This window comes from Cetorhinus maximus, chromosome 32 (genome assembly GCF_964194155.1).
Source record: "Cetorhinus maximus chromosome 32, sCetMax3.hap1.1, whole genome shotgun sequence".
Classification (NCBI taxonomy): domain Eukaryota; kingdom Metazoa; phylum Chordata; class Chondrichthyes; order Lamniformes; family Cetorhinidae; genus Cetorhinus; species Cetorhinus maximus.
The window spans coordinates 15,266,709-15,329,172 of NC_135910.1; the positions used below are offsets into that span (position 1 = coordinate 15,266,709).

The 62,464-nt window shown below is 44.8% G+C and overlaps 2 protein-coding genes across 2 annotated transcripts; one reads left to right on the forward strand and one right to left on the reverse strand.

The window, feature by feature from the left end:
• Positions 1–8,856: 8,856 nt before the first annotated feature.
• Positions 8,857–30,745, forward strand: LOC144671388 (NF-kappa-B inhibitor beta-like). Its single transcript, XM_078533275.1, has 6 exons — positions 8,857–9,409; positions 20,570–20,675; positions 20,879–21,119; positions 21,710–21,798; positions 23,012–23,257; positions 29,648–30,745. Exons 1-6 carry the CDS (start codon positions 8,991–8,993, stop codon positions 29,684–29,686), a joined length of 1,140 nt encoding a protein of 379 aa, XP_078389401.1. The 5' UTR covers positions 8,857–8,990; the 3' UTR covers positions 29,687–30,745.
• Positions 30,746–41,575: 10,830 nt separating this feature from the next.
• Positions 41,576–58,295, reverse strand: LOC144671438 (proteasome subunit alpha type-6-like). Its single transcript, XM_078533346.1, has 7 exons — positions 58,162–58,295; positions 53,021–53,115; positions 50,220–50,301; positions 48,995–49,150; positions 47,109–47,287; positions 43,754–43,848; positions 41,576–41,924 (listed from the first exon to the last, which is right to left on the reverse strand). Exons 1-7 carry the CDS (start codon positions 58,235–58,237, stop codon positions 41,867–41,869), a joined length of 741 nt encoding a protein of 246 aa, XP_078389472.1. The 5' UTR covers positions 58,238–58,295; the 3' UTR covers positions 41,576–41,866.
• Positions 58,296–62,464: the final 4,169 nt, after the last annotated feature.

Below are 62,464 nucleotides of genomic sequence, written 5' to 3' on the forward strand. Positions count from 1 at the left end.
TTCCCCAGAGACCTGCAGTTTATTCCCCCACCCCACCCCCCCCACCTTTCCAAGTACTTATCCAATTTTATTTAGAAAGCGACGATCGAATCTGCTTCCACCGCCCTTTCAGGCAGAGCGTCCCAGGTCAAAACAACTTGCCGCTCGCCTTTACAAAAAGAAAAGCCTCAAGCCTTTCCCACCCCCTGTTTTCTGTGTGTGTTTTTGTTTCAGTCAGCGCCGCTTTGCATAAAACCACTGAGAGATAGTGAGCATGCTGCCTCAAGAAAAACACCTCAGCGTGATCTTTTTTTTATTTCTGAACTTACGTGGGTGCAATGTCGAGTGAATCTGCTGTGGCGCCCACACAAACTGCTGGGATAACAGCAGAGTTTGCAAAAAAATATATAAAAACCACAAGCCCGCCAATAATCCAACCCACGAGCCCCTTCTTGTCCATTACTTGCTGTTTTGACACAGGCGGTGTAAACTGGGGGTGGGGTGAAGGGCTCCGGCGAGTGCCTCTAAATAGCAGCTCCCTGCCGCACTGTGCCCACTCACCACATCCCTGAGTGGAGGCCAGGCCCTGGTGAGGCCCCTTACATCAGAAAGGACCCAGGTGTTTAAATGAGAACAACATAGAATTTAAAGTAATTAAGAAAAGGCCCAAATGGCCAAATTGTTTATGTGCCACGTGAGCCTTCTCCCTCCCCCAACCCCCACCTCTTCATCTTGCTGGGGTAGACGGTGGGGTGGCGGTAATGGCACTAGACAAGTAATCCAGGGGCCAGACTAATGCTCTGAGGGGAGAGATGGGTTCAAATCCCACCACAGTGGAATTTAAATTCAATTAATAAATCTGGAATATGAAGCCAGTCTCAGTGAGGGTGACCATGAAACTATCATCAATTGTTGTAAAAACCCATCTGGTTCATTAATGTCCTTTAGGGAAGGAAATCTGCCGTCCTTACCCGGTCTGGCTTACTCCAATCCACAATAATATGGTTGACTCTTAAATGGCCTAGCAAGCCATTCAGTTCAAGGGCAATTAGGGATGGGCAATAAATGCTGGCCTTGGCAGTGAGACCCACATCCCATGAAAGGATAAAGAAAAAAAATCATATCCTTCTATTCTTTCTCCTTCATATGTTTACACAGCTTCCCCTTCTTTGCAACCACTCCCTGTGGAAGCGAGTTCCACATTCTTCTTCTTTAATTCCTATTGGATTTATAAGTGACTTACTTGTGTATTCTCTGCGCTCCTCCAATTCTGGCCTCTTGAGCATCTTCAATTTTAATCGCTCCACCATTGTTGGTTATGTCTTCAGCTGCCTGGGCCTCAGGCTCGGGAATTCCCTCCCTAAACCTCTCCACCTCTCTCTCCTCCTTTAAGATGCTCCTTAAAACCTACCTCCTTGAACAAGCTTTTGGTCATCAGACCTAATATCTCCTTGTGGCTCAGTGTTAGCTTTTGTTTGTTAATGGCCTTGGGATGTGTGCCCTAAGTTAAAAGCTGTATAGAAGCAGGTGATTGTTGTCATAATGGCCTCTAGTTTATCTTCTCTACGTCTACCCTATTGAAAACCCTTCATAATTTCAAGGGCCTCTATCAAGTCACACCTGAGCCTTCTCTTTTCTAGAGAAAAGAGCCCCAGCCTGTTCAGTCTTCTGCAATAGTTGTAACCTCTCACCTCTGTTATCATCCTTGTAAACCTTTTCTTTTTGCACCTTCTCCAGTGAATCTATATCCTTTTTATAATATGGTAACCAGACTTCGCACAGTACTCCAGTGTGGCCTAATCAAGATCCCGTAAAGTTAAATATAACTCCACAGTTCTGCAATTCTATTCTTCCAGAAATTAACCCTGGTGCTTTGTTAGCATTTTTATGACACTGTTGACTTTGTAAAGATGTTAAAAGAGTCCAGCTGTTGTAAGATGCAAATCAGTATATGACCACGAATGAAACTAAACAGTCAACTATGAGAAAGGCCAATAGACTCGCTGAAGTTTGTCCCAGTGATGTTAACTCTCCCAGCTAGAACCCAACTGTGACCCTAAGATTGCACCACTGTTACTATTCCAGGCTAGGAACAGGGAAAATAATCCCAGACTAGATCAATAAAACTCTGCTTTTGAATACTTGAATGTGGAGGCCAATAGTGAACTTGAGCATATTACCCAACTACAGTGGCACCCAGAGTTAAGCAAGCTGTCAGCAAACACAGAAAATGGCTGGCAAATCAAACTGAGAGTCTATTATTAAGCTACCTTGCCTTTGGTGTCAAATATGGCTCAGTGGTTAGCACACCCATCTGTGAGTTAGAGGGTTGGGGGGTTCAAGACCCAATCCAAAGACTTGGGCTCATAATCTAGGCTAACATACCAGTGTGGGATTGAAGGGGTGCTGCAGTGTTGGAGGTGCTCAGACTACACTAGATGATCTTTCCTGAAAATTTGAAAGAAATGGTTGCCCAAGAGAAGGTCCTCTGAATCTGAGCAACATCGTGCTAACAGTATGTGGGGGGCAGACCTGAGATTCGACAGCTAAGAAGAACCCAAATTAGAGGGATACACAAAGGAAAAGGTGTTAACTGTATGGTCCACATCACTGAAACAGATGGTCCTGCTATCCTGGGGTTGAGCAGTTGCGAAGAGCTCCAGCCTATCTCACTAAACTGTGAGGTGAAGGCAGTGACACTGAGGGTTGATGAGATGAAAAGTGCCTATGATCAGGGGCCAGGAAGACCTGTTACAAATACACCCAGACTTATGAAATGGTTGGATGCTTTGGAGATTTTGAGTATCACATTACCATTGACCCAACAATGAAGCCAATGACTCATCTCTGTTTAAAGTAACAACAGAACTGAAAGAAGAGCTCCAAGCGATGAACAAAAACAATGATTGCCACAGCCTTCAGATGGGGGTCAATTCCATCGTGGTGAGAGAGAAGCCTAATGGATGGCTAAGAAATTGTCTGAATCCCAGGGAAGAATTTTCCCTCCCATCGGGGGGGAAGTGCAAGAGCAGGCACGCCTCCGGAGAGTGCACTGAAAGAGCACACTGATCTCCCTGAGGCTCAGTGCTGCCTCAGGGAGATCGGCTCAGAATTAAAACTTTTAAGGTGAATGTTTTAAAAAATTTCCCTGACATGTCCCCTCATGTGACACTGTCTCATGAGTTGGGACATGTCCATCACTTAAACTCAAACCTTAATTAAAAATTTTAAAACCCTCATGAAACCTCATCCCGCCCGTGGATGAGGTTTCATGTTTTCTCGGAAGCCCGCCAGGGCTCCCGGCCTGCCCGCCAACCCTAGGGTTGGACGGGCAGGTCCATTAATTATGCTGATGACTTTTTAAATGGCCCCAATTGGCCGTTGACAGGTCGGCGGGCGTGTAGCTGATTCAGCTGCGTCCCTGCTAGCCTGAAAATGGAGATGAATCGGGAATTCCACCCGATGTCATCCCGCGTCATTTTACACGTCGGCGAGTGGGCCCCGCCCCCGCTCACCGACGTCAAGATCCTGCCCCCAAAGCTCTTAATCAAACAATGAAGAGGAATCACTGCACTAGTCCAACACTGGAAGAGATCACACCAGTACCTGAGTAAGGGGCAAACGTTTCAGCAAGTTTAATGCCAGAAATGGCTACCAGAACGTGGAGCTTGATGAGGAACCTTTGCTATTGACAACATTCAACGCACCCTTTGGCCGGTACAAATTGCTGCGTCTACCCCTTGACCTTGAAGTGAACCAGGATATATTCCAGCAGAAAGTAGACAAGACGCACAGAGGATGGATGTAAAGGAGCAGTTGGCATAGCTGATGATTTCCAGATATATGGAGTCAATGAAAAAGAAGATGCCATCTATGTGAAGCCATGGAGAGCACCGAGAAAGCTGGGATCAAACTAAACGCAGATAAATGCAGTGTGAAGGTATCAGAATGCCAATTCTTCGGAACGGTGTACACAGAGGGCTGAGTCAAGCTGAGTTCTGAAAAAGTCACAGCTAACTCTGAGATGGAAGTTTTTAAGAGGCAAGGAAGAGTTGCGAAGTTCCTTGGCTCAATCTAGTACGTGGGTTCTTTCATACCGCACAGAAGCACGGAATTGCTATGACAGAAGGAGGCCATTCGGCCCATCATGTCTGTACAAGCTCGCTAAATGAGCATTATCACTCAGTGCCACTCTCCTGCCTTTTCCCCGTACCCTTGCACATTGTTTCTATTTAAATAACCATCCGATGCCCTCCTGAATGCCTCGATTGAACCCATCTTCTGCACACTTCCAGGCAGTGCGTTCCAGACCCGAACCACTCGTTGTGTGAAAAAGTTATCTCTCACAGCACATTTTCTTCTTTTGCAAGTCACTTTAAATCTGTGCTCTCTCGTTCTCAATCCTTTTCCGAGCAGGAACAGTTTCTCCCTATCTACTCTATCCAGCCCCGTCACGATTTTGAACACCTCTGTCAAATCACCTCTTAGCCTTCTCTTCTACAAGGGGCACAGTCCCAACCTCTCCAATATATCTTCATAACTGAAGTTTCTCATCCCTGGAACCATTCTTGTAAACCTCTTCTGCACTTTCTCCAATGCGTTCACATCTTCCTATAATGTGCCGCCCAGAACTATATATACTCCAGCTGAGGTCTAACTAGTGTCTTATATAAGCTCAGCATAACCTTCTTGCTCTTGTACTCTATGCTCCTATTAATAAAGCCCAGGATACTGTATGCTTTATTAACTGCTCTCTCCACCTGTCCTGCCACCTTCAAAGATCTATGCACATATACACCCAAATCCCTCTGCTCCTGCACCCACCTTAAGAATTGTACCCTTTATTTTATATTGTTTCTCCATGTTTTTCTTACCAAAATGTATCACCTCACACTTCTCCGCATTGAACTTCATCTGCCACCTATCTGCCCACTCCACCAACTTGCCTATGTCCTTTTGAAGTTCTACACTGTCCTCCTCACAGTTTACAATGCTTCCACATTTCGTATCATCCACAAACTTTGAAATTGTCTCCTGCACACGAAGATCCAGATCATTAATATATATCTGAAAAAGCAAGGTCCCAAGGCTGATCCCTGGGGAACTCCAACACAAACCTTCCTCCAACTGGAAAATATCCATTAACATTACTCTCTGTTTCCTATTACTCAGCCAATTTTGTATCCACATTGCTACAATCCCTTTTATTCCATGAGCTTTAACTTTTCTCACAAGTCTGTTGTGTGGCACTGTATCGAACGCCTTTTGAAAGTCCATGTACATCACATCAACAACATTACCCTCATCAACCATCTCTGTTACCCCTTCAAAAAACTCCAGCAAGGCAGTTAAACACAATTTCCCCTTTAGAAATCCATGTTGGGTCTTCCTAAACAACCCACATTTGTCCATGTGACTACTAATTCTATCCAGAGTAACTCTTCCTAGAGGCTTCCCCACCACTGAAGTTAAACTGACTGGTCTGTAATTGCTGGGCTTATCCTTACAATGTTTTTTGAACAAGGGCGTAATGTTTGCAATTCTCCAGTCCTGAGTCTAGGGAAGACTGAAAGACTATAGCCAGTGCATCCAATACCCTTGGATGCATCTCATCCGGTCCCAGTGCCTTATCAACTTTAAGTACCAACAGTTTATCCAACATTTCCTCCTTATCAGTTTTAAACCCTTCTAGTGACAGGGTTTCCTCCTCCGTCACATGGCCTGGGCAGCATCTGCCTCGTAGGTAAAGACAGATGCAAAATATTCATTTAACACCTCAGCCATGCCCCCTGCCTCCATGAGTAAATCCCCTTTTTTGTCCCTAATCGGCTCTGCTCCTCCTTTTACCATCCTTATACTATTTATATGCCTATAGAAGACTTTGGGATTCCCCTTTATGTTGGCTGCCAGTTTTTCTCATAATCTCTCTTTGCTTCTCTTATTTGCTTCTTCACCTTTCCTCTGAACCTTCTGTATTTCATTTGGTTCTCAATTGTGTTTTCTACCTGGCACCTGTCATAAGCGCACTTTCTCTTCTTTATCTTAATTTCTATCTCCTTTATCATCCAGAGAGCTCTGAATTTGTTTGCCCTGCCTTTCCCTTTTGAGGGAACATACCTTGATTGTGGCAAACCATCTCTTCTTTGAAGGTAACCCATTATTCAGCTAGTTTTTCCCACCAACCTTTCTTTCCAGTCTACCCGGCCCTGTTCTTCCCCATCGAAGTCAGCTCTACCCCAATTAATTATTCTTACCCTGGATTGCCTATTGTCCTTTTCTACCGTTATGCTAAACCTTAAGATACAATGATCACTGTCTCCTAGATGTTCCCCCACTGACACTTGATCTACTTGGCCTACCTCATCTCCAAGAACCAGGTCCAACAGTGCATCCTTTCTTGTTGGGCTAGACACATACTGCTGTAGAAAATTCTCCTGAACACAATCTAGGAACACTTTACACTACCACTGTCCCAGTCTACATTCAGGTAATTAAAGTCCCCCATTATAACTACTCTATATGTTTGCATCACTCTGTAATTTCCCTGCAGATTTGTTCTCTACATCCTTCCCACTAGTTGACAATCTATTGACAATCCCAAGCAATGTAATTGCACCCTTTTTGGTCCTTCGCTCCAGCCAGATTGATTCTGTCCTTGAACCCTCTGGGACATCCTTTCCCCAGCACTGCAATGCTCTCCTTAACCAATATTGCCACCCCTCCTTCTTTTCTTCCTTTCTTATCTTTTCTGAACATCTTGTGCCCAGGAATATTACAAAAATGGTTCCAGGGATGAGAAACTTCAGTTACAAAGATAGATTGGAGAGGTTGGGACTGTTCTCCTTGGAGAGAAGAAGGCTAAGAGGAAATTTGATAGACACATTTATCATGAGGGGGCTGGACAGAGAAGATAAGGAGAAGTTGTTCCCGCTTGTAAAAAGATCAAGAAAGAGAGGGCACAGATTCAAAGTCATTTGCAAAAGAAGCAAATGTGATGCGAGAAACCTTTTCACAAATGAGTGGTTCGGGTTTGGAATGCACTACCTGGAAGTGTGGTGGAGGCAGGTTCAATCGAGGCATTCAAGAGGGCATTAGATGATTATTTGAATAGAAACAATGTGCAGGGATATGGGGAAAAGGCAGGACAATGGCACAGGGTCATAATGCTCATTTGGAGAGCCAGTGTAGGCACGATGGGCCAAATGGCCTCCTTCTGTGCCATTAAAATTCTGCATGTGATAAAATTCTGTGTGAATATTTAACACCCAGCCCTGCCCTTCCTTGAGCCAGGTCTCTGTCATCACCACATCATATTTCCACATGGCAATCTGCACCTGTAACTCCCCAATCTTATTTACTATACTCCATGCATTCACATACATGCAGAGTAACCCTGATTTAGACTTCATGACTTTCTCCCTTACTCCAACTCCAACTATTAACTTACTATTCTCTATATTAGTGCTGTCTGTCTCTCCCAGTATTTTGTGCACCCTGGTATTCCTCTATAATATTCCCTCCTGGTTCCCATACCCCTGCCAAGTTAGTTTAAAGCCCCCCCAACAGCACTAGCAAAATTCCCTGCAAGGAACTCAGTCCCAGCTCTGTTCAGGTGCAACCCCATCCGGCTTGTACAGGTGCCATCTTCCAGATCCAGTCCCAGTGTCCCCAGAATCTAAAGCCCTCCCTCCTGCACCATCTTTCCAGTCACACATTTATTTGCCTTACCCTCCTATTCCTGCTTGCTAATTTTTGACCTAGCTCCCTAAATTCTGATTGCAGGACCGCACCCCCTTTCCTACCAAAGCCATTGGTACCAATGTGAACCACGACCTCTGGTTGTTCACCCTCCCCCAGAAGCGTGTCCTGCAGCCGCTCAGTGACACCCTTGACCCTGGCACCAGGGAGGCAACATACCATCCTGGAGTCATGCCTACAGCTGCAGAAATGCCTGTCCCTTCCCCTAACTAATGAATCCCCTATCACTATTGCTCTTCCTTTCTTCGCCCTCCCCCCCCAGTACCTCCGAGCCCCACTCCCAAAATCGCCTCATTGTTACTTGTTCCATGTTGTTCTTTCACAGAATGCTGACTCTTGTCCTGCCATTCACACATTCTGCTTTCTTACCTTTATGCTACTATCAGCATCTTCTTAGCCCTTACACTACCATTAACACTCCCTTTGTCTTGTGTCCATGACATCTTTGTTAATCTCTCCTTAGCCCCCACCTATCCAGCTCCACCTGCTCCACCCCCCTTTAAACAGTATAAATTTCATCACATTTCTACTTCTCTTTAGCTCTTAAGAGTCGTACTGACTGGAAAGCTTAACTGTGTTTCTCTCTCCACAGACGCTGTCAGACCTGCTGAGTTTTTCCAACATTTTCTGTTTTTATTTCAGATTTCCAGCTGCTGTAGTATTTTGCTTTTATCCCTGTCCCTGGTGCCCTGGCCAACATATATCCCCCAATTAAGATTATCTGGTTATTATCCCATTGTTGCTTGTGGGAGCTTGCTGTGTACGAATTAACTGTTCCGTTTCCTACATTACAACAGTCGCCACATTTTAAAATAAAAAGTGTATTTCATTGCCTGTAAAAGTGCTTTGGGACGTCCTGAGGTGCTGCATCAAGGCAAGTCTTCAATTTGTTGTTGTTGTTGTTGGGAAGGACTACAACTACCACAGGACATTGCGGCAGAAAACATCTTCTGCGCATGAGCAAATGCGGACGCTCCTCCCTTGCCACCTACAGTAAAGCGCATTGTGATTGGTTCTTGCCCGAGCGGGGGAATTCCCTCCAGCCGAATGAGTAAACAAGGCAGCAGCCATTTTTAGTGGATTGTCCGCTATTATTTCGCATCTCCGTTTCATCCTCCCGTCCAAGCCGCTGGCCTGTGACGAAAATGTTGGCTGATTTGCCTCATCCATTTCGCTGAAGAGTCGAAATGTGTCGTTAGAATTTTATTTTAAGAGCCGATTTATTTTGAAGTTGTAGCTCGGCAAAAAAAAAAATGGATGTTGCCCAGCAGCAGTTAAATAGCAACGGATCCAAGCAGCCGTCCAAGCTGGGGGCAGGTAAAGTGACCGCCCAGTGGGTGGGCAAGGCCAACTTGGAGAGCCTAGGAGTGCCCATTGAGGTGGAGGGCGATGACTATTACGACAGTGGCATTGGCTCCCTTAGCGAGCTGCAGGTCAGCCAGTTCGATGAGTTGGGTGGCGTTGACCAGGGCATTGAGTGTGAGGAGGGCAAGGATGGTGCAGGGCGAATGACCCCGGGCACCGAGCCTGACATCTGCCCATCCACCCAGCAGCGAGTGGAGAGCGGCATTGGCCAGATCACCCAAGGCATCGAGAACGTGGAGCTCAGCGGTGCCCCAGAGTTGGTCAACTTGAAAGACGTGCTCAGCTACCAGACCAAAGACTTTGACACGTGAGTATCTCTTCCCGGGGGAGGGGAGGGGGAGGGTGGGGGGGGGGGCAAAACATGCCAGCTGTGGGTGGGCAAAGGGGAAGCTGTTGACTTAGCTGCGCCATCCCCAAGTAGGGACGCAGAAGCACATCTTGAACCTAGGTGCTGCTGCTCCAACACCAATAACAAGCCATGCCAACTTTCAGATGAGGTGTTCAACCTCTTGGGTGAATATAAAAGATCCCATGGCACTATTTCAAACAGGAGCAGAGGAGTCTCTCAGTCAGAAGGTTGTGTGCTCAATACCCACTTCAGAAACTTGAACACAAAAATCAAGGCTGACAGCCCCAGTGCAGTACCGAGAGGGTATCATCTTTCAGATGAGATTTTAAACAGAGGCCCTCGGATTCCTTGGCATTATTTTGAGAAGGAACAGGGGGGTTTCCCCCTCTCCCCAACCCCCCCCCCCCCCCGTGGTGTCTTGTCAACATTTTCTTCCTTGGCCAACATCACTAAGGTAAAAACAAAAAGCTAAAAGCTACTGCGGATGCTGGAAATCCAAAACAAAAATAGAATTACCTGGAAAAACTCAGCAGGTCTGGCAGCATCGGTGGAGAAGAAATCAGTTAACGTTTCGAGTCCTCACGACCCTTCGGCAGAACTGAGTATAGTTAGGAGAGAGGTGAAATATAAGCCCCCCACCTTAGACCAGCTTATATTTCACCTCTCTCCTAACTATACTCAGTTCTGCCGAAGGGTCGTGCGGACTCGAAACGTTAACTGATTTCTTCTCCACCGATGCTGCCAGACCTGCTGAGTTTTTCCAGGTAATTCTATTTTTGTTTCACTAAGGTAAAGATTACCTGGCCATTGCTGTCTGTGGGAGCTTGGTGTGCACAAATTGCCTGCTGCAATTTCCTATAACAGTGACTGTGCTTTGAAAGTAGCTGTAAAATGCTTTGGGGCTTTCTGGGGTGGTGAAAGACCCCTGTGGTTAAATGTATTCCTGGAGGCTCTCTTATCTCCACACCCCGCCCAGTCAAACACAACTGTTTCTTCAAATCTACAACATTTTTATAACTACTTAACTATAGGGTGTAAAGGAAATAAGGGAAATAATTTTTTTTAATGGCATTATTATTATTACCTGGCCCAGTGAGTTGATTACTGGCCTTTCTTTCAGCTCTGTGACCTGGGTTCCAATCCAACCCAGTGGCTGAAATGATCGCATGTGAAATGACCTTGAAAGTCTCAGACTAACTCCCAACTGGGTCCACAGCAAAAAAGCTCTTCTTCAGTGGCCATCTCAGTTAAGAGGCTGCAGGGTGGTTCTCGCAAAAATGTCACACTGGTGCAGTTGGAAGTGGTGTTGGAGCTGAGATGCATTGCTGGGCTGAGTCAAGGGAGCTTTATCCTGCATTCTGACAATTTAGGCCAGTATTTAATGCCAGCATTGGATGCCCAAAATCACTAGACTTTAATATTCCTTTTCTTGAGGAATGCCAAGTTTACATTAAATTAGTTTTAATGCAGAATACTGTAGAGGCATTCAAGATCATTTATTTGTAAAAAGCTGATGTGGCAGTGTCCCTGATTTTTGAATTGCTCCACCATTAGCGGTCGTGGCCCTTAGCTCTGGAATTCCCTCCCTAAACCTCTCTGCCTCTGTACCTCGTTTTCCTCCTTGAATTTGCTCCTTAAAACATAGCTCTTTGATCAAGCTTTTGTCCCATTATCTCCTTTTGCGTGAGTGTCAGAGTTTGCCTGATTCTGGTCCTTTGAAGCACCTCGGGATGTTTTACTACATTAAAGGCATTATATAAATGCAGCTAGTTATTGGAAGAGGATCTTTTTCTTAGACTGTTAAATATTGTTAGGGCTATGAATACTGCATGTGACTTGAGAGTCTGCAGCCTGCCACACCAACACCCCTGAAAGGATAGTATCAAAGTGGCCCTTGCTGGCCAGGCTGTGCAATGTGATGAGTTAGCTGACACCCTAATAACGAATTTGTCTCTACAAGACGGTTGAATGGAAACTTTTCAGTTCATTTAGTGCTGTCCTTGCAGAATTAAGGCTGAACTCGTATTTATATAGCAACTTTCACATCCTCAACACATCCTATACAATTCACAGCCAGTGGATTAGATTTGAAGGATTGTTATGTAGGCAAAGTCAGAGGAAGGTCTTCCAAATGGAAATGTTTGGTTAGTTCCAATTGATGAGCTAGCACTAGCACACATGATGGGCCAAAGGACTTCCTTGTGCGCTCTGATTTCTATGATTGTATATGAAAGAAAGAAAGCCTTGCATTTATATAGTGCCTTTCATGACGTCAGGACATCCCAGAGTGCTTTTACAATCAGTTAAGTGCTTTGTAGAGTGTAGTATCTGGCAGCTGGGTCAAAGTCCTGGAACTCCCTCCCTAATAGCACTGTGAGTGTACCTACACCACATGGACTGCAGTGGTTCAAGAGGGCAGCTCACACCACCACCATCTCAAGGGTAGTTGGGCTGGGTAATAAATGCTGGCCTAGCCAGCAACGCCCACATCCCATGATTGAATAATAATAATGCCAATTTGCGCAAAGCACTAACAATAATGTGATGATGACGAGGTAATTTACTGTGGTGATGTTGGTTGAAGGATAAATATTGGCCTGGACAGTGGGAAGAACTTCCCTGCTCTTCCAAATAATGCCCTGGGATCTTGTACATGTCCATTGTCAGGGGGGCAGTCAGGGCCTCACTTTAATGTTTCTTTTGAAAGACAGAACCTCTGATGCTCCGATACCCTCTCAGTACTGCACTGAAGTGTCAGCATAGATTTTTGTACTTAATTTCTCTGGATTGGGATGTGAAAAGCTTTGCAGTGTTTCAAGGAACGATGATAACAATCAACTTATGAATTTTGCTGATGTTTGGCACGCACTCTTCCTTTGGTCACCAGCTCTCTGCCATACCTCTTGTTGATGTATTAATAAGATTTCCCCTTTTTAAAAATAACTCATCACCTTGCAGCTTCTGCCACTCGACAGAGCTTCCTAAGCTCTAGAAGCTGCAAATTCCCCATAAACGATTCCTAGAGATGCACTGAGGGAAACTCAACCTAGCCTTGATTTTAAGCCTGCTCTTCCATTCAATAAGATCATGGCTGATCTGACTATGGCCTCAATGCCACTATCTTGCCTATCCCCAATGCCCTTTGATTCCTTTGTTAGTCAAGAATCTATCTACATCTGCCTTAAAAAAAATATTCAGTGACACTGTGTGGAAGAGAATTCCACAGACCCACGACCCACAGAGAAAAGAAAATCTCATCTGTCTTAAATGTGAGACCCCTTATTTTTAAACTGTGTCCCCTCATTCTGGTCCCTCCCAGAAGGGGAAACATCCTTTCACTATCCACTCTGTCAAGCCCCCTCTGGATCTTATGTGTTTCAATAAGATCCCCTCTCATTCTAAACTCCAGTGGATACAGGCCCAACCTGTCCAACCTCGATGTGATGACAGCGATAACAAGCAAGAGCAACGGTATCGTTGATTGTGAAGATTTATTTAATGTTCTTTACGTGGCGTCTGAAGCCTCTCCTTCCTTCCTTCCTTCCTTTAGTCCCCCTAGTCTCTAGAGGGCCATTATCATCTACACTGAGGATGTTCCTAAGTGCTTTGCACCCAGTGAATTATTTTTGAAACGTGAAACACTATTGTAATGTAGGGAATGTCAGATTGCATACACCAAGGTCCCACATCCAGCTAGGAGATAATAGTCTGGATAATCCATTTTTAATGATGATAGTTAAGGGATAAACATTAATTTGACTGGATTCCAGCCTTTTCACTCTTCCAAAGCAATCACCCCTTCCTCACCTTCCCTGGACACTTTTTAAAAGTAGCTTTAGACCAGAGCTGAGCTGTACTACACCAATGCTAGAGTGAAAGCAGTGTACTGGAGATGGTTTCATCTCTCTGGCTAAGTGCTCCATGTCGGACTCTGAGTTGCTGCCATGGACCAGATAGACCCGTAGAACCCTGACAGTCTGTGACCATTGAAGCTCGGGCAACTCTGTCCTGCTTGTGCTCACATCCTTTAATGATATGCGCTGTTTGCCTGCAGGTTTGGAAAGGGCTGTCAGCACTGATGTATCAATGAATAAAGCCTAAATCAGAACCTAAATGAAAATCAGTATTCTTGCACATACAGGAATTAATGGGAGCATGGATTTAAAGCTTAGATAAAATATATAGAATCTTGCAGCACAGAAAGAGACCAATCATCCATCATGCCTTTGTATCTCTTTGAAAGAGCAGTCCAATTGAGCCCCATACCCTAGTTTTTTCCTCATAACCCTTCAGATTAGCTCTCTAAATGTACATACCCAATTGCTTTTTAAAAGTTCTGTTGGAATCTGATTCCATCACCCTTTTCAAGGAGAGCTTTCCAGATCTTCTCTTAACCTTCTCTGCTCTGAGGAGAATATTCCCAGCTTCTCCATCTTTCGACGTAAGTGAATTGGTTCATCCCTGCTGTCACTGGTAAACCCCCTTTCTCCAAGGCTTTGACATCCTTCCTAAAGTGTGGTGCCAAGAATTGGACGCAATCCCCCAGCTGATGCCAAACCAGTGGTTAATAAAGCTCATGTTGTTTTTGTATTCAGTGTCCCTAATAACAAAGCAAAATGTCTGGCCTAAGAGGCTTCAGGTCCACATGTGTAGCTCATGAAGACAAAATCCAGGGCATACATGAGGGAGGGGATCAGAATTTCATCTTACCACATGACTTCATTAATTAGTTTCACATTGCTGGCTTTGGTGCACTTTAGAACTGATTTCTGCTTTCCTTGCTGCTGTGCATGGGAAAAATTGCAGATGAAAGTGAAATGAAGATGACAGGAGTGTCTGTCTTAATAATAGCCATTGTCACATGTCGGGTACTTAACGTGTTTTCTTCCAGCTGCAGCTAATGAGGAAATAAGCTATAATGTTTATTGAGCTTCCTCTATTCATAGGCAAAAATTCCCTTCTTATAATTACCTGTGGTGCACGTTATTGCATCAGTTTGTCACAGTTAGTACAATGACCATTCAGTGCAGGAGTGTCCAAACAACAGAAGCTGAACCATAGTCTGCCCACAAATCCTGGCTGAGGACCCCCTGTTTTCTTTCCATTTTTATTGTCGCTCACTGATTTGTCCTCCTTCGACTTAGTAACCCTGCAAGTTTGGAAAAGGCTGTTGTCAACAGTGTTCCCTCATTTGGGGGATAAACCCCAGGTCAAAACATGAAGAAAAAATTAGAAATTATATTGACCTGGGCCTCTTCTGCCCCCATCCTGATTTAAGTGGGCAACAACTAGCGCATTTGTACGTTAGCTGAAGGCCAGGACCTGAATTGTGCTATTGGTCCCTGATGTTAGGAGTGTCCCAGCTTGCCTGCAGCAGAAGCATCTGCCGATTGGAAATTTGGCAAAGATTGGCAGGTGTGAAGGGAGTTATAGCCATGGACTTGATTTGAACTGAACCTGCCTGGTATGGAGGAGGTAGAGTCAATTCCTCTGTGCCGCCTCCTGTATCTCCACCCACTAACCTGCGTGGGTGAGCAGGCTCGCAGCAGCCTTAAGAGGTACCACGCAATCCTCGCTCTGATTAAGTTTGTGGGTTGGGGGGGGGGCGTTGCGCACACATTTTTTTAAAAAATGGCTGCGTGCAACTAAATTTTAATGGGCAGATAGATATTCCCCTGCTCCCTTTCCTCCCAGCATTATTTTCAGTTCCTGCTAATTTGCTCTAGGATAAAGGTTAGAATTTTCAGTTCAAAAGCTATGTTTGAATCCCACAGTCAGAATATCCGAGTGGAATATTTCTTCTGTGCGCAGTATCCCACGGCAGAATCCTTTCAGGCATGCATTTCCGAGCTCACCATACGTGGTTAGAGCTAGTAATTAGTTATCACTCAAACTGGCGTACCAACTGCCTTTGGCACTTTTTACACTAAATTGTAAATTGTGTGTAACAGATTGCGTCACATGGCGTAGATGTAGAAATTCACAGGGTCTTGAGTGTCAAATCATGTATTTGCCCCAAGTAAATCCCCCCCACCTAATGTTTCTCTCCCCTGTGGTGTTCAAATCCATTGTCACCAGTGTGACACACTGATTAGTCAAGCAGCTGTATTTAATCATTGACGCAGTTTGCTTGCTGTTTGTGATCAGTGCTTAAAAAAGGAATAAGTAGACAAATAGTGTCAGCATTGTTCTTCAGATGGATGAGAATATTTGTCTTGACTCGATGTGTCAGTTGCAGTAATTCCAGAATGCAGCAATAGCCTCGGAATTTCCCAGTGCTTGAGAGGTAAACAAATTCTCAGTGAACTGCTGGTTTATAACTTCTTTATGGACATGCTTAATTGCAGTTAACCATCTGTCCACAGTTGATATCACAGCGTAGTCAAGGAATTCCCCACCTTCCCCTCTCCAATTTTCTCTTCTCCTTTCCTGAAGAAATCTGCTGTAGCCAAGGTACTTTTCCACCAGAACTCTGGTTACTTATTCAGATGTCCATTGCTCATCTGTCAGCTTGAACAATAAGCAATGACAAGCTATTTCAACCTTGGAGGTTGTGATCCTTCTCTTCATTGCCTATACATGTCTATCCCTCGTTGGAAAACACTGGCCAGCAATCGAAAGTGGAAACCATGCCTTATTTTCCACCTTTCACAGCCTTCAGTGGCACTGAATTCTAGTGCTTTTCTTAAGGAGTTGACCTTGGACACACCCGAGATATTTTTAAGCATACATTCTTGGAGTCCTGCTTTGTGAACTGCCTCAGCTCTGATATGCTGGACAAATCTGAACTCTTGCTACTTTGGTTTTGTGAGCATCGTGTTGGACAGTCCCAGTGCTTATATTTAGCATCAACTGCAATATACTTTAAATGGTTACTGCAAAAGCATCACTGCAGTGTTTTTCTTACCCCTCTTGCAAGCCAATGAACAGAACTGTTGTGCTAATTACTATACCTTATACTCAACGATAAGTTATTGATTGGAGTTTTGTGGTAGGACCAGGAGGATTTCAGGTGATAGGGCTAAAGGCAGACACTTATGTTGGCCACAGTTTAATAACTATTGTTAATTTCCAGACTTAATTGTAGATTAAATGTAGCTTTCCTTTGATGCTTTCTGTTTGAAAATGCTGATATCATTATTGGAGTATAGATCAGTTGCATAAAGAACTGTCTTAAAGGAAATTGAGGAAGATGATACAGAGCTGAGTTTAGCACAAGGTTATCTGTGGTTCATCATAAGCTGTGAAATAATGCAAGTGTCTCTGGCAAAGCGAGTTTCTTTCAGTGAGGTCAGATATATCTGATTGGCTCTCTTGGTAGTGTTCTTAATTCCTGAGCCTGAGGATTCTACGGTCAAACCCCATTCAAAGATTTTCAGTATATGACCAGAGTTGACACTTCTGTGCAGCCCAGAAGGAGTGCTGCATTGTCAGTAACACTACTCTTGAGAGGATAGTTTAAACTGAGGCACACCTGCCTCTTCCCAATGATCGAGCCAAACAATGACTAACCCCCGTCTTTGACAAAGTTGGAGCATTTTTGTCTTAAGATGGAGCATGTTGATGGGGTGTGTCAATCTGTGTGGTGTGTAATTAATTACCAACTTCATTCTCAGAATAGAGCTAACCTGCTTCAATATAACATAACAGTTTCCAAGTTCGTCATTTTTCCCACCAGATGTCTGAGGAAACTCTTTCGAGTTACCAACAGTCACAGATTGCAACTTCATTCGAGTACAATCACAGTTCTTGGTTTTCCGGGAGTGGGACATGAACCCACAACCCTCTGATTCAAAGGCGAGGGTGCTATGAACTGAGCCACAACTGACACCTCATGATGTCTGAGGAAGGGGCAAAGAAACTGAATTCAAACATGTTATGGGATTTATTTGAATATATCTTCATTCCTTGGGAATTTTTCTACATTGATACGCTATAAAATTGAAGTTTTGATAATTAGCTGTTGTTTAACAGACATTTAAATTGATGTGGTTGCAGTATTTCTATACTTGTTTTGTTCAAACTGGAGAATTCTTCTGAAACTTTTGGTGAGGGGGAGGATACAAAGGCCTGATGGCTTCCATGGTTGGTGGAAGATTTGTAATAGTTTAGTTAGTAGTTCAGATCATTTGCAGTTTCCTAAATACACGTAGTTAAGCTTAATTAGAACGTAACCTAAGACATAAGGCCATTTGGCACTTTGAGCCATCTCCATCATTCAGTACGATCATAGCTGATCTTCCACATCATTTCCATCTTCCTGCATTATCCCTGTATCCTTTAATTTCCTTAGTATCCAAAAATCTATCGCCCTCTGTTTTGAATATACTCTGAACTGAACATCTACAATTCTCTGGGGTAGACAATTCCAAAGCTTCACAATCCCCTGAATGAAGACATTTCTCCTCATCTCAGTCCTAAATGGCTGACCCTTTTTCAGTTTGTGAGTCCTGGTCCTACACCCCCCAGCTGGGGGAAACGTCCTCTCAGCATCTACCCTGTCAGTCCCATTAAGAATTTCATATGTTTTAATAAGATCACATCCATCCTTCTTAATTCTAGAGAATATAACCTAGTCTCTCCTCATAGAACAATTCCTGCATCCAGGAATCAGCCTAGTGATCCTTCGTTGCTTTCCCTCCAAGATAAGTCTGCCCTTCCTTAGGTAAGGGAACCAAAGCTGTACACAGTACTCTCTAGGTCTGGTCTCACCAGGGCCCTATATATTTGCAGTAATCCTTCTTTATTGTTATACCCCAATCCAATTGTGACTCTCCACCATCTTCTCTAGGGCAATTAGGGATGACTGACAGATGATTGCCTTGCCATTGAAAGAATCCCATGAAAGAATAAAAAAAAGTTAAAGTCACAATAGTTAAAAAAGGGAAGAGGGGATCGATGAGGAAATTACAGGCCAGTCAGTCTAACCTTGATGGTGGGGAAATTACTAGAAAAAATTCTGAGAGATAGAATATATCTGCACTTGGAGAGACATGGATCAGGGATAGTCAGCATGGATTTGATAAGGGAAGGTCATGTTTGACAAATTTGATCAAATTTTTTGAGGAGGTAACCAGGAATGTTGATGAGGGTAATGCATTTGATGTGGTCTACATGGACTTTGGCAAGGCTTTTGATAAGGTCCCTCATGGCAGACTGGTCAAGAAAGGAAGAGCCCATGGGATCCAAGGCAAAGTGGCACGTTGGATCCAAAATTGGCTGAGAGGCAGGAAGCTGAGGGTGATGATCGAGGGATGTTTCTGTGATTGAAAGTGTGTTTCCAGCGGGGTTCCGCAGGACTTGTTGCTGGTGCCCTTGTTGTTTGTGGTGTACATAAATGATTTGGACTTAAATGTAGGGGACATGATCAAGAAGCTTGCGGATGACCTGAAAATTGGTAGGGTGGCAAATAGTGAGGAGAATAGCCGTAAACTGCAGAAGGATATCAATGGACCGATCAGGTGGGCAGAGCAGTGGCAAATGGAATTCAACCTGGAAAAGTGTGAGGTAATGCACTTGGGGAGGGCTAACAAGGCAAGGGATCACACTATGAATGGTAGGACCCTGGAAAGTACTGAAGATTAGAGGGACCTTGGTGTACATATCCACAGATCCCTGAAGGTGGCAGGGCAGGTAGATAAGATGGTTAAGAAGGCATATGGGATACTTGCCTTTATTAGCCAAGGCATAGATTACAAGAGCAGGGAGGATATGCTGGAACTGTATAAAATGCTGGTTAGGCCACAAATGGAGTACTGCGTGCAGTTCTGGTTACCACATTATAGGAAGGATGTGAGTGCATTGGAGAGGGTGCAGAGGAGATTTACCAGGTTGCTGCCTGGGCTGAGAGTCTGAGCTACAAGGAAAGATTGGATAGGCTGGGATAAAAGCAAAATACTGCGGATGCTGGAAATCCGAAACAAAAACAAAAATACCCTGCTCTCATGCCCACATGTCCGTCCTTGGCCTGTTGCAATGTTCCAGTGAAGCTCAACGCGAACTGGAGGAACAGCACCTCAACTTCCAACTAGATACTTTACAGCCTTCCGAACTTAATATTGAGTTCAACAACTTTAGATCATGAACTCTCTCCTCCATCCCCACCCCCTTTCCGATTCCCCCCTTTTCCAATAATTTATAATTTTTTGTATTTTTTTTTAATATATATTTTTCTTTTCCCACCTATTTCCAATATTTTTAAATGTATTTCCATCCATTGTTTTATCTCTTCCTTTTTAGCCTATTTCGATCCCTTCCCCCCACCCCACCCCCACTAGAGCTATCTTGCTCGTCCTGCTTTCTACCCTTAATGTCATCATTAGCACATTCCTCAGCTAATATCACCACCGTCAACACCCCTTTGTCCTTTTGTCTATGACATCTTTGGCTATCTCTTCTTTGTCTCCACTTATAAATGGCCCTCTATCCAGCTCTAACTGTCCCACCCCCTTTCAACCAGCTTATATTCCACCTCATTTCTCTATTTCCTTAGTTCTGATGAGGAGTCATACAGACTCGAAACGTTAACTGTATTCCTCTCCGCAGCTGCTGTCAGACCTGCTGAGTTTTTCCGGGTATTTTTGTTTTTGTTTTGGATAGGCTGGGGTTGTTTTCTTTGGAGCAGCAAAGGTTGAGGGGGACCTGATAGAGGTGTATAAGATTATGAGGGGCATAGATAGGATGGATAGGAAGATGCTTTTTCCATTAATTGAGGGGTCAATAACCAGGGGGCTTAGATTTAAGGTAAGAGGTAGAAGGTTAAGAAGAGAGTTGAGGAGAAATTTTTTTCACCCAGAGGATGGTGGGAGTCTGGAACTCACTGCCTGAAAGGGTGGTTGAGTCAGAAACTCTCGTAACATTTAAGAAGTATTTATATATGCACTTGCATGGCCATAGCCTCTAGGGCTATGGGCCAAGCACTGGAAAATGGGATTAATGTAATCAGATCTTTGACCAGGTTCCTTCTGTGCTGTAAACCTCTGAGTCTATAAATATAGTTTGTTTTCAGTGTCATTGCCTCAATGAGCTGTGCTGTGTTTAGCACAGATTTTTAAAAAAGCAATTGTGAACAATGCCATGGGAGATTGACTAACATATGTAAATTATTTTTCTTAACAGGATGCTGCATCTTTCCGTGATCCATGAGGAAGTAGCCTTTTTAGACTTTCTTCTCGGTCTTACTAAGGGCACTGATTACTTGAACCTGCAGAACGACAGGAACCAGGTGATTAGAGCGGAGAGAAAGATAAAGCGTTAATCGCTTTTGTTGTTTGCTGTCATTCAAACATTTGTTTAGATTATTTCCTTGTAACTTCCTCCTGTATATTTCTTATTATTTCTTTACAATGTTACAATTAACTTGTCCCTCCATGCTCCAGTCTCCAAAAACAATCTGATTTTTTTCTACCCATCCACCATCTCTTACAGACTGCGCTACATTTGGCCGTGATTGTTGAGCGTGCGGATTTAGTGGAGAAATTGGTGGCTGCTGGGGCAGACCTCTTGCTGCAAGAGAGGGAGGGAAATACTGCCTTGCACCTGGCATGCTATAAAAGGTCAACCAGTTGTCTTCAGGCCCTCCTGTTACACCATCCCTGTGAGCCAAGTGATTCCAGAATCTTTGCTCCATCACCGGTCAGACAGCAGCTGCAGTACTACAACTATGAAGGTAAAGTCTTTCAAAAGTTAATGTTCATTTTTGATAAATTACATTCTGATTGGAATGCATTAGCCTGGTTAGAAATGTGGTTGGGACTTAATAAGGCAAAGCAGGAACAGGCTGCACTATAACTTTTTTGGTAAAGTAAGTATGTAACTAAACCAGACCGAAGCTTTGATTCTATGCTGAGTTAACTGTCCCACTCGGATCACTGATATTGGCTTGAGCAGCTCCAGATTACAGGAGGAATAGTATCCAGGGTTCCTACTGTCCAGTGACTCTGACTGGAAAGCTTACATCAGTGAGAACAGCTCTGTAAAAACCTCTTAGCAGAGTAGCTTTCTGTCTAGGTTCACAAGTTGAGATGTCTATTTGTGCAAGGTTCTGGAACACCCAATACCCCTGAAGCCTGTACTACCCAACTCCACCCCACCCACCCCTGTTTCCCTGCTGCCATCCCCCCCGCCCCCCCGCGCCCCGTAAAGAATTAGAGCCTTCAGAAAACCAGGAGGGAAAAAGAGAATTGATGTGTACGAAAACAAACAGAAATTTTTAAAAAGTCTTAAATCTTGTACTAATGGTTTTGCCTCCTTTCACAGGGCTCACACCTCTCCACGTGGCAGTATTGCTCAATGACTTTCATATCGTTGAATATCTTTTGTCGTTTGAAGTTGATATAAATGCAAAGGCAAGTCCTTTAATGTGTTTGAGACATCAGGCTGCTGAGGCCAAATGCAGGAATGCATAAGATCTGAATTTTCTTTCGGTTTGTTTTGAGTGGGAGGGCACCGTTCCCATTTTAAAACTGACTTTTCTCACCTCTCCTGTTTAGAGTTCTCCCCTCTCTCAGGCAAGGCGTTCCTCAGTCAAGAGGATGAGTGGGCAGTCCATACAATGTCCTCACTCTGTGCTGCCCTATAAACGGCTGCTGCAGAGTGTGAGTGTAGAGCAAACTTGTCACCTTATTAGTTTATTAGTGAGAAGTTAAACTGAGGCCCCATCCAGCTGCATGCTCCAGTGCTTCAGGCGGATGTTAAAGATCTCATGGATCTATCTGATAAAGAGCAAGGAGTTCCCTTAGTGCCCAGTCAATATTCCTCCTTCAGCCAGCACCCATCCAAGAAACAGATTATCCGGGCAATCATGTTCTTTTTAGTAGGATCTACTCTGTACAACATAACTGCTATGTTTGCCTACTTAATAACAATTATTGCACTTCAAAATAATGCATTGCTTTTATTGATGTGTTGGAGAGGCCTCCTGGCCCCTACATCCTTGTCTTTATCCTTGGTAGATTTTGCTCTTGTACACCAGCCATTTCTCCCTCCCCTACCTCTGTACAAAATAACTGCTATGTTTGCCTACTTAATAACAATTATTGCACTTCAAAATAATGCATTGCTTTTATTGATGTGTTGGAGAGGCCTCCTGGCCCCTACATCCTTGTCTTTATCCTTGGTAGATTTTGCTCTTGTACACCAGCCATTTCTCCCTCCCCTACCTGTGTGAATGCCAATAAAAACAAAACATTTAGGAGTCCTCATTAAAACTTCCTCTCCAACCTTGAAATATCATTCAGAAGAGTCCCAGACCCATTAATTATGTCCTTGTTTGTAGGATCTTTTGTGCGTAAAATTGCAGCCACTTTTGCTTCCATGACAACATTCAGAATGATGTACTGCTACCTCTTATCGCTTCCTTTCCATTGTTGTAAAGAACTTCAGAATGCTTCTGAGAAACGATGCATGAATGACAATTCCTAAATATTCTAACATGTGGAATTATACGCAGTGGGAATTAATGAGAATGTGTTTGAAACTTTGGAATTCTTTGAACTAGGAAGGGTTACCTGTGTTTCTGTTGAGTAAATGAAGCCTTATGTATCAATCTCTCCATTTTAGGAAAGGCATGCAGGTCAAACTGCTTTACATCTGGCAGTGGAGCAGCAGAATCAACAGATTGTCAAACTCTTGCTGGACAAGAGGGCAGATGTTCATGCCCAGATGTACGGTGGCTTCACGCCAATTTTTCGGGCTATGTACCAGCCTGATTTTTGTATAATCCAAATGCTCAGAGACTATGGCTCTTCAGAACCAGTTACAGATGAGGAGTTGGATGAGGATGAAGGCATTGATGAAGATAACATGGTATGTAAAGCTTATAAAAGGAAGCCTTGTCTAAAACTGAGTGTGGTTGGGTACAGGAGTGAGCTTGGCTGTGGGGAATCAGGGGAACATCTGCGTGCGCGCGCGCAATTTCAACCAAGGAGGAATTTTCCAAATATAAATTGAATTTTGTTTGTTTGTTGCTGTCATCATCTTCCCAGAAGTTTGACTGCCATGCATCTCCACCTCTGTCTGTCCTGTGCTGCCCTTACACATTCCTCAAAGGTCAACTGCGTCAGGTCCATTATTTTCATCATCCGTTTTCCCCTCTGCTTCCCCCTCCTATGTTTTCTATTGATCTTTCCTCCCAATAATTGTCTCTGCATCTATCTTCTGCTCTAATTATGTGACTGAAGTATTGTATCTTTCCTTCTTTGATGTTATGTACTAATTTTCTCTTTTCTGCAGCCATTTCCATCACTTCCTCATTAGTCTTTCTCTCTGTGCAGGACATGTGGAACATCCTAAATGTCCACATCTCAAATGCATTCACCTTATCAATAATCACTTTATTTGTTGTCCATGTCTCTGAGGCAAATAATGTAGATGAATTTACTGAGGTGGAATTGAGCACACCAGGAATGGGATATTTCTTTTTTTTCTCCAAATCTCAAAATGACATAAGGGCCGGGATTTTCCAGTCTCACCCGTGCTGGGAATCATCGTGGTTGTGATGGAAAATTTGATGGACCAGCCAACGGTCTGTTGATTCCTGGCCAAGGTTCTGTGGTTCCCATGTCACAATGCCCATTCTACTTGAGTGAGCGCCTGCAACATCAGCAAACACAGTTTCAAGCAAGGTTCACTAGATAGTGATCAGGGACAGTAATCCTAGCTTATTTTCCCCATCACATAAATTGTAAAGCCTCGCTTGTTTTCAGCTAACTCCACAGATCAGGGATTGAACATGAATCCTCTGGTCTCTTTGCCTTAGTACAATTATAGAATAATACATCTCTGAAAGGGTTGATTTGGCATGTCACTTCTATGCTTGCTGTTTGAACGAGCTGTCCAATTAATTCCTCCTCTCCTGTTCTTACCCCCATAGCCCTGCAATGTTTTTTACCCTCTAAAAGTATATATTGCGTTGTCTTTTGAAAGTTGCTATTGTATCTGCTTTCACCAACCTTTCAGGCAGTGCATTCCAGATCATTGTAACTTATTGCATTTTGTCCTCCTCAACCCTCTAGTTCTTTTGCAAATTATATTAAATCCGTGCCCTCTGGGTACCAATCCTGCAAGTGGAAAAAGTTTGCCTGTAACCTTGAGCTCGTTGAAAACTGCTGCACGTAATTGAACTCGCATCAAATGCTTGTTCACCCATTGCCCCTACACTTGCTTGCTCACACAGGCTCCTGGCCCAGCAATGCCTTGTTTTTTAAAAAAAAATCAGCATCCTTGTTTTCAAATTCCTCCATGGCCTCTCCCCTCCCTTCCAACCCCACAACCCACGGAGATCTTTGCGCACCTCCAAATCTGTCCTCTTGCACAACCTTGATTTTAATCACTCCGCCGTTGACTCTGTACCTTCCGCTTCCTAGGCCTTAAGTTCTGGAATTATCTCTCTAAACCTCTCTGTCTTTCTGCTTCTCTCTATTTTTCTTAAAACCTACCTCTTTGACCAAACTTTTAGTCACCTGTCCCAATTTCTCCTTGTGTGGGTCAGTATCAGATTTTGTTTGATAACCTTGTGAAGCACCTTGAGACGTTTTATTATGTTAAAGGTGTTACACAAATGCATGTTCTTATTTACTCCATCATAACCCCCTATAATTTGAATACCTATTTAACCTTGCCCTTGATGCTTTCTGCTCCAAAAATCAGCATCCTTGTTTTCAAATTCCTCCATGGCCTCTCCCCTCCCTTCCAACCCCACAACCCACGGAGATCTTTACGCACCTCCATCTTAGAACCACACAGGATGGTGCCTTTGCCCACTAGATCATCAGGGAAACCAAAGTGTGAAGCTTTATCAGTATGTAGTCAGTGATTGCATTAAATGGGTCAGACAGTAAAGGAGAAAAAGGTTTGACCAAACTGAGGCGATTCAAAGTAATTACTGAGTCATTTTGCAGAATGCCTTGGTAGCATTTTCTAATAGCTCACAGCAGCAGGACACAGCCAACTGTTACCAAGTAAAGATGCGCTGTCAAATTTAACCTTGGTGGTTGGTGAGACCACAAAGAAGCAATTAATGTGGTTTCTGCCAGTCACCAAATTTCCCATGTGACATCAGAACAAAATATGTCAAATCTGTAAAGAGGGAAAAAAAACAGGCTAAAGTTTTAAAACCTGGAGATGAGCAAACCCCTTTACAGGGCTGATTGAAAACCAAGGAGAGGGGGAAGAAAGGAACAGCAGATTGAAAAATAAGATTTGGACCTACCGATTGTTGTCAGTTGACACAAAAAGGTCCTGAATGATGCAAGAATGGTCTTTGTGTCAGAGGCATCCTAAAGATAGAAAGTAGAGTCTGAATCAGCTCCAGAGTTTTGGATAAATTCAATGTAAGATGAGTGGGAGAAACAGACAGGGAGATGGGGAGACAGCTCCTACCTGTAGTTGCTACAGGCTATGATTTATTGCATTCAGCAGCCTCAGTTCAGCACATGCTGGTTAAATGAGCATTTTAATTTGTGCCCAGGAGTCAACAGTGCATGAGAGATTTTCCCAAAAGGCTGGGGGCTGTGTAAATTTGCTCCTGTTAATCTTGGCAGGTTGGGTTTTTATACTCAAAAATAATGGAGGTGTGATTATTGGCAGACCTCCAGTCAATTCCCTGATGTTGCAAGAATAAGTGCTGAGTCCCAGCATTGGAGGAAATTGACCCCTGGCTGTTACGCAAAGTCCCGACCTGAGGAAGCTACAGTGTGTTTAAGTGATGAACCTAAATTGTATGATTTGAGGATCTACGGCAGGGGGATCTAGGTGTTCTAGTACATGATTCACAAAAAGTTAGTATGCAGGTACAGCAAGTAATTAAGAAGCCTAATGAAATGCTATCCTTTATTACAAGAGGGATTTACATAAAAGGATGTTATGCTTCAGTTATACAGGGCATTGGTGAGATTGTATCTCGAATACTATGTACAGTTTTGGTCCCCTTATTTAAGAGGAGGTTTGCTAGATTGATGCCTGGGATGAGTGGGTTGTTTTATGAGGAAAGGTTGGACAAACTGGACTTGTTTCCACTGGAGTTTAGAAGAGTGAGGGGTGATTTGATTGAAGTGTACAAGATCCTGAACCGTCTTTGACAAGGTGGACGTGGAAAGGATGTTTCCTGTTGTGGGTGAGTCCAGCACTGCTTTAAAATTACACGGGTTACCCTTCTAGGTCAGAGATGAGAAGAATATTTTTCTGAGGGTTGGGCAACTTTGGAACTCTCTGCTTGTGAAGGCGGTGGAGGTCGGGTCATTGAATATTTTTAAGGCAGAGGTAGATAGATTCTTGTTAGGCAAGGGAATCAAAGATTATTGAGGGTAGATGGGGATGTGGAAATCGAAACACAAGAAGATCAGCTATGATCTTATTGAATGGTGAAGCAGGCTCGAGGGGCTGAATGGTCTACTCCTGTTCCTATTTCTTATGTTCTTATCCCAGCAACCGCTGCCCTGGATGTTTTGGTGATTAAATTGCGGGTTAGTACATTGCTGTGTCATACAGAGCTGGCAAACCTCGGATTCAGTGCCAGCATGCACCAAGTCACACCTCAGCTAGAGTGACAATAAAGCCACTATGATTGTCCTCGGTGCCTTTTGCTAGGAATGGAGAGAAATTTGCCACCCCCTTCCCGGTTCAACTCCTGGTTGCTATCCAGCTGCTGGAAAGCACGTGTGTTTCGATGAGGGTGGGATTGTGGTCATATGTGATGCCTTACATAGTTGAATAGGCAAACAGCATTCTCTGTCCAAACTCCTAAATGAATGATAACTGCTTTGCAATGTGCCGTACCATAGAATGAGCTGGTTAGAGAGAGAAACTTGGAGGATGAGGAATGAAAATCCCCATATTTGGCAGGGAGATAGTGAAAAGGTGTTCCCCTTGATGTCAGTGCTTCGTTGTCTATAATTTAACACCAGATTTACTTGCCCTCCCACCACTTCAACAAGAATATTGAAGACTGTAATGGGCACACCCCATTAATTTTTGCATCTGTTTTCCTCTAACTTTGATACAGCATCACAATGGCTGTAATTCATATGTGAGTGTGTATTTGTATACGAGCTATTCAGTTGTTTGGAGGGGCATTCAATGTGTTTTACACCTGTACTTTCCAGCCAAGATTGCTGAGATGCGATCAGAAACTGGAATCTGACCAATGTTTCTCCCCTTACCCACTCTTCCAGTTTTTAAAAATTCATTTATGGAATGTGGGCGTTGCTGGCTGGGCCGTCCCTAATTGCCCTTGAGAAGGTGGTGGTGAGCTGCCTTCTTGAACCACTGCAGTCCATGTGGTGTGGGTACACCCAAAGTGCTGTTAAGGAGGGAGTTCCAGGATTTTGACCTAGCAACAGTGAAGGAATGGCAATATATTTCCAAGTCAGGTTGGTGAGTGGCTTGGAGGGGAACTTCCAATTGGTGGTGTTTCCATGTATCTGCTGCCCTTGTCCTTCTAGATGTCAGTGGTTGTGAGTTTGGAAGGTGCAGTCTAAGGAAGCTTGGTGAGCTCCTGCAGTGCATCTTGTAGATGGTATACACTGCTGCCACTGTTAGTTGGTGGTGGATGGAGCGAATGTTTATGGATAGGGTGCCAATCAAGCGGGGCTGCTTTGTCCTGGATGATGTTGAGCTTCTTGAGTGTTGGAGTTGGACTCATCCAGGCAAGTGGAGAGTATTCCATCACACTCCTGAGTTGTGCCTTGTAGATGGTGGACAGGCTTTGGGGAGTCAGTAGATGAGTTACTTGCTGTGGGATTCCTAGTCTCTGACCTGCTCTTGTAGTTGGAGGTTAATTTGTGCCCCTGTTTTTCTAAGATTCTTTCATGAAATCTGGGCATCACTGACGAGGCCAGCATTTGTTGTCCATCCCTAATTGATTTTGAGAAGGTGATGGTGAGCTGTCTTTTTGAACTGCTACAGTCCATGCGGTGCTGTTATGAAGGGAGTTTTAGGATTTTGATCCAACAACAGTGAAGAAATGGCGGTGTAGTTCCAAGTCAGAGTGGTGTGTGACTTGGAGGTGAACTTGCAGGTGTTGGTGTTCCCACGCCTGGGTGGTAGAGGTCGTTGGTTTAGAAGGTGCTGTCGAAGGAGCCTTGGTGAGTTGTTGCAGTGCATCTTGCATATAGTCATTCTGCCTGAGATTAGTTAACTTGATAGAGACCTGTGATCCAAGCTGCAGACGTTCTTGGCCCGTATGATTCGGGGGCAGTGAATTTGATTCGCAGTTAGCCCTTTTCCTTTACTTGCCCAAATCTACCAATAAACTGGGACAGCAGTTGATGGGGAGATAGAAGGGCAGGTCTCAAAGGGACTACAGTCTGCCTCAGCACCTCTGAGTTGGAAATTGCTGCTCAGTAATGTGCAGGTGGGGAAAGCTGGGGTGTAAGGACTCCTGATGATGATGGGCATGGGCTTGGCCGTGATGCCATTCAATAGCCTGCCAGCAGTCCCTGCTAAGGTTCACGCTTGTGGACTGCACCTATAGTTGAGACACTGTGTGAAGGTCGAGCCTAGTGAGTGAGGGACTTTCACGAGGGAAAAAGTGGCAATTGGATTTTTAAACCCCCCCCCCCTGATTAGCGCAACTTTCGCATTCAATACAAACCAAGAAACTAACCTAAATTGTTTTATGAATCTCGTGCAATAGTTGGCTATTAATCCTCCGTCGCACATTTCCATTCCTCTTTCTTTCGAACGCTGATCCGGCCACAGACAGATCACTGAGGTGAATCAGTTGGTCCCGATAAAGGGACAGACGTTCCTGCTTATTTATGCTTCTGAAAATCCTCAACCTCTTTGGTGTTGTGTTCTGAGATTGGGATGGGTTATAAGCAGTGCGATTGTTTGTGCTGGTTTGGTGAAATGGTAAATTGAAAGTAATCGCGAAAAGACTCAATGGGAATGCCAGAAAACACTTCTTTTGCACAGAGGCTGGTTAGGATGTGGAATTTCCTCCCATGCACTGCTGTATGTGGAGATCCCATTCATTATTTTCAAATGGAATTAAAACAGTTGGTGGTAAATGAAGGATATCAAAAGTTAGAAGGAGGGTGACATTAGACGAGGTGGTGCAGATGTGGAAGAACACCAGTGCAGAGTTAATGGGTAAAATGGCCTGTTTTCTGGAGCATTAGCTGCAATTCTATGAAATAACTTTCCACATATGTCCTGATTTTATTAATTCTCTCCCCCCCTCTCTTTGTTTTATAGGGCGTGTACGATGACTTTGTGGTACGAGGATATAACTAGGAAGATCAGAAAATTCTGATGTCCTGCTGTATGATGTATTTAAACATTAAAGTTGGAGCATTAAAGTGGTTCAGCTCCACTGCTGTAAAGGAGTGCACTTACATAGTCATTTTAACTGTGTTGTATCCTTGTATTGAACCAATATCTAGGAGTAGGTATAGCCTAGCGTCTGTAAATACAGATTTTTGGTTTGAATGGTAGTGGTTGCCAATCAGATGTATGTCAAAGGGAAACCCAATGTAAAAATGCTAATCGGGTGAGACAGACAATTGGTCCTTGAGTTGGGAAGCATGGGGTGGGCACAGTGTAATCTGGGGGGGGCATGGATGCACCAGGCAAATCTGTGACAATGCTTTAGTGTGGACTGTTAAACCTGTATAATGTTGGGTTTTGGGGGGGTGTGGGGTGGGAAGAAAAGGGACCATTGATGTTATTTTTAAAGTTTGTTGCGCTACTGGCACGTCCACACTGCAGCAATCCTCTGCCAGGAGATATAGTCAACTCACAGCTGGGCCTCCAGAGTGACGTTCTTGCGACTCTGACAAGAGCTCTTAAAAAAAACCTACGTTGCTGCTTTGCTGCACCTGAAGAATAGAAGCTTTTCTGTGCGTGTCTGTGCATGTGTGTTTGGAGAATTCCCAAAGTTGACTCACAAGTAAACTTCTGAACTTTATGCTGCATGACTGCTAAATGGGTTTATTTTTTCTGAACGATCGTCCTAGCAATGTTTTCCCAGTAAACAAAAACACAATAGGAATGGAAATAGAGTCACAATTGTTAGGATTAGGCTGCAACATAATGGATTGGACACAAATGTGTTAAGTAGCTTGTTGTAGTTGGAATGACATATCGGTGGCCAAGCAAGACTTATGGCCACTTGACGAATCTTACATACGGGTCTCGTACAGTGAAGGAGCACATCATTCACAATAATTGGAGAAAGTTTTAGTGAATTAATGGTCGAATTACTTTTCATTTTCCCTTTATTCATGTAAGCCTATGATGCATAAGGATAAATACCATACGTTCACTAGGTTATGGTGAAGAGGAGAGGCACATAAATAAAGATATAAAACAAAATAACTCCTCTGGTTTCATAAAATTAAGTAGTGATTCATGCTAAAAATGCACAGGCCACATGTTCCATTGCATGACCTGTCATCATTTAAGTACGTAGCCTCACAATAGTTTGGTTTTTCTCAGTGAGGTGATGTGGGTGGTGAATCTCCTTTTGAAAGCAGATAAACAGCCTCTGTGTACTTAATTGTTACAAGAGGAGAGGGAGCTGTACCTCTGGAGCTGGGGCTCCATGTTGCTGGGGGAGGCATCAATTCACTGCTTCCTCTCCCTCATTCCCACTGAACTCTAATGTGGTTTTACATTGTCAGACAGTTGAGGACCCACAACCTTATGGGTGGCAGACCCTTAACTTTTTGCACTTGGTGTTCTGCTGGGCAATTCTTGAAAGTCTGAGTTTTGCCTGGAGAACTTGAGAATGACAGCGGTCAGAAATTTGGAATCTACCTCCTTAAGCTGGTCCTTTGTTGTCTGTGGCAGGAGTACTTTATGGCAAATCTTCAAGATATTACTGGTGTTAAAAGCCCCATTAACCCATCCTTAAAAATGCAAGCACCTTGTAAGGGAATATGGAGGCAGCAATGTTCATTGCAATCTGGTTAATGGCTGTAGATTTTGAATAAGGCATTTTCTTTGATTTTTCAAATCTCCTTGCTCCACCCATCCTTCCTTCTCTCATTGAGAAAATAAGCTGGAGATGTGGCACCTAATTCGCAGCCATTCCGCTGTCAAATTGGCTGTCAGGAAGTGTTCCACACTTGCTGGGATTCTGGTGATCCGGAAAAGCTTCTGGACTCTCCTTTAGCATTTTTTTCCCTACGACAGATGGGATGGCAAAGTTTGATGGCTCCCCAATGTGACTTGTGATGCATAACCAGTTCAAACTTCAGATTGAAAAAAGCCCATTTTAAAGATGGCTCAACTTAAGCTTATCAAACAGTTGTTGTGAAATAAGATCAGACCTACTCAGACATTTGTAGAAGTTTCATTCATTAAATCCCTTTGAAGCAAAATGGAAAACTGGCATGGTATTAATTTCGAAAGCATCTATGTATTAATAAAATAAATCTTGTTTTATGTGCACCTTCTGTCCACCTACCATAATGATATTTGGTCACAATTTTTTATTTCAACATTTTAAGATTTAAACTGCCTTTGTAAGCATGTAGAATGGGAATCGTGTATGTAAACAATTGCCTGTAATGCTGTAATGGCAGGCTCTGGCCTGCAGATGATGCTTATTTCAGAGGCCTCTCTCCAAACTCTCACCATGCTGTATATTTAAATACATTTGTTTTCAATGTCATGGCCAATTTACTGGTATTGATTGAAAGCTATGATGAAAATTTGGTTTGTATTAATTATTTTTTTTCTACGTTGTATTACAGTTGTTCTCTGTTACCACTTTTTTTTACGTTTCTTTGCATATGTACAGAATGTCTGGTTTATTTTTTTGTCCCAGCGATACGGATGAGCTTGAGTCTTGCATAGCGTCATGTAGGCACTGCTGGGGTAAAGCAGTGCTTTTCTTGTAAGTGTACAACTCTGGCTTTGTTTCTTTGTTGAATTTTTCTTGTATCTTTATTTGCCTCATTGTAGCTTCACACCAGGGTTGCGAGTCAATGCATTGCTTGCCTTAAAGACAGGTGTAATCACTTAGGGTAACCAGCACTTTTTCTCTTTTTTTTAAAAACTGACAAATAAATATTTGCAAGTATCGCTGTAAAAATGCAGACTCTCTTTAATGCTGTTATGTGTGAAAATAATGAGCACAGTCTGTTTACTTTCTTTCCCCGTCTTGGTTTGGCAGTAGCACTCTTGCCTGAGCCAGGAAGGTTGTGGGTTCATGTCCCACTTAGACAGCCTTTAGTTCATAATCCAGGCTGATTCTGGTGTAGTGCTGAGGGAGTGCTGCACGTCAGTGGCTGCCATCTTCTAGATGACAGGCTGAACTGAGACCTCGTCTGCCCTCTCCGGTGAATGCACAAGATCCACTGGCACTATTTTGAAAAGGAGGAAGGGAATTCTCATCAGTGTCCTGGCCAATATTTATTCCTCGCTAAAACTACATTATTTAATCTGTTATCTTGTCGCTGATTTGTGGGAACTTGCTGGGCACAAATTGGCTGCATCATTTCCTACATTATAACAGTGACTATATGTTAAAACTGCCTCATTGGCTTTTATGAGCTCGTTCTATCATTTAGTGTCTCAAATATAAGTTTCTGTCATGCCCCAACACTCACTCTGGGGCGGGGGGAGGTTACATTTTTTTTCATTTTGTAATTTGTCCTTCCGTTACCAGTATATTACATTTTAATTTATTATTATTGAGTTTACACCAGTGAGATGTCACATGACAATGCGGGCATAGTAAAATACAATGGTAAAATCGCAAACATTTAGATTAGAGGGGAAGGTGGCTTTGGAAGAGCAGCGACTTTGTCCATACTTTTATTCATTCGTGGGATGGTGGGCGCTGGTGGCAAGGCCAGAATTTATTGCCCACCTCTAATTGTCCTTGAGAAGGTGGTGGTGAGCTGCCTCCTTGAACTGCCGCAGTCCATGTAGTGCAGGTTCACCTAGTGCTGTTTGGTGAGGAGGGGTGGGGGGTAGTTGCAGGATTTTGACCCAGTGACAATGAAGGAACAGTGATATACTGTAGTTCCAAGTTAGGGTGGTGTGTAACTTGGAGGGGAACTTGCAGGTGGTGGTGGTCCCATGAGCCTGCTGCCTTTGTCTCTAGGTGGTAGAGGGTGTGGGTTTGGATGGAGCTGGTGAAGGAGGTTTGGTGAGTTGCTGTAGATGGTATATATTGCTATCGCTGTGCACTGGTGATGTCAATCACATAAAAATAAAATCACATTTTGAATTGCATAAGTGAAGACCATGTTCACTCATTTTTAATAATGAATGCAGGGGATGTGAAAAGAAAACAAAAGTGTTGGAAATACTCAGCACCTGAAGTAAAGACCCTTTGGATTGAGCCCTTTGTCACAAGTTCTATGTAATTCAGTTCCCAATTTTGGTTGTGATTCTATGGACAGGTGTAGAAGCAGAGCCAGGACCATCCCCACTCTACCACCAAGCCAGGGGATCAATCCTGGTTCAATGAAGAGTGTAGCTGGGCCTGCCAGGAGCAGCACCAGGCATACCTAAAAATGAGGTTTGACCTGGTAAAGCATGACTACTTATGTGCCAAACAGCATAAGCAGCAAGTGATAGAGCTAAGCAATTCTGCAGCCAATGGATCAGCACGGATAAGCTCTGCAGTCCTGCCACCTCCAGTCATGAATGGTGGAGGAGGAGGCTTCACAAATATCCACATCCTTGATGGAGGAGCCCAGCACAGCAGTGCAAAAGATAGGGCGGAAACATTTGCTACAATCTTCAGCCAGAAGTGCCGAGCGGATGATCCATCTCGGCCTCCTCTGGAGGTCCCCAGCATCACAGATGCCAGTCTTAATCAATTCAATTCACTCCATGTGATTTCAAGAAACAGCTGAAGGTACTGAATACTGCAAAGGCTATGGGCCCCGACAATATTCTGGCAATCGTACTAAAGACTTGTGTTCCAGAACTTGCCGTGCCCCTAGATGAGCTGTTCTAGTATAGCTACAGTACGGGTATCTACCCAGTAATGTGGAATATTGCCCAGGTATGTCCTGTACACAAAAATTAAGACAAATTCAACCTGGCCAATTACCCCCCCATCAGTCTATCCGCAATCATCAGTAAAGTGATGGAAGGGGTCATCAACAGTGCTATCAAGCGGCACTTACTTAGCAACAACCTGCGCACTCATGCTCAGTTTGGGTTCCGCCAGGGTCATAGCTTCTGACCTCATTACATTCTTGGTTCAAACATGGACAAAAGAGCTGAATTCCAGAGGTGAGGTAAGAGTGCCCTTGACATCAAGGAGCTGTAGCAAAACTGGAGTCAATGGGAATTGGGGAAAACTCTCTGCTGGCTGGAGTCATGCCTAGCACGACAGAAGACAGTTGTGGCTATTGGAGGTCAATCATCTCAGTTGCAGGACATCACTGCAGGAGTTCCTCAGGGTTCTATCCTAGGCCCAACCATCTTCAGCTGCTTCATCAATGACCTTCCATCATAAGGTGAGAAGTGAGGAGATTCGCTGATGAATGCACAATGTTCAGCACCATTCGCGACTCCTCAGATATTGAAGCAGTCCATGTCCAAATGCAGCAAGACCTGGACAATATCCAGGCTTGGGCTGACAAGTGGCGAGTAACATTTGTGCCACACAAGGGCCAGACAATGACCATCTCCAACAAGAGAGAATCTAACCATCTCCCTTTGACATTCAAAGGTACTACCATCGCTGAATCCCCTACTATCAACATCCTGGGGGTTACCATTGACCAGAAACTGAACTGCACTCGTCATATAAATACTGTGGCTACATGAGCAGGTCAGAGGCTAGGAATCACGTGGTGAGTAACTCATCTGAGTGCCCAAAGCCTGCCCTCCATCTACAAGGCACAAGTCAGGAGTGTGATGGAATCTCTTCACTTGTCTGGATGAGTGCAGCTCCAACAACACTGAAGAAGCTTGATGCCATCCAGGACAAAGCAGCCTGCTTGATTGGCACCCCTTCCACAAACATTCACTCCCTCCACTACTGACGCACAGTGGCAGCAGTGTGCACCATCTACAAGATGCACTGCAGAAACTCACCAAAGCTCCTCAAGCAGCACCTTCCAAACCCACAACCACTACCATCTAGAAGGGCAAGGGCAGAAGATAGATGGGAACACCACCACCTGCAAGTTCCCTTCCAAGCCACTCACCATCCTGACTTGGAAATATATGGCAGTTCCTTCACTGTCACTGGGTCAAAATCCTGGAACTCCCTTCCTAACAGCACAGAGCGGGTTTACCTATGCCACAGGGACTGCAGCGGTTCAAGAAGGCAGCTCACCACCACCTTCTCAAGGGCAATTAGGGATGGGCAATGAATACTGGCCTAGCCAGCGACGCTGACATCCCATAAATGAATACAAAAAAAGTGATCATTGGGTGGAGAGCATGCTGACACTAAGGTCAATTGCCCAACCAACCTTTTTTGGATATAGCAGCAATGTACACTAGAGGTGAACAATGGCGCTGGGGGAGACAGAAGGAAGAGTTAATGTCCTCAGAGGAGAACAGGCCTTGGACATGGAAGAGCAGCTTTAGTTCCCTGATTTGGGAGATGGAAACCATAAATGCTGGGCCACTGTTTGGTTCCAGCCATGACTATGTTGAGCTGTCATTCAGTTAGTAATGGTCAGCAGTGAAGTATTAGGTTACAAATGGAGTGTATTATACCTGCAGAATTATAGATCCTGTATTAAAGGGTGACTACACAAAAACCTACTTCATTGGCCGTAAAATACACTTTCAGATGTTCTCAGGCCAAGAAGAGCATTATGTAAGTCCAAGCCTTCCTTTAAAGTTACTGAGGGGGCAGAATTTTACCTTCCCCCACTGGCGGGTTTGTAGGCGTAAAATTTCTCGGACGGCCTTCCCACTGGGTTCCCGCCTGCCCTGACCTCCACAATTTTATGCTTAGACGGGCGAGGCCTTGCATCAATTGAAGCCCTTAGATGCCCAATTATTGACCATTTATGGGCCACTTCCTGCCTAGCCTCAGTTTTCAGGCTGACGGGTGGTAGTAGGGGGGGAGGTGCCCAAAAATCAATCATGTTCAGGCCTCTGGTGGGAAGTGGGGGTTGGGAGGAGGCCTCCAACAACAGGCCCCTTTCAACATCGGATGCCCCCACTCATAAGGTCTCACCCTTGCAGGGACATCCTCCTGGCCTCCCTACCAACATCCCCATCTGTTTCTGCCCTCTCACCCTGGGCCTCACGTCTGCTCCCTGCCCTGAGATCCCCACACTTACCTGGTCTTGGACTCCTGGGATTTGGGCTCTGGGGAGTGCATGCAGTCCCAGACCTGACCACTGCAGCATCTGGTACTGCTGGGACTGGAGGCGATTGAGGGATGCAAGTCGGGTCTCCAGCCCATTAATGCTTGTTGGCGTGTGAATTGGCTGTGGGGCAGGCAGTAATGGCAGGGATGTGTTCTCTTCCAACTTTTTGGATGACGGGAAGAGAAACCTCGCCATCCTAAAAATCCTGGCCATGATTCACTAAGACTGTTGGGGGGATGTTTAATAGAATGTGCTCCTCCTGTTGACTATGGATCAAGCGTATATGCTGGGATGTGAGGAGATGACGAAAGGCTCCAGAAGTGGGGAACTTCAGCTAACACTCAGGCAAGTTAGATCTTTGTTTCTCTGCCCGTTATATTTTCTTCTCTTTGGAACATTGCTTCTGCAAAACCTTGGAGCTCTTGGGGAACAGCAACATGCATTTACTGGACTAAAACATCCCAAGGTGCCACACAGGAGTGTTGCCAAACCAAATTCGACTGCAAGGCACCTAAGGAGATATTAGGGCAGATGAGCAAAAGCTTGGTCAAAGAGGTAGGTTTTAAGAAGTGTCTTAAAGAAGGAGAGAGAGGCGGAGAAGTTAAGGGAAGGAATTCCCAGAGCTTAGGGCCCAGGCAGCTGAAGGCACAGCTAACACTGGTGGAGAGAGTAAAATTGGAGATGCTCAAGAGGCTCAAGTTGGAGGAGTGCAAGGACCTCGGAGCGTTGTGGGCTGAAGAAGATTATAGAGATAGAGAGGGGCAAGGTGTTTGAAAGCAAGAAGTTTAAAATTGAGGGCTTGCTTAACTGGGAGCCAATGTTGGCCAGCAAGCACATGGCTGGATAAGGGCAGCAGGGTTTTGGGTGAGCTTAAGTTTACAGAGGGTGAAAGATGGCTGACCTGGATTTCATTGGGAAAGTCAAGTTTAGAAGTAACAATGGAGAGAGAAGAAGTTTATCAAGGTATATAACATGTTAAAGTTGTGCATTTTATCACATGGATTTTTGAAGCTCCAGTAATAGTTTGTTTGACCTTTCAGCACCTCCAGTGGCAAAAAGATGTAATTACAGCGTGACTAGTTTACATAGGTAGTTGCCATTCTATACGGAATTAGAAAGTTATAATGGAAAAAGTTGACTGTTGATAACTATCAATGATAAATACTGACATTTGCACATAATCTCAGCTTAATACTTTGCAGCACAACTGAAGGAATGCTGCACTGTCTTTCAAGTGAGCCGTTAAACCAAGGCTCTGCTCTCTCAGTTTGATATAAGATAACCCACGGCACTACTGTAAAAAGAGCAAGGCCCTTCTCCTGGTGTGCTGACTAACAGTAATCCCTCATCAGAAAGGTTATCTGGTCACTGCTGTTTGTGGGAGCTTGCTGTGTGCAAATTGGCATTTTCTGCATTACAACAATGGCCGTACTTCAAAAAGCACCAAATTGGCTGAAAAGCGCTTTGGGCCATCCTGCAGTTGTGAAGGACGCTATAAAAATGCAAATCTTGTTTCTTTTTCTTAATGTTTGAAATAATTGAGCAGGAGTCAAAGAAATGTGTTTAAAGGGCAGCTGGATGCTGGGCTGGGGATGAGTCAGTGCCATAGAGGGACAAGCTTACTGGGCTCCACCTCATTTTCCTGTTAAGTTCTTAAAAGATGCAGATTTTAGAAATTTCGGTCACAGCTGGATTACACTGCAGTTGATAAAAACTGGAACTTCCACTCTGTAATTTCATAACAGTAACTTGGCTCAACCCATTACTCAACATCTGCAGAGAAATCAAGAATTCCATGTCATTTAATTAATAATTCTGGTTACTAGTCATTTAAGTGAATACTTTCTTTCTCCAACTCAAATTAGTTATGTTGTCAATTATACCACCCAAATCCAAACTGACTCCTACACTTGTGACTTGTGCAGATGACAGCAAGTTTAATTACGTGAAACCACGCACATCTCTTAAAATATAATCAATCGCTGTAACCATGAGATCATGCAAAGAAAAATAGCTGAAATTTATTGCTGTTTAATCACTGACTGACAGCTCCCAAAGACATGCAGGACATTCTTGTGAAAGGATAAATTCACGAAACAAGAATAATTACGTTTCAGTTAATTATTGCCTGCTCCCTTTGCTTTGTCCAGTTTGGAAGGGTGTGGTGGTCCTCTGTTCCTGTGGGAAATTCCCTTGACTATTCATTCCATGAAGTATTTTAGTTCTATCGTTTGTATTTTGTGTCACTTCAGTTTCTTTTTCCAACACAAAAGTGACCAAGGAAACCCATTTCTTCATTCTTTCATGGGGCGTGGGCATTGCTGACATTGGTTACAGGTGTATGACTTCTGAAGGTGGATGATTTGCTTCAGATAGTTAATATTCACCTTTGGGCCTCCAAGTCCCTAGTAATACCCTGTCTAGTTACTACTCATTTTTTTGGGTAATGCATGCAGTGAACAGTAAAGTGGGTGTTGGTCAGCTTAGATGGTTAGAGTGTGATGCAGAATAATGCCAACTGCATGAGTTCAATCCCTGTACCGGTTTATGGAGGTCTGCCTCTTTGCCTAGCCCCACACTGGATGCAGAGTGGTGCCCCTCAAGCTATATAAACTACTTGTCCCTCTCTAATGGAGAGAGATGCCCATGGCCCTTCATGGACTGGCTAATTACCTATCCAATAAATGGGAATAAAAGCTTGAACTGTTCTCCCCCACCCACAGTTCTCTCCCCTCCTGAAAGCAGTGATTTCCAGATGCCCAATTCCGAGGGTCTTGCATTGACTGCTTATCCACCCACTTGAACATCCCCCCTACCCCTGGATTATGGCTTTGGTATATACCATCCTAGTCAGTTGCTAAGGCTTCTTCAACAGCATCTTCCAAACCAAAGACCTCTAACACTTAGAAGAACAAGGGCAGCAAGTGCATGTAAATGCTACTACCTCTAAAGTTCCCTCCAAGTCATAAACACACACACAATCACAACTTGGGCATATCCTTCACCATTCCTCCTCCTCCATGAGCCATGCCCTTACAGGGTGTTGGCAACCATAGACCTCCATTGGATTGGTCTGTGATTATGCTTGGCAAAGTACTGCAGTCTTTTGTCATTGCCATCTATATTATGGCTGACCAGGAAACTCTCAAGTTCTTGCTGCTTGCCATCAGGCATTTTGGAAGGATTTACAGGCTGATAATCAACCTGTTTGGCCATGTTACGATCACAATATCCTTAGCCATCAACTCCTGAAGTGGGACTTGAACCCAGTGCTTCTGGCCCAGAGGTAGGGATGCTACCCCTGCCCCATGAGATGCCTCCTCCTTCTCCTCCATCATTGCTGGATCAAAATTCTGGAACTCCCTGTGTTGATGTCATTTTGGGAGCACCTTCACCAAACAGACTGCAGCAGTTCAAGAAGTTCCACAATCTCCTCAAATTCAATGAGGAGCCGAGTGCAATCAAAGCAGGGTTTGCCAATGATGCCGCACCCTGACAATGAATATGAAAGAAAGTGCCTTGGCCAGCTGTTCATGTGTGAGCCAAAACTTTAAAGGGGTTAGTTTATTTTTGAGTATCTGCTGGTGGCAGCAAGTGCTTGAAAATGACCCCAAGAATCACAGGATTGTAGAGAGTTAATGCAGCCCATTCCTAACCTCACTAAACCTCAATAAACATGCACTCTCCACCTGGTACTGAGCAGCAATCAGGACTAGCAACCCGAGTTGATAATGTAAGGCTCACTCAGCAAAATGCCCCACCTCTGCCCTGCCTGAGAGCCTCCAGGGACTGCTGCTCTGTACACCTATTGCTACACTGGGTAATTCATGCACCGAGACCTCAAAAGAAGTTGCCATGTCCATGGCAATGCCTCGTCCAATTAGATTCGATTTGCCAACCAATCAGCACCCTTTCCTCCTGTAGTATAAACTGTTGTGAGCATTTGGAATTTGGCATTCTTGTGTTTCCCTATGACCCGGACTCGAAACGTCAACCGCATTCCTCTCCGCAGATGCCGTCAGACCTGCTGAGTTTTTCCAGGTATTTTTGTTTTTGTTCTAGATTTGCAGTATTTTACTTTTAGCAATTCAAAATAATCTGGACACCACATCAGGTTAACACCCAACTGTGAGTCAAGAGGACATCGGTTCAAACTGATAAAAAGCAAGTTGATGACAGATGGAGAACTACTTACACAAGTTTTGGCTCTACTCTGTAGGAAAGATAATGAGGTATTACAGCTCCAATTTACTCATCACCTGCCTGGTTTGGGGAAAGGCAAATTTGAATACAAATTGGCATCTTGGGAGGAATAAGAGCGCCTTTCGCAACCTCAGAAACATCTCAAAGCACGTTACAGCTGATGAAGTCATTTTGAAGTATTGTCAGTGTTGTAAAGGAGGAAATGTGGGCAGCCAATTTGCGCACAGCAAGCCCCCACAAATAGAACTGTGATAACGGCCCGCTAAAGGTCTTCGTGAAGTTGGTCGAGGGGTAAATGTTGGCCAAGGCACTGGGGATAAGTCCTCTTCAAAAAAGTGCCATGGGATCTTTTACATCCAACTCGGAGGGTTGAGAACAGCCTCATTTTAACACCTCACCCAAAAGTCATCACCTCCAATAGTGCAGCCCTCCCTCAGTACTACATTGGGGTGTCAGTCTGAATTCCTGTGCTCAAGTCTCTGGAGTAGAACTTAAACCCACAGCCTTCTGACTCAAAGGTAATCACCCTACCCACTGAGCCAGACGTTAAGTATATTACAATAAATATTAAACATATTGTTTGTTTAAAATGCTTGGATTTATTAATGGACCATGAACAATCTTGAACAATTAATCTTTTTAAATGATTAAAATGAGAGCCCAAAGCAGCTTATTTGCATATTAATTCCCATTTTTATTATGAGCTGTGCTGAGTATTGTATCCATTGGACATCAACTCTTCCCTTACAAAAGTTACAGCAAACATTTTTTGAATTGCTGGGACTTTTATACCCAAACAGAGTCTAAAGTGGGTTAAAAGAATGAGGAATGGAGGATTTTTTTTTAACATCCTGACCTAATTTCCTTTCTTCAAGGGCAAATCTCCTTGGATTTGTCTTCCTACTTTCCCAAGTTCGTAGAGTTTTGTTTCAATGCAGTTTTCTTGTGATCTATGAAGGAGTTATTCTCTCTCCGCAATGTCCACTAGATGCTTTTCAATCTCTGTCTCACGGAGGATCCTGTGAAGAAAAGTAAGGGAGAATTTCGGGGTTATGATAAAAATGCCGCCTCTGTCACAGCTGCAGTGACGGTGAAACCTTCACTCCCCGTCCCCACTCCAAATGAATGTCTCTACTCGTGGGTGAATCCAAAACCAGGGGTTATAAATGTTGTATAAGTGTCTGGTATATACAGGGTTCATGTGGGACTGAGTATAGTATCGCTCACACAGTGATGTACGAAGGCATATGACCCAGACCTAGGGTCAGTGTGGTGTTGGGTCAAAGACGTGTTAAGATCTAGACATGGAGATAGCTCCTTGCCTGTACCCTTTACTGTACATATGTATGTAGTTACAAGTCGTTGATAAAGATTTGTTGTTAACACTCAGAAGACCACGAAGACCTCCTTAACAGATACGTTCTGTAACCAACACCATTACATTTAGGTTTACGAGATTGTTGCCAGGGTTAGAAAAGTGTAGCTACGAGGAGAGATTGGATAGGTTGGGGTTATTTTCCTTAGAACAAAGAAGGCTGAGAGGTGACTTGATTGAGGTGTACAAAATTATGAGGGGAATAGATAGAGTGGACAGGATAAAATTGTTTCCCTTGGTGGAGAATTCTAGAACCAGGGGACATAGATTTAAGATAAGTGGCAGAAGGTGTAGGGGGGACATGAGGAAGAACTTTTTTACGCAGAGGGTAGTGGGTGTCTGGAATTCGCTGCCCAAGTTGGTGGTAGAGGCAGAAACTTTAAACTCTTTTAAAAAGTACCTGGATCTGCACCTTAGGTGCGTAAGCTGCAGGGCTATGGGCCAGGTGCAGGAAGGTGGGATTAGAAAGGGCACCTGGGTGTCCTCGGGCTGGCATGGTCAAGATGGGCCGAATGGCCTCCTTCTGTGCTGTAACTTTTCTATGGTTCTACGACAATAAATATAAGCTAGTCACTGATAAATCCAATCGGAATTCAGGAGAAGCTTCTTTGCCCAGAGACTGGTTCTGTCTAATTCAGCCTTGAATATACTCAATGACCCAGCCTCTGCTGTTCTCTGGGGAAGGGACTTCCAAAGGCTAACGACCCTCTGAGAGAAGAAATTCCTCCTCAGCTCTGTCTTAAATGGGAGACCCCTTATTTTGAAATCGCTGAAACTGTGCCCTCTCGTTCTAGACTCCCCCACCCCACGTCCTCTCAGCATCTACCTTGTTCAGCCTCTTCAGAAATCTTATCTGCTTCACTAAGAGCACCTCTCATTCTTCTAAATTCCAACGGGTTTAGAACAACCCCCTTCATCCCAGGAATCGGCTTAGCAAACTTCTTCCGAACTGCCTCCAATGTCCCTTCTTTAAGTAAAGAGACCAAAACTTGTAGAGGGTTCAATTGCGAGGAAAGGTTGCCTAGATTACATGTGTTTTCTGACATGTATAGAAGATTAAGGGATGATCTATTTAAGATGGTTAAGGCAATTAAAGGATTTAATTGGGTAGATGAAGAAATGATGTCCTCTGGTGGGGCAGGGTCCAGAACAAGAGGACAGAACCTTAAAATGAGAGCCAGACCATTCAGGGGTGATGTCAGGAAGCATTTTGTCATACAAAGGATAGCGGAAATCTGGAACTCTCTCTCTCCCAAAAGAGTCGATGAGTCCAGGTGTCAACTGAAAATTTCAAAACTGAGATTGATATATTTTTGTCGGGTTAGGGGATTAGATTAAGGGTTATGGAGCCAAGGCAGACACAGGGCCAAGCCAACATCTATTTTAATGGTGGAATAGGCTTGAGGGGCCAAATGGCCTTCTCTGTTCCCATACAACTCTCCATTCCCGACTCATTCAAAAGGTTCTACAGACCTGAACTTGGGATTGTCCACAGTGACCACCCCAACCTCGATCTCTGTGGGTTTCATGTCATGCGCTAAGACGGTGGACAGACAGGAAATGGCAAGCTGCAGGAGAAAAAAAAAAGGAAACATCTAAACTTAAGACAACAACACATTTTTACAAGGGATTCAGGGTTTGGCAAGGACTTTCTCACAAAAACATATTGCATTTGTCTAGTGCCTTTAAAGCAGTAAAACCCTTCAAGGCACCTCCCAGGTGTGTTATCTGACAGAATTTGACGCCGAGCCCCATAAGGAGATATTAGCACAGGTGACCAAAAGCTGGGTCAAAGACGCAAGTTTTAAGGAGCGTCATAAAGGAGAGAGAAGCGGAGAGGTGGCACAATGTTCCACTGGTCTCAGAGGTGCTGCCAGTGAATAGTGAGTGATCGCTTACTGCTTTACAACACAGGAAGAGGAAAGGGGAAAGCCACATGGAGGCTAAGGCACCTCTATGTGTCAGCTGTAGCTCAGTGGGTAGCGCTCTCGCCTCTACATCAGAAGGTTGCAGGATCAAGTCCCACACCAGAAACTCGAGCCCACAATCCAGGCTGACACTCCTATGCAGTACCGAGGGAGCGCCGGACTGTCAGAGGTACTGTCCCTCAGAGGAGGTATTAAACCGAGGCCTGGCCTATCCTCCCAGGTGGATGTCTCCTGTGGACACTATTTCAAAGAAGAGGAAGGGGGAGTTCTCCCCAGGTATCCTGGGCCAATATTTATCCCTGAACCAACATCACTAAAAAAAGATGATCTGGGCATTATCACATTGCTTCTTCTGGGAGCTGGATGTGTGCAAACTGACTGCTGTATTTCCTGCACTATGACAATGAAGACACTTGAAACAAACTACTTCATTGGCTATAAAGATATTTGGGACAACCTGAGATTGTGAAATGGCGCTATAAAAATGCATAGTGCTTCTTTCTTCTGAACCCAAGTATGCCCGGGCAGGCGGGTGCCGTGTTCACTGACATCAGGGGAGATAGGTACTCATGATGTTCCCATTGGCCTTGTCACTTTGACTGTGCTTGTGGTTCATTCAGCTCCCTCACGCTGGCTGCCTCTGAAGTTCATTCTGGTTACCTCCCTTGGGGACGCAGTGAGAGTGTTCTCCAATTAAAACAGAAACTCTCTTTGAGTAATGAAGAACCTTGACGACTTTTGCCAAAGCGGTCAGCTACTCAAATAACCACTACAAAAATGACTTGCGGGAATTTTTCCTTTGCATGATTAATATTGAAAAGGTTGCGTGGCAAGGGTTGGTGAATGTGGTGTCATTTAGAGCGCAGCCTGAAATGATCCACCTCCCCTCACCCATGCCGCCTCACCCTGCTGCCCCATCAGTCCTGGGTGATCCCTAGCCGTTGGGTTACAAATGTCCAAGCTTCCTGGCCCATGTCACACTCACTCTGATTTACACGCATGCAGGGGGCAACATCAGGCCCCAGTGCCAACATGTTCCAATGCCATGCCAACATGGACCACCTAGACTCACGCATGAAGCATGGGTGAGGCTCCCAGAAGGTTTACCACAGACCATGGAAGCAAAGCCCAGAATCGGTCAGTGAGAAACATGGCTGATTTTTATCCCTTCGACTGTACCACCCTCTGCATAGCCCAGACTCATTGAATATATCTCTTTCACTGTCACTATATTTGAGGTTGTTATTGTTGTTCACTAACAACAACTTATATTTCTATAGCGCCTTTAACGTAATGAAACGTCTCAAGGCGCTTCACTGGAGCACATTAAAAAAAAAATGACACTGAGCCACATAAGGAGATGTCAGGTCAGGTGACCAAAAGCTTGGTCATAGAGGTAGGTTTTGAGGAGTGTCTTAAAGGAGGAAAGCGAGGTAGAGAGTTGGAGAGGTTTAAGGAGGGAATTCTAGAGCTTGAGGCCCAGGCAATTGAAGGCACGGTGACCAATGGTGGGGCGATTAAAATTGGGAATGGACAAAAGGCCAGTATTAGAAGAGGACGGATAGCTTGGGAGGTTGTCAGAGGGAGTTTAGGATAGTTTGCAGGACTATACCTGGGGCCTTTCTACACAGTGTGATTCAGTTACATGACCCACAACAACCTCCATGGAAACACTCCATGGAAACAGAGCTCATCAAAACAGGTTAAGGGAGAGTGGAGTTGAGGCAGAAGATCAGCCATTACCGTATTGAATGGCAGAGCAGGCGCGATGGGCCGAGTGCTCTACTCCAGCTACTTTTCTTTCCTGTTTATGCTAATGATTTGGAGACAAGACCCCACGACAGGAGTTGGGGAATCTAAGTCCAGTTAATCAAATAAGTCTGAAATAAAAAGCTATTCTCGGTAATCGTGACCAGGAAACCACTGGATTGTCATAAAAACCCATCTGGTTCACTAATGTGCAGGAAATTCGCCAACCTTACCTGGTCTGGCCCCATGTGTGACTCCGGACTCACAGCAACAGGGCTCTTCACTGCCCTTCGAAATGTCCTAGCAAGCCACTCAGTTGTACCAAACTGCTACCTCAGAGGATTGCAATGGTTTAAGAACGTGACTCACCCTTCTGAAGGGCATTTGGAGATGACCATAAATGTTGGCCTGACCATTGACACTCACAATGTGTGAATGAAAATAAAAATTTTTTTTTTAAAATTCTGGCCCCCAAAAAGAAATTCTAAAAGACATATATGTAACCCTAAAATAAATCCAGAACCATATATCTAGCTCTTTAAAAAATTCCTAATATGCTTCTTCTTCTTAGGCAGTCCCTCAGAATCGAGGGTGATTTGCTTCCACTCTGGTTCGATAGGTCCTGAGATGGCTGATAAGTCCAATGTGTGAGCTGCAGACTCTGCCCCATGTGGGGCAGGTGGCACTTGAAGGGGTTGGGTAGATGGTTTGTTTGGAAGTTTGTGCGCTCCCCTCCAACGCCTCTGATGGAGACTCTCAATGTGCTCAGTGCCCTCCTGAACCAGCTTCCTCCATTTCGGTCGGTCACAAGACAGGGACTCCCATGAGTCAGCTGGGATGTGTGACCTCTGCAGGGATGCTTTGAGGACATCCCTAAAGTGTTTCCACTGTCTCTCCTGCTCTGACCGAATTGAGCAGTAGGTTCGGGAGTCTGGTGTCAGGCATATGAGTGGCATTTCCCAACCAGCGGAGCTGGTTTTGAGTGATTAGTGCCTTGATGCTGGGAAAATCGGCCTAATATGCACATATATGTTTGTTGATAAAACCCTAAAACACACACAGTTGTCCCCTAAAAAAGCTATGGACCTGACCCCCTAAATACAATAAAAGGGTCAAAGTTCAACGAACCAGATAAGGAAATTTCTGTTTACCTCTATCGTGGCCTTGTAAGTCAGGTCTGGCTTCTTTTTAATCTTCTTCTCCAAGTAACTGTTGGCTTCAACTTGTTTGACCCCTGCGCTGGTGGCCTTGAACCCACAGTAGTAACCAGCAGGGTCGGACTTGTACAGCTGGGGTCCGCGTTCATCATCCATTGCTAACATGATCATACCTGTGGAATAGAGACGGGGATGAGGCAGGTTCGACGCACGGGTTTGACCTCTCTATGCCGGCAGGGTTGCCAGCTCCTGGAGGTTTCTCTATATGACCTGCCACCTCGCGCTGCCCTGGCCCCTGCACTCCCACCATTGAGTCCATTCTGTGGCCATCGCTACCTTCCCAGGGCTAATTAAAAAGCAATCTACTTGTTATCCAGGTAGATCAAGCTTCACCACCAACGTTGCTATAACGTGTAAACGAGAGTGTTCAAAGATACTTTTTACTCATCGAAAGCTTGCAATGTGGAACTCGCTACCACAGGAAGTGGTCGAGGCCATTGGCTTAATTGCCTTCAAAGGAAGCTAGAAAAATACATGAGAGAAAAGGGGATAGAAAGACGCTGAAAGGCTGAGATGAAGCTGTTGGAACGGGAGGAGGCTCATGTGGGATATAAACAGCACAGGCTAGATGGACCGAATGGCCTATTTCACTGCAGGACAATCTTGGAGGGTCATCAACCCTAGGTGTCAGGGGGTGTGACTTTGCCATCGCTGTCCTTGGCTGGTTGACTTTCTAATCTTGGTTCTGTCAGGTTATTTACATTACAACAGTCAACCATACTTCAATTAGATGTAAACTGCTTTGGGGCATTCAGTGGTCATGAAAGGTGCTATATAAATGCAAGTCAGTCTTTCTTGATTTTCCCTCCTCCTCTGCCTTGGCAGATCCCCACATGGACCTTCACCAGGTCCAGGTCAGGGGTAAAAAATGCTTGGGAATAAACTTGCTGCAGTTCCAAGACTGTATTGTCTTACAAGGGTATTAGGAGTTAGGGAACCAAGGCAGGGATATGGAGTCAAGTTATGGAGCCAGGATCGAATGGAAAGGAGGGAGCAGACTTGAGGGGTTGATGGGTCTTATCCTGTTCTGATGTTGCACTGTATGAAAAATAACAGCATTACAAATACGTGATTTCACAGAATCATAAAGGAGTACAGAACACAAGGAGGCCATTCAGCCCATTGATCCTATGCTGGCTCTTTTGGGGGTCAATCCAGTCAGTCCTACAATCCATGCCCAATCCACTCTTTCCCCTCACATTTGCAATTTCTTTTCTCCTTCAGGTGTTTATCCAATTTCCTTTTGAAGGTTATCACTGAATGTGTTTCTGCCACTCCTTCAGACAGCTCACTCCAGATCCTAACAAGTCGGGGCGTGAAAAATGATTTTTCAGAGTACAGACTGTACTCAATTAGCCCGTGCTTGCAAAACCCAAAACAAAACGTCTACTGTTAGATGTGATTCTGCGATTGGACAGCACTTGCTGAACAATGCTAACTGTGCTAATAGCTACACTAACAACCAATCTACTATAATCAATTGATCTCATAATGTGGCTCATTTACACTTGCGAGAAGAAACACATTCATACACAAGGACCTGTTCTCTACAAACAAAAGGAGTATGTTCAAGCCTTGCACCTTTTTTTGAATTAACCGGGAGCCTGGGGAACCAATAGTTCCCTGTTGCTTTCTCCAGGACAACACCTTGGCCAATCAGAGTCAACTTGCCAAATAATCAGCACCTTCTCTCCTGTAGAATAAACGGTTGTGATCGTTTTAAAATTTGGCATTCTTGCGTTTGTCCTGATGGGTGCCAGGCAAAAAGCTTCAGCAGCATGTCTCTCTTTTCAGAAATACGAAAAATGATTTGTACTTACAACATCCCAAAGGCCTCATTTCTGCGTTCTGAGTGTAAACCTGGGAGATGTTGGCCATCCGCTTGCATAACATGTCCATCGGGATCTCGTATCCGCACTTGTACTTCCACTTGCTAGCTTCATAGCGAGCTCTCTGGACCTGAGAGCAGCAATCCGCTGGTTACATCGGGCAACAGAAATGGGAGAGGGGGGGTTGTGGAAAGTGAGGGAAAGAGTTACATTAAGAAACAGGTGCAGGAGAAGGCCATTCAGCCCCCCTCCCCCATGCCTGCTCCACTATTCAATACAATCACAGCTGATCTTCTACATCAACTCCAACTTCCCACACTATCCCCATATTCCTTCATTCCCTTAGTATCCAAAAATCTATCAACATCTTCCTTGAAAATACTCGATGAATGAGCATCCACAGCTCTGCGGAGTGAGGAATTTCCAAGATTCACAGCCCTCTGAGTGAAGAAATTTCTCCTCATCCCCATCCAAAGTGGCCGACCCCTTATCCTGAGACTGTGACCCGTGTTCTAGATTCCCCAGTCTGCAGGAAACATCCTCCCAGCATCTACCCTGTCAAGCCCTTAAGCTTTTTTATTTCTTTCACGGGATATGGGTGTCGCTGGCTGGGCCAGCATTTATTGCCCATCCCTAATTGCCCCTTGAGAAGGTGGTGGGTGAGCCGCCATCTTGAACCGCTGCAGTCCGTGTGGTGTAGGTACACCCACAGTGCTGTTAGGGAGGGAGTCCCAGGATTTAGACCCAACGACAGTGAAGGAACGGCCGATATATTTCCAAGCCAGGATGGTGAGTGGTTTGGAGGGGAACTTCCAGGTGGTGGTATCTGCTGCCCTTGACCTTCTAGATGGTAGTGGTCATGGGTTTGGAAGGTGCTGTCGAAGGAGCCTTGGTGAATTCCTGCAGCGCATCTTGTAGATGGTACACACACTGCTGCTACTGTGCGTCAGCGTTGGAGGGAATGAATGTTTAAGGTGGTGGATGGGGTGCCAATCAAGCGGGTGCTTTGCCCTGAACGGTGTTGAGCTTCTTGAGTGTTGTGGGAGCTGCACTCATCCAGGCAAGTGGGGGAGTATCCCATCACACTCCTGACCTGTGCCCTGTAGATGATAGACAGGCTTTGGGGAGTCAGGAGGTTTTCAGAGCTGTGTTAAGCAAGTGTTATTTGGGAGTCAAAGATAACTCAAGTGTAAACAAGGAATACAAAATGGCTCACCTAGCAAACCAGTCATGACACAGCCGATCTTGTCTGTCAGTCGATAAATGTTTGTGAGTGTGCTAGCATCAATGAGCTTGTCCTGAAAAACCAGCGATGACCTAAATTACATGAAATACTGCAGTAGCTGGAAATTTGAAATATAAACAGGAAATACTGGAAACACTCAGCAGGTCTGGCGATGCCTCTGGAGAGACAAACAGGGTAAATGTTTCAAAGCAATGATCTTCCATCAGATATGGAGAAAAATATCATCGACTCAAAACATTAACCCTTGTTTCTTCCTCCACAGATGCTGCCAGACCTGCTGAGTATTTGCAGCATTTTCTACATGACAATACTGGATTCACAGAATCAGCCAGTGAGGGAATCTCTTCTAATATTATTTTAAGGGACAGATGCAATACCCCGGCCCAATATTCCCTCTAATTTCTCTTTGTTTGTACATGTTCTGTTTGTTGTACTGTATAGCAAATTAATATCGGATGTTCAAAATAAGATTATATTTAAAACTTGCTAGTCGACAGCCTGTGACATTATTCACAGTCGGCTGACCCATAACTTCTGATCTCCGCCAGGGGGTTGTGGGGCTCATACTCGGAGGTACCCCAATGATGCCCTGGGGGATCGGTCCCGGAAGTAAGGTTTGCACAGCAATTGCCTGGGAAGTTCAAACTTCTGTTGGGCAATTGCCCTGCACTGGGAGCCATCCGAACCTCTGATTTAAATTGCAAACTTTGGATGGTTCCGACAGTCTCACAGCAATAGTTAACCAGAAGAAGTTAGAAGAATTAAAACCGCTTCTAACTCCTGGGTAACTCTACTACTGACCCAACCCGACACTCCATGGGGCCACCCAACTTTCCCCGCACCCCACCCGACAACCCTCCTCCACTCCTCTCCGACTACCCTCCACTCCTCCCTGACTAACCCCCACCCCTCCCCACTACCCTCCCCCACCCCTTACGAATATCCCTCTCCCCCATCTATCCCCCACCACTCTCAACTGCCCTCCCCACCCCCGCCAACCATCCACGGGGCCCCCCAACTTTCCCCACACCCCACCCGCCAACCCTCCTCCCTGACTACCCCCCACCCCTAACGACTACCCCTTGCCCCCCAACTATCCCCCACTCTCGACTGCCCTACCCCACACCCCCCCACCCTCCACTGATGACCACCCCCCCCGACAACCATCCATGGGAACCCCAACTAACCCCACCCGCTCCTGACTATCCCCCAGCCCCACTGACTGCCATCCCCGCCCACTGTTCTCCCAACCCCCGACTACACTCCAACCCCCTGACTGCCCTCCCCAACCTCCTGACAGCACTTCTTGACCCCGGACTGCCCTCCCCACACCCCCCCACCTCACAACTAGACCCCCACCCCCACTCCTAACCACCTGCCCGACACCCCCCCACTCCTTGACCACTTGAACCCTCTGACCGGCCACCCCACAACTTAACATCCCCCCACTGACCACCTGATCTCACCACTGACCACCTGACCCCTGACATGACCACCCCTCCGACTACCTGACGCCCCAATTGACCACCCCCCTACTGACCACCTGCCCTTCCCCCGATCTATCCACGACCCTATCCCCCCCCACCCCCCAATCCTACCCACTTACCTTACTCACTTACCTTCTCTCTGGCTTCTCTAAGTGGCTGGCTCTTTAAACCTATCTGCTTTACAGCAGCTAGTGCCATAAACAAGGGGCCGTGTCTTCCTTGCCTTCAACTAGTCTGCCCTTGACTGAAGGCCTCAGGAACCTGTTGCAGTGCACCTATCTCACCCATGCTGGGTCAGAAGTTCGGGTGAGAAAGGTGCAGCTATATTTCAGCATAAGTAACTAGGAGAGGAGTGGGAATCCGACTGTGACTCTCTGTCCACGAAAGTTACGGCCCTGCCTGTGACATTGTTCATAGCCAGCTGATTAATCCACATCTTTTCATGTACTAGCTGTTGGCAGAGTTGGGACTGAGTGCTCCAGAGCGCCAGCTGGTGGCCAACCACACAGTGACGTTGACATAGCAAAACTGCATGAGAAATGTTGATGGTGGCAATCTACAACTGGTAAATTTTTCAAGCTGATTGCAGTCAAAAGAAACTAAGGTTTGTGCAGAGATTGTAGAAAGAACAAACTTGCATTTATATTGCACCCTTCACATCCTCAAGGCTGCTGAAAGTGGCTCTTAGCCAATGAATTATTTTGGAGCGCAGTTACTATTGATATTTAAGAAAGCACAGTAGCCAACTTACGCACAGCAAGTTTTTATAAACGCTAAAAGAGTTGATTATCACCCAGGCTTAACCATGACGAATGACCATAAAGGTGAGGTATCATATGGGTGCCCCTCATTTTTGTGTTTCAATCTCTTTCCTCTCCCAATCACTGCAACCTCCTCGGCCCACATCATTCTGTTTTTTTCCAACCCTAGCCTTCTCTAGCATCGGTCCTCTTGCTTCCCCCAACCAATGGTAGCCATGTTTTCAGTCACCTTGGGTCAAACCCTGGTATCTCCTCGCTAAATCCTTATGCCGATCTCTCCTCCTTGAAATCCATGTTTTGACCAAGCCTTTTGGTCTCCCCTCCTGATAATCCTCTGGCGCACTGTTCGGTGTTGTCCGGCTACAGCTCTGGTGAAGCGCTTAGGGGATGTTCAAGTAAGGAACGCTACATAAATGCAAGTTGTTGTTGTGCACATGGAAGCGGACTCCAGCAAGAGTCAGCGACATTGAGGGAGAGAGAGAGAGAGAGAGAGAGAGAGGGCATAAAAGATGTCTGTACTCACCGCCACTTTCTTCTGTGTCACGACAACGACCGAATCCTTCCCTCTCAAGGCCACTGTTGTGAGGCCACTCTGGCTTATAGCTTTGAAGGCATACTCTGCAAAGAGCAAAATAGCTCGGTTCGTCAGTGCGAAACCTATCCACGAGTAAGATGTCAGGGACAAGGGGCCAGGGAAGAATAGAGGGGCCAGCAACCACAGCGGCCATTTCAGATTCTGTGTCACGGGGCAGTAGACACTTCGACAACCCAATTTTTGGGGTTTTAATCCTCACCTTTTCCTTCATGCAAAACCGCGACCTGAGCCACCTGAGAAAGGTGTTGTATGATTGTAGAGCTCTTGCTGCTTTAGGATTGGTCCATGCTAACCATAGGGTATTGTCCCACCGCAAACACTGGTGCCCAAACTAAAATGGGTTCTGGGACCTTACTTTGAATCCTCGAGTCATTTACGACGCAGAAGGAGGCCATTCAGCCCATCAAGTCCATGAAAGCTCTCTGCATAGCAATCCAGTCAGTCCTATTCCCCCATTCTATCCCCGTAGCCCTGCAAGTTTATTTCCTTCAAGAGTCCATCCAATTTCTTTTTGGAATCATTCATCGTCTCCGCTTCTATCACCCTCATTAAGCAGCGAGTTCCAGCTCGTTGTCACTCGCTGCGTGAACAAGTTCTTCCTCACCTCCTCCTGCAACTCTTGCCCAAACACTTTAACACTCCTCCTTATTTATCTTGATCTCTTTCTAGTAAGCTGGTTACTAATGAAGGAAAGATTGTGTTTATATCACATCTTTCATGACCTGAGGATGTCCCAAAGTGCTTTACGGCCAATTATGTACATTTAAAGCGTGGTCACTATTGTCATATAGGAAACACAGCAGCCAGTTTGCACACAGCAAGATCCCACAAACAGCAATGCGATAATGACCAAACAACCTGTTTTTGTGATGTTGGTTGAGGAATAAATATTGGCCACGACACCAGGGAGAGCTCCCCTGCTCTTCTTCAAGTAAACCATGGGACCTTTTACATCCACTTGAGAGGGCAGATGGGACCCTTGTTTTAATGTTTCACACCAAAGGATGGAACCTCTGACAGTGCAGGACTCCCTTAGTAACTGCACTGGGTGTGTTAGCCTGGATTTTCTCAGTAAGAAACCTTCTGAGTAAGCCATATAAAGACAATTTCAAAGATTCATATCATCAGGTTGATAGAGATCTCATCAGAAAACAACAACTTATATTTATATAGTGCCTTTCACGTAATGAAAGGTCCCAAGGTGCTTCACAGGAGCATTATAAAACAAAGCATGACACCAAGCCTTGTAAGGAGGCTTTAGGTCAGACACCCAAAAGCTTGGTCAAAGAGGTAGGTTTTAGCGTCTTAAAGGATGAAAGTGGGGTAGAGAGGCAGAGAGGACTAAGGAGAGAATTCCAGAGCTTAGGGCCCAGGCAGCTGAAGGCACGGTCGCCAATGGTGGAGCGATTAAAATTGAGGATGTTCAAGAGGCCAGAATTAGAGGAGCGCAGAGATCTCGCTCGGTTGTAGGGCTGGAGGAGGTTACCAGAGATAGGGAGGGGTAAGGCCATGGAGGGTTTTGAGAGCAAGGATTAAAATTTTAAAATCACAGTGTTGCTTAACCAGGAGCCAATGTAGATCAGTGTACACAGGAGCTGGTGAAAAGGGGCTTATGCGAGGTAGACCAGGGGCAGCAGAGTTTTGGATAACCTCTAATTTACGTAGGGTAGAATCTGGGAGTCCAGCCTGCAGGAGTGTGTTGGAATAGTCATGTCGGTAGCAAAAGTAAGAATTAGGGTTTCAGCAGCAGATGAGCTGAGGCAGGGATGGGGTCGGACAATGCTACAGGGGTGAAAATCGGCAGTCTTAGTAATGGCATGGGATATGTGGTTGAAAACTCATCTCAAGGTCAAAAGACAAGCACACATCAACAGTAAAAATAGTATGTTTGATCAGGAGATTACTGAGATAGAAAGGGTTGTAGGGGCTGGAGGAGTCTACAGAGATAAGAAGGATTGTAGGACTGGAGGAGGTTACAAAGATAGGAAGGGTTGTAGGGGCTGGAGGAGGTTACAGAGATAGCTTCTGTAATGCAATTGGATAGTGTAAAGTTTCACCATGGCAACAATACTGTCTGAAAATCTTCAGGATTGTTCAGAACGGGATGTCTAGAATAATAGTTAAATACCTTCTTCGGTATAACATTGTGCGTTGACTCACAAGGCTAATCCCAATAATTAACTTGTGGGAGCGTCTCCCAAGAACAATCTTCACACCAATACAGTGCCTCCCTGTCCGTAAAATTTTGGCATTTTGAATCGGAGATTCCCCTCCCTAGGTGCAGGCATGCATATACTTGCGGAGATTGCCTAAGGAGCTGGTGCAATAATAGTGTGTTTGTTACCTGGTCCGGTGCAAAGATTAGGGATGTCAATTGCTTAAAAAAATTAATCACAATTAATCAAAAGTTTAAAAGTTTTAATCTCGGTTAATCTAGGTTTTAATCACATATTTATTTGATCCCAATGTTGCCAGTGATGTTATTTATTTGCCTGTTGGCTTTCTGTTATTGTTCTGGCAGCCATGTTTGTGTCTGTTTGGTCTTTTTGTCAATATGTTGACCTTGACCTCAGTGTGGCCAAGGGTCTCACTCCCCCCTACCTACTCCAGCCCTCCCTATTTCTGTAATCTCCTCCAGCCCTACAATCCTCCCCATTTCTGTAACCTCCTCCAGCCCCTACAACCCTTCCTATTTTGTAACCTCCTCCAGCCCTACAACCCTCCATATCTCTGTAACCTCCTCCAGCCCCTACAACCCTTCCTATTTTTGTAACCTCCTCCAGCCCTACAACCCTCCATATCTCTGTCACCTCCTCCAGCCCCTACAAACCTTCCTATCTCTGTAACCTCTTCCAGCCCCTGCAACCCTTCCTATCTTTGTAACCTCCTCCAGCCCTACAACCCTCCCTTTCTTGTAACCTCCTCCAGCCCCTACAACCCTTCCTATCTTTGTAACCTCCTCCAGCCCTACAATCCTCCATATCTCTGTAACCTCCTCCAGCCCCTACAACCCTTCCTATCTCTGTAACCTCCTCCAGCCCCTGCAACCCTTCCTATCTTTGTAACCTCCTCCAGCCCTACAACCCTCCCTTTCTTGTAACCTCCTCCAGCCCCTACAACCCTTCCTATCTCTGTAATCTCCTCCAGCCCCTACAACCCTTCCTATCTCTGTATCCTCCTCCAGCCCCTACAACCCTTCCTATCTCTGTAACCTCCTCCAGCTCTATGACCCTATCACTGTAACCTCCTCCAGCCCCTACAACCCTCTGAGATCTCTGCACTCCTCCAATCCTAGGAAAATGCGCTTCCCCAATTTTTTCCAACATTGTTGGCCATGCCTTCAGCTGCCTAGCCCTATACACTGGAATTCTCTCCCTAACACTCTCCGTCTTTCCCCTTCTTTAAGATGCCCTTTAAATAACTTTTATCATTTCTTCCTCACGTGGCCCAGAGTTAAATTGTGTCTAATCGCACTGCTGTAAGCCCTTTGAAAGAGAGACTTGCATTAATATAGCACCTTCCACAAACTCAGGACATCCCCAAGTACTTTTGAACCAACGAAGTACTATTTGAAGCATTAATGTTGTAATATAGGAAAGGCAGCTGCCAATTTGTGTACAGCCAGCTCCCACAAACAGAAATATGTCAGTGACCAGGTCATCTGTATCTGGGATGTTGACTGACGGGTCTCCATTTGACATCTCATCTGAAAGACGGCACTTTGACAGTGCTGCACTCCCTCAGTGCTGCAGTAGAGTGTCGGTCTATACTTTTGTGCCAATCCTGAAGTGGGACTTGAACTCCAAGCCTTTGGCTCAGGAGCAAGGATGTTACCTATGGAGAATATGAATATTCTGAGGCTGACAGTATGAATATATGTATGTTTTAGAATATCCCGATCATTTTCTCCTTGGTTTTTGATCACAGCAGAGGGCGTTCATCTTCAAAGTCCCTGGAGACTGCAGGACAATCCTGGAGGGTTGGCGACCCTCAACCTGAGGTGAGGTTTCGAGGAAGACATTGACTGTACTTTCTAGGCACATGTAGATGGGCAAAATTTTAAAAATCAGCCTGATGGGAATGGTGATAAAGGTTCGGCCGTTAAAAATGGGGGTGATCATGAGTTGGTTCCAAGTCACAAGAACACAAGAATTAGGAGTAGGGGTAGGCCATTCGGCCCCTCAAGCTTTCACCATTTGATACGATCATGGCTGACCTGATTGTGGCCTCAACTCCACTTTCCTGTCTGCCCCCCCTCGTCAATCAAAATTCGAACCAACTCAGCCTTGAATATACAACAGCCTAGTCTCCACTGCTCTCTGAGGAAGAGAATTCCACAGACCAGGGGACCCTCTGAGAAAGAGAAAAAAAATTCTCCACATCTCCGTCTTAAATGGGAGACCCCTTATTTTTAAACTGTGTCCCCCATTTCTAGATTCCACAACCAGGGGAAATATCCACTCACCCTTTCAACCCCTTCAGGATCTGATTATGTTTCAATAAGATCACCTCTCATTGCTCTGAAGTCCCAACCTGCGGAGTCAGTAGTCTCCTTTAAGAAAGCCCCCATTTTAAGGGGAGTGGCTGAGATTAATAACTGAGTAACTGCAATTCCCTAAACGTGATCGAATGTAAGATTTCCAATTTTACTCACTGGCTAAACGAAAATTATGATTTAGCAACACGTTAATGAAGATAAGAACCTGGCTAAAAGATGGTTTGAAATTTTTTTGATACCTGATTGAATGAATTAAACCAGTTAATGAGCGTCTGTAGCTAAAAAAAAATGTTCATACGTCTTTAAGAAAAAACCTGCAAATATAAATGGACAGAAAATAGTGAAACGAAAGCAAGTGTCAATCAACTGAGATCCCGCCCCCCCCTTATTTGCACTGATTGGATGATGCAATGTGATTGACAGGCGTCTCTCTCCTGTCATTGAGCAACCCGACTGTCAATCACAGGGCCAATTGCATTGATGGAGCTCGTTGTAGCGAAGAAGGTGGAATTATTGCAATACAAACTTTAGCCCAAAGTTGTGGAGGGGGATGAAGTTGCAAATTACTGACCGACTTGGTAGAGTCTCCCCTCGGGTGAAAAGATAGTGATGTGACGGTCAAAGCCAGCGCTGGAGCCTCGGCTCATCCTTAAAGCGATACCCGGGCAGAAATGGAGAAGTGTCTTACTTTTACTTTCAATTTCAGAAACCAAAAAGCACACACACACACACACATAACACCAAACCAGGAAATAATCTGCTTGGTAGGACTTCAATCTCCCAGCTCTTTGCAAAATACAAAATCAGATTTAACCTCTGGGTCTAAAAGTTGAAAAGCCCCTTAAACCTTGGGGTAATGGGTTAATCTTACTTTGCAGCAGTTTGATACATTAATGACCATTTCAAAGGCAGTTAAAGAAAGACTTGCATTTATATAGCACCTGACATCCCAAAATGCTTTACAGCCGATGAGGTACTCCTTAAAGTATGGTCAATAATGCAGGAAACATGACAACCAATTTGCACACAGCAAGCTCCCACAAACAGCAATGTGATGATTTGCAGATAATCTTTTCAGCGATGTTGATTGAGGGATAAATATTGACCAGGTCACCAGGGAGAACTCCCCTACTCTGCTCTGAACTAGTGCCATGGGATCATTATGTCCGCCTTGGTTCAACTCTTTATCTGATAAAGACAGCACCTCTGACAGGACAGCACCCCTTCTGTACTGGAACTGGCATGTCGGCTTAGGTTTTTGAGCTCATGTCCTGGTGTCAGCCACATTGCTGTGGGACTGGAGTCACATATAGGCCAAACTGGGTGGGAACAGATGATTTCTTTGTCTAAAGGATATTAGTGAAGCAGGTTTTATGGCAAGCCTGTAGTTTTGTGGTCACCATTACGAACACCAGCTTTTTATTCCAAATTTATTTAATTAACTGAATTTTATTTCACCAGCTACCCTGGTGGGGTTTTTTTTATTCTTTGGGATATGGGTGTTGTGGGCAAGGCCAGCATTTGTTACCCATCCCTAATTGCTCTTGAGTGTCTTGAAATTTTTTTGATACCTGATTGAATGAATTAAACCAGTTAATGAGCGTCTGTAGCTAAAAAAAAATGTTCATACGTCTTTAAGAAAAAACCTGCAAATATAATGAGGGGCAGTTAAGAGTCAACCCCATTGCTGTGGGTCTGGAGTCACACGTAGGCCAGACCGGGTAAGGACGGCAGATTTCCTTCCCTAAAGGACATTAGTGAACCAGATGGGTGTTTACGACAATTGATGATAGTTTCATGGTCACCATTACTGAGACTAGCTTTTAACTCCAGATGTTATTAATTGAATTTAATGTGAACCCGTGTCCCCAGAGTATTAGCCTGGGTCTCTAGATTATTAGCCCAGCGACATTGTCACTACACCACAGTCTCCCCCTGACAATGAACTCACATTGAAAAACATAGTATAAAATAGGAGCAGGAGTAGGTCATTCGACTACAGATTGTTCGTCCAGGTCTCTGGAACACTAGAACTTTTTCTGTTTTTATTTAAGTTTTTTTTTAAAGTTTTCTTGTGGGCCAGAAGGAAGCAAGTGTTGAGCAGTATGAAGATCAGAGATGGAAAATTGGGCAAATGAGTGTTGGGGGTGGGGGGCGCGGACGGGGTGGGGGAGGTGCCTATGACCTCTGAACCAATCATCCCAGCATTGGTGGGACAGATAACCAATGGAGAGAAAGTCATTCACTACGACACAGATAGAGAGGGAACTCTATAATGATGAATGTATTGTGGGAGATGAAATGTGCTGCAGTTGCACTGTACCTCAGCCATCTGTTATTAATGCAAAACATCTGCACAGAATGCAAGTGCTTCATGCAACACTTCCCCTCCACATGGGGCCATGGAGCCCATGAGCTCTGAACCAATCATCCCAGCATTGGCGGCCATGCCTTCAGCATCAAACGTTTTCCCTATTTTACAGAGAAGGGGGACAGAAAGCTTTACTGGCCATGCAGACCCTGCTCAGGAATGAAGGATTGATGACCTGGTAACCGACTTGTTAGTTGCAGTTAAAGGAAACAAAATCAGAGTGGGAAGTTGCTCGTGCGTTATCAAAAGCGTGTTGCTGTGCCTCAGCGGGTACAAGCGGAGACTCCAGAAATTGTACCTTCCATTCTCGATAGCAGCTGTAATGGTAAACACCTTTGAGCACAAGTCCACCAGCCAGTGTTCTGCACATGACAACCACGAGGCCCTGTGGGAAAAGGAGATGGTGCCAGATGGTTCCCTGAGCGGACTGTCAAGGTCATTTGGCCGAATGCCTCATCATCAGAACTTTCAAGCCAGCACCAAGACGTAGCTGACTAAGCTGGTGAGAAGGATACTCCTTGTCAAATGCTGCCTGCATGCCCAGAGTTTCACCCTCTCCGCACACTGCTCTTGAGGCAGCTGTAGCAGGGAAGAGGCTGTCAACTGCTTCCTCCTGAAACGTACCTTTGCAAAGAAGGTCTGGAGAGAGATGTAGTGGTTTTAGTCACCGTTCATCCCGAGCAGCTCTGTGATGCAGGACTCTGTGCTCAATGGGCTGCACACCAAGAGAGACATCAACTACTGCTGGAGGACCATCAAGTCGGAGAAAGACACCCTTTGGTCTGCCCAAAGCCTGTTGGTCTTCCAGTGCCAAGAGCTATCGACAACTGAGAGTTGCAGACTGGCGCATTCCAAAGTCCAGAACAACATGCTGAAGGGCGCAATAATATTTGGGGCAGCCATTGCAAAGACTCAATGGGGAAAGGCCACAGTCTAAGGACCTCCCACCATAGTACACCAAAGGCCTGGGAACTGTAAAACCACTCGGGCTGTATGTTTGACATGAAATGAAAATAGTAAATATTAACTGCAATTGTAAATGTAGGGGCTAATATACAACATTGAAAGAAACGGACTTGTTATGCACTTTATGTAATGTCAAATTGAAATGGACATGGAGTGTACTTTTATTGATTTTATGAATGAAGTCTATTTTTGAGGGAAAATAAATTTGTGTTATGTCGAGCGCTTCGGCTGACATGCCTACCACAGTGAATAAAACACACATTGCAGTTCTGGGTATACAGTCAACTCCCGTCACTCGCAGGGGGGGGGGTTCTGTTCCTGTGAAATCTTGTGAAGGGTGAAATCGAGAGCGGTGAACTTGCACGTGCGCAGTGTGTGCATTCTACGTGGGAACGGTGAGAGTTTAACATTCTAAACCGTGGATGAGCAAAGTTTTAGGGGGCTGCAAACTGCGATTTGGCATACAAACACATTCGCGAATGACAGGAGTTGACTGTGTTGGTCTTGGAGGGAATGCAGTGCACATGTATCAGAATGATACTCGGGCAACTGATAGGGGAGTAGACAGGGAAATTCTTACCGCTGGTCAGAGAGCCTGGGACTAGGGGGCAGTGTCCAAAACTTAGAGTCAGACTTTTCAGGAGTGAAATTAGGAAACACGTCTACACACACAGGGTGGGAGAAGTTTGGAACTCTCTTCCACAAGCAGCAATTGACGCTGGATCAGTTGATAATTTTACATCTGAGATTGAGAGATTTTTGTTAACCAAAGGTATTAAGGGTTATGGGGCAAAGGTGGATTAGGTCACAGATCAGCCATGATATCATTGAATGGCAAAAGAGGCTCGAGGGGTTTAATGGCCTTCTCCTGTTGTTGCCAAGTCAAATAAGGAAAACATGGGAGTGCCAGTATCCCCTAATGTTCCCCTTGCCGATTCCCCTCTCCCACCTCCGTAACCTTGATCTTAAGCAAAACTCTGCTGCCCAGATCCTAACTCAAATCCCAGTCACTCCTGTGCTTGGGCGTTTGTGCAGATATTCTGTTGTTCAAGAAACTTTGAGCCTGCAAACACTCTGGTGTTTGATTAAAACCTCCAATATTTCACCACTGCCTCTTGCAGAAAAGGTAAAAAGTGTCATTTTTAAATAGAGCTAGGTCCTTGCAGTTTGCCTCCCACTGTACATTTTTCCCCTGCCGATTTAACCTAAAAATCTTGTAACGACTTTCTTATTTATTGGGTGACATTTTTCCTAAGCCCTCCCCCAAACCCAACACCTCCCAGCCTACACCCTCCCACTCCCCCGCCCCCTCCCCCAGCTGCCGCCCCCATTGCCATTCCTGCCCCATAGAGACTACCTGGGGTACAGGTCTTAACCTCCCGCCACCCCTCGCCGCCACACTCGGGACACTCTCACCCCTTGGCACGCAGAATCTTTTATTCTGCATTACATACGTTTCTCAAATTAGTTGAAAAATAGGATTTAGATTTCATCTCAGGCCTCCCCTGAGTGTGTCAAACTCTGAAGGCTCAGTGTG

Coding starts and splice junctions, on each gene's coding strand:
- LOC144671388 (XM_078533275.1), top strand. CDS start 8,991: ATGGATGTTGCCCAGCAGCAGTTAAATAGCAACGGATCCAAGCAGCCG. Junction 9,410..20,569: donor CAGACCAAAGACTTTGACAC/GTGAGTATCTCT, acceptor TTTTCTTAACAG/GATGCTGCATCTTTCCGTGA. Junction 23,258..29,647: donor GCATTGATGAAGATAACATG/GTATGTAAAGCT, acceptor TTTGTTTTATAG/GGCGTGTACGATGACTTTGT.
- LOC144671438 (XM_078533346.1), bottom strand. CDS start 58,237: ATGAGCCGAGGCTCCAGCGCTGGCTTTGACCGTCACATCACTATCTTT. Junction 49,151..50,219: donor TGTCATGACTGGTTTGCTAG/GTGAGCCATTTT, acceptor CGATGTAACCAG/CGGATTGCTGCTCTCAGGTC. Junction 43,849..47,108: donor CTTACAAGGCCACGATAGAG/GTAAACAGAAAT, acceptor TTTCTCCTGCAG/CTTGCCATTTCCTGTCTGTC.